Below are 72,089 nucleotides of genomic sequence, written 5' to 3'. Positions count from 1 at the left end.
CGTACAACAAATAACCTCATCACAGAAAATGACAAGGGGCAAATCGGAGGTTTAGGCAAGTGGGAAAGTATTTGTTTTGATACTTGGGGAGGTGTGGGAGGAAGCTTGGGACGGGGGATACTGGTGCTAAAATACTACTAAAATGACTATCAGTAATAAAGTTAATAGTGTTGATATTTAAATTGTCATCCTTAGGTTTCAGTTCAAAGCCCCGGGAAAAGACTGGGATACTATGTGCCTCAGAGGTACTGTTTCAGGCTGTCAGCAGACTCAGGAAAGCAATACTGCATTGGTTTACACTGATCACATTTTCAAGATTTTCTACACAACTATTAGAGCTAGAAACATATATTTTCTTTTAAAAATGAAAGTTTAGGTTCGGAGCATGATTCTGCAAGCGATGAGCTGACTCCATAGATGTGGAGTTGCAGACTACAGGGATTCCTATATATAGCTTGCTTCTAGATGGCACCAGAAGCCTATGTTTTAAGTTTCCATACATACTAAGGATATACATTATGTTTTTGTCCATTTCTGTTAATTTTTTGTCATGCACAATATACTACCAAAATGCTATACAAATGCCTCTTTTGCAGACTGTACTGTAAAAACCACATATATTGAAACAACTGCAAAAATGTTATGATGAATGCAATCTGATATTCTAAATTGATGGATTTGGATATGAAAAGCCAAGATTTCTGGAATTTTTCCAAAACAACACATACTGTCACCAATATATTGTACATAAATGTTATCATGGCCAATGAAACCACAAACTTAAGGTAAAAATCAAATATTTTGGCACAGAGAAAACTACCTGAAGGAATTTTGCAGCATGCTCTGCTCCATCATCAGTTAATACATTATATCTAAGGTCCAGCCCTGAAAGGCAAAGAATACAGAAATAAATAAGACTAACAACACTTATTAATAACTAATTGATCTCCACATGAAAGGTAAGAAGAAAGAACCAATACTCAAAAATGTTTCTTGTTTCCAATTTATAAAGAGATATGAAGTAATGAGACAACTTACCTGTAACAAATGTGTTATTGCTTAAGATGCAGGCAAGCATTCGAAAATCCTCATCTGTAACCTTCTGTACTGGCAGCAAGCGGTTATTTCCAGCTATTTTTAATGTGATCCCTTTTGTCAATCTGTTGTAATGTAGGAATACTTTGAAACATAAGGATGGCAGGAGAAAGAAACACTATACAAAAGTATTAGTTCTATATGTATCACGGGACTGAGATGCAATGGTGCTTTCCCTCCACTAGTATATTTATCAGGATTGTGAAATCTGGATCAAAAAAATCCATGGAGCACTATGCTATACTAGCTGTAATTCATAATTGTTCATTTTGGCGGCTTGATACACTGTACTGCCACAAGATCCCACTTAGAATTTTAGCAGCAAAATGATTCAGGAGCTTATTCTGAAAGGTTCATTCTCACCTTTTTCCTTATCCCCTTTCCTTTGTTTTATTCCACTCCACTCTCAATAATTGAGCACAGAAGAAAGCAATTCTTCTTTCCATTTTCTCTACATCATCTTTCCTCAGACCTCCCCAAACACGGAAGAAATCTGTTATCTATAGCCAGGCACTCAGATGACACAGAATATGCTCCAAGTAGAAAGTCCTGGATACACACCTTAGCACACTTAAAACTGCCTTCACCAAACAAGGGACACTCCACCAAAGTAGATCACGTCATGGAACGGACCACCCAAATACCCCAAGAGAACCTGCTTCAATGCGGAAATAAAACCCTGTCTGACAACACACCCCTACTTGACCTCCTGCACCCACACTGGAACCCATACACAGTGCCATCAAACAACCACAACCCAGACTCAATTGGGACCCCCGCATCCTGAAAGAAATCTTTCCTGAACTTCCACTTCTGGCCTTCAAACTACCCCCCAACCACAGGAGCCAACTTTTGTTGGCACCGGTGGGGGCTCGCGCACCCCCCCCCCGCCACCCCGACTCCACCCTCTCCCTGCCCTATTGGACCGCTCCCCAAATCCGTGCGCTGGCCCTGCCTCTTCCCCCAAGCGAGTGCACCGCGTTCCTCCTCCTCCCCCCTCCTTCCCAGTGCTTGCCGCACGAAACAGCTGTTTCACGGCGCAAGCGCTGGGAGGGAGGGGGAAGAAGCAGGATGCGGTGGCGCGCTCAGGGGAGGAGGCAGGGCGGAGGTGAGCTGGGGCGGGGAGCTGCCGGTGGGTGCAGAGCACCCAACAATTTTTCCCCATGGGTGCTCCAGCTCCAGAGCACCCACGGAGTCGGCGCCTATGCCCCCAACCTCTCCAAGCTCATCATCAGATGCAAACTCTCCACAGACCAGGATACACCAACTCAAAGCAGTACCAGATCCTGCCAGAACAACAGATGCAAAACCTGCAGAGATATTTCCACTGCCACAATAATCAACACACCTTTCAAGATCCATGGGTCCTATACATGCCCATCACATCATCCAGTGCACTAAATGCTCAAATAACAATTACATGTGTGAAACCAGACAATCACTATGCTCTCGAATGAACTCACACAGAGAAATGATAAAGGACAAAAACACCCTATCACCTGTGGGTGAACACTTTTCACAAAGCAGTCACGCTATATCTGACATATCAGTCCTCATCCTCAAAGAAAACCTGCTTTCAAAAGATGAGCCTTGGAGCTTAAATTCATTACTCTGTTAGATATCAAAAATCAGAGACAGTGGATTTATGGCTTATTACAACAATCTGTTACCCACTAACCCTTTCTTTTTATCCGATGACTGCAGAGGTGTTAACGAGCGACTCCACCTTGAATGATCGCTTAGAACATGTGCTGAGTACTTATGTTAAACAGTCGGTTCCATCTTGCATTTAGCTGTGTTACTTGAAATACCTTTCCCACCAGAACCTGAAGAGCTCTGCGTGACTTGAAATCTTGTCTCTCTCACCAAAAGAAGTTGGTCCAATAAAATATATTACCTCACCCACTTTGTCTCTCTAATATCCTGGGACCAACATGGCTACAACTACACTGCATACTTCTCTGCCTAAAGGGTAGTTATCTCCTGCCCCAGTGGTGTTCCTAGGAGGAAGCTCTATCAAGTCAGACAATGGGCTAGAATTTAGTGTTTAATTCCCAGAAAGGAATGGCTCAGCGAACCAACTGTAGCTAATCAGGTGCAGTTGAACCTATTAAGGCTATATCTACACTATGGACCCGCGTAGCCACTCTGTGCCAGCGGAAGAGACCTCTCCTGCCAACATAATTAAACCACCCCAACAAGTGGCAGTAGCTTTTGTCGGTGAAAATTTTGTCGGTCAGGGTGTGTTTTTTTCACACCCCTGACCGCCAAAAGTCCTAGTGGAGACATAGCCTTAGGCTCAACAAAGAAGGGCATAAACTGTATGGAGAGAGGGATAAGAAGGGGTATTTCTTAATCAGAAGCCAGGAGAGACTGCTCCAGGAAAAACAGAGGTGTTACCCTAAATCAATGGTTTTCAAACTTTTTAGGCTGCATACCCTTTCCAAATAATGTAGTCCACCATGTCCCCCCTTCTGGGATCAGAGGTGATGCATGGCGGAAGGGGCACATGGGGTCACGTGTCCCTCCAGATTTCTGCTTTCCATTTAGCAACAGCTTCTAAAGGTTTTCAAACCGTGGGGGGCGGAGAACGTTCAGAGGGGTGAGCGGCAACGCCAGGCCTGTCTGGGTTGGGGAGCACATCCAAAAATTGTAACTCAAAGGGGAGGCTCAGCTCAAATTTGGGTGGCTTGCTGAGGTTAATCAGGGTGGAGGTGGCGCTCCCCCCACCCACCAAGCGCCGCTGCCTGGGGCTGGCCCCCGGTGAGTCAGGCAGTGGAGGTGGGAGTCCCTCCCTGAGCCCCACCACTTCGGGCCGGCCCAAGCCACCTGGCGTCGCTGCTCGCACTCCCCCACCCTGAACATTCCTCCAGGGCATGCTCCAGTTTGAGAACCTCTGTACTAAATAAAATGCGTTGTCCGCCATTACAGGATTTTTCTCAGGTACCTGTTGATGAGAGCTTCCGTAGTTTGGAAACCACTGCCCTAAATGTTTTGTACATTTTAAGTTTTCTGCCTGGAAGGAATATGCAGCTACAGACTTTTGCCAAGCTGTTGTCAACTTGAATTAAACCAGAACTCCTGCAATAAAACCTAAACCCAAAAAGGGTGATTTGTATTTAAACCTGAGACTCCAGAGAACTGTCCTTTTTCATCATTCCACTCCTGGTCCTGTTACACTGTCCAAAGCTTTCAGAAGTATTTAAAAAATGCTATTTATTATTTCCTTACGTTATATCTGCTTTCTCAGCTTCTTCAAGCATGTGTGCAATGAAAGGGTTTTCTGGTTGGCTCGACTCTTGGCAGGCTTGCAAATACTGTTTATGGAGACTTAGATGAGTTGACATGACAGCTTGAAAATAAAAGCAATTTAGTAGACAGTTTTATGCATTTCTAATGTGCCCATCATATAGAATCTGGGGCCTCTACAAAATTGAGAGACAGCAGTAAGTCAAAGCACGCTACAGACTTTTAGTGTGCTGCAGGAGTTTCCATATGGCCAGTTAGTACATGGCAGGCTAGAGCACTGTAGATTTACACTATTTCCCGCGCACTAACTCTCCATACAGACAAGCCCAGAGTGATCTTTAGCGTTAACAGCAGGTAAGAGTGTGTGTTGCAATAATGCAGTCTGGAGGATTCACATGCATGAATCTCTGTGATAAGGCCACAACACAGGGGAATAGTTCAATCACTTAGCCATTTCTGGATGGAAAAATGCATTTCAGGCTACTCCTTTTTGAGCATCGAGGTCAAGTATTACGATCTGGGACTATGAGCCATCTTGACTTTTCGGCCGTGTCTACACTACAAACTTTGGTCAACGCAAGCATAAAGCTGCCACAGTTATTATGTTGGCTCCTTGCATCAGTGCTCTGCATATTCACCAGGAGTGCTTGTGCTGATGCACAGCAGTGCACCGTGCATAGTTATTCCAGTGTGCAACTCACCATCATCCAGCACACTGTCTTTTGGGAAATTCTAGCAGTGCCTGGTGGGGCAGAAATAAGTTGTGCAGGGATGACTGGGAGCAAAGGGTCAAGTTCTCATCATGCAACTTTCTCTATCCCATAATGCCATCCATATCCCATCATTTTGGTGCCTTTTAAAAAAATCCTACAAAACTGCACAGTATTTCTCACTGTCTGCCATCGCTGAAGCATGGAGCCCACAAAGCTCTACACTCTTGTCACAAGCATTGCAAATGCAAGGATGTATGATCCTCTGATATTTGCAGAGCTTCAAGAAGAACTACAGTAGCAGAGGATATAAACATTTATTGGAGGACAGATTATTGTGGAACATAGCAAGAACCAATTCAGTGTTGTTGGTGGAGTTCACGGAGCAGCTGCAGATGGTGGAATGCTGCTTCTGAGCCCGAGAAACAAACACTGACTGGGGGATTATATCTTAATGCAGATTTGGGAAGACAAGGCTTGGCTGCAGAATTTTCTGATGTGAAAGGCCACATTTCTGGATCTGTATGCTGAATCCCCAGCCCTCCAGCACAGGGACAGCAGAATTAGAGCTGCATGGACAGTTGAGAAGTGATCGCACTGTGGAAACTTGCAACACTAGATTGCTACCAGTCAGTGGGAAATTATTTTGGAGTTGGAAAATCCACAGTGCGGGCAGCTGTCATGCAAGTGTGCAGGGCCATTAATCGTCTCCTGCTACACAGGACTGGACTCTTAGTAATGTGCATGACGTAATGGATGGATTTGCATCAGTGCAGTTCCCAAACTGTTGTGGGGTGACAGATGGCATGTATATCCCTATTTTGGCAACAGACCATCTTGCCAAAGACTACATCAACAGAAAGGCTTTTCTATGGTAATACAAGCATTGGGGGCTCACCCGAGACACTTCCCCACTATCAGTATTGGCTGGTCAGCGATGATGCACAACGCTTACATCTTTAAGAACAGAGGACCGTTCAAGAAAGTTGCACCCAAGGACATTCTTTCCTGACCAGCAGATTACCATTGGCGATGCTGAAATGCCAGTAGTGATCCCGGGGGACCCAGCCTACCCCTTGCTTATGAAGCCAGCCATCTCAACAGCACCAAGGAAAGCAGGTGCAGAATGACAGCTGAATGTGCTTATGATAGATTGGGGGGAATCTGGCCATGTTTATTATCATGATTGGATCTCAGTAAGAGAAACATCCCAACTGGTTGTAGCTGCCAGTCATATCTTGCATAATATCTGTGAGGCAAAGGGAGAAACGTTGCCACCAGGGTGGAGGTGGAGTGGCTGTCTGCTGAATTTGAATGAATGCCAGACACAAGAGCTATTAGAATGAATGCTGAATGCCAGACACAAGAGCTATCAGAAGAGCTCAACATGGAGCTATGCAGCTGAAGGAGGCCTTGAAAGAGCCCTTTAACAGTTAACCACAGTACTGTAATGTGGTGTCATGGATTGTGCTCTCTACCTGGTCCTGAAGTTTTGGGGGCTGCGGGGTCCTGTGTGGTGGTTGATGTACATTTATGAATGTAACACTCTCTGTTAATGCACCTATTAATATGCAGTGCTAGCTGTAACTTTATAATTATTACACTATGTTTGTCACTGATCCTATGAGTTCTGTTGTCCTGTATAATAAGAAGTTGTGGGTGCTTTCAGTAGTTCCAGACATTCTGCAGCATATGTTGTGAAGTAATAAAGATGCCAAAAAATAGAATTTTATTGCGTCCCAAAACTAGTGCAAAAAACCTATGTGCAATTAAAAAACAAATACAGTAAAAAATTCCTAAATAAATTAACAGAACTTACAAGGGGAAAGAATGTTTATGTCCATTTCAGTCCATTTTGCCCACACAAACAGCAACTGGGGCGCTCTCAGGTCAGTTTATGTTAAGCTGTTCTTACTGTCCTCCAGCATGGAGTGGGAGGCATAGAGTCACAGCCCCTGATGCCACATGGAAAGTTGGGGGCCTAGGAAGGTGCTAACATGGAGTTCTCCATTGACTGCAAAGGGAGGTGAGCCCATGCTTGTTGAACCTGTAGATCAAGAGGCTGCAGCATCTGTGTTTGCTGCTGGAGAAGCCCCATTATGCCCTAGTGCAGCTCCCTCCCTCTCCTTTTACTGCTGGGACTCCTGGGCCTTTCTCCATGCTGCCAGATATATTCACCCACCAGCCCCTCTGCTCACAGTCCGAAACGGCACTGTCTTGCAGGATCTCAGAGAACATATCCTTCTGAGTCATCTTCTTTTTCCTCTTTATCCAGGTCAGGCTTTCAACAAGTGTGGAGGGGGACCCCTCCAGGCCACAACCGCAGCAGACACAGAAAAAATACCCAGCGGTATCGTATTTATAAAGTGAAAGTTAAGTTTCAGAACTCCCTTCCGTTGCTCTCCTTAAGTTTTAAACAAGACATGCTTATTGACACTTCAGCTCCAGAGTGCCTGTGCCCAGCACTGCTCTCCAGCTCCAGCCATGGTGAGCATGGCCCAGCAGGGCCATGGGGGAAATGGGGAGGGAATTGTTCTGTAGGATGAAACAATAACATTTTGGCCCCCATGGGTATGAATGCAGGGCAGTGGTGCTGAGTACTGGCACTATTGTCCACAGGCAGTGGTGATTTTAGCTGGTCTCTTGCTTCTGAGGTTCACCAAGGCACAGAGAGCACAGCTGCTGCTGGCATCCCAAAGCCACTTGGGCCCATATGCTGCTAGCCTATTTACCGCCATGGTGCCTGCTGAAGTCACTGCAGACTGGCGTGGGAAAGTGTCCTACTGCAGAGGAAGAAATGAGACTGCCATCCCCAGAAAGCTTTGGGAGAGGATTGCGGAGTATGAAAGTTTCATCGAGATCTCTCAGGAGGATTTAAGGGACATCCCTGTGTACATAAACAAACTGCTCTGCATGGCCTCCCTTGCCTGACTCTACAAGGAAATGAAAACTAGATAACTCTACCTCTGGTTTGATGTTCCACTACCTCTTCTAGGAGGAGTAAATTAATGAAAAGTCAATACCTGCTTCCTGCTGCACTGGGTCAGGCACCATCTGTACATTTAGTCACTGTCATGGGAACTGCATTCACACATTTACCCAAGGCTCCTTTCCCCACTCGCCCGAGCTCTGCTGCTGCCACTGACTAGACGGCGGTGGAGCCTCCAATGGGTCCTGGCTCGCAGCATAGTTGGACACCCCTGACCGCATGTCCCCCATCCTCCTCCTCACTGTTCACAGCGGGGGTCTGTCTCTCAGGCTCCTCGGCAAGTATGGCATGCAGCTCATTGTAACAGCAGCAGGTCTGTAGCTCAGCACTAGATCAACTGTTGGGTCCCCATGCCTTCTGGTATGCCTCCTGCAGTTCCTTAGCTTTCACATGTCATCGCTGCTGATTCCTGTCATACCCCTTCACCTGCATCCCCCATGTAATCTGTCACATTTTTGTGGCTGTTCCAAGCCTCAACAGCCTCTTTTCCCCACAGGCCAAGGAGATCTGATGCCTCTTGTCTATTCCAGGCAGGAATGCATCTGGAGCATGTAGCCAGCATGGTCGGTTTGGCAGTTGCACACAACAATGTGCATGGTGTGTTCACAAGCTGGGCAATCAGGAAAAGGCATTTCAAAAACATGTGAGGTTTTTAGGGAGGGTGGGTGGGTAGCTTCGGATCTCTGTAACCCCTGGGCAGCAGAGTTCACACTTCTGACCAAAGCAGTGAGTTTCAAGCATTGTGGGACAGCTGCTGGAGGACTGTTAGGGTCAATGTATCTACACTGTATTCGATCAACCACAGTACGTCCACCATGGCTTGATGCCATTTGATGCTTGATGCATGCAGGTGGAGTTACTGCGTTGCTGTAACAGGGTGTTTACATAGGCAGGAGACAAATTTGTATCTCATGCAAAACTAGGTTGATGCAAGGCAACTTACATCAACCTAACTTTGTAGTATAGACCAGTCCTGAGAGGCAGATACTCAGAGAGTGAAATCAAAGTTCCTCAAAATGATGTAGTGAGCTTGAGATGTGAACGTTGCAGACACACTCAAACTTTTAAAATAAGTCAATTAAAAATAACTGCAACTCTGCTGACAAATAAACAGAGCAATTTTCCCCTTTTGGGCTGAGGTTCAACAGTCAGCAGTTCTGATAGCAAGATTGATCCCATCTCCAAACTTGGGGGTGGGGGGGACAAAAAAATACCACCTTGGTAGAAAGACTCTAGACTTGGCACTTTTAATCAATATTCAGCATCAGGCAAATGACAGCGTAATACAGATGAAAGGCAAAACAACCACTTAAGCATCCTTCGTCCAGTTTAGAGTTATATTTTGTCCTTGCATATGTACATGTTTATTCATACATTCCTGAGCACTCAAGGCAGGCCCTTGTCTTCACTAGGGGAAAAAATGGCATGTTCCTACCTCGAAGTAAAACTCTAGTGAAGACAAGGCAGTTTGGAGTTTTTACATAAATTAACACATTGGCCTGTTAAAGGCTATGGGTCAGACCTTGAAGACAAGGCCCTAACTCACACAGGGGCTGATGCAGACAAGCCCACAGAATCAGGAACCACTCCTCTGCTCTACTGCACTGAACAAATCTTGGATGCTTGAGAGAATCTTCCCACAATGTTTACTATAGGATTGTACATATAGGGTATTTCTACACTGCAGCTGGGAGCTACCCTCCCAGGGCAGGTAGACAGACTCATGCTAGTTAAGCTTGAACTAGCATGTATAAATAGCAGCATGGTTGGCCCTGGTGGAGAGGCAGGCTAGCCACCCTAGCTAAGATCCAGGGGGGTGGGAGTGCCTGAGAGCCCAAGCCACAAAATCCACACTGATATTTTTTGTGCAATAGCTCAAGCCTGACTAGCACAAGTCTGTCTGCCTGTGAGCAGCTGCAGTGTAGACTACCCAGACATTCTTTCCTCCATGGCAAAATAACAAGCCCAAGGGTGTGAGTACTGAATTTTTTACTAAGCAAAACCAAGAGAGAGATTTCACTGTTCCGACATACTTGATCATCTTTAATCTACTTTTAAATTAGACTATACTCTTAAAGGCCTGTATCTTATATTGATATTTCCTTAAATAATAAATAATGTGTGTCAATATGCAGCAGTGGAGAATTTCAACACAAATTACATATTAACTTACGGCATAACTTTTCTAGCAATAAAGTTACCTTCAGAGGAGTGAGCTGTCATTTCACAAAAATCACACTGCTCTCTAGGTGCTCTCACTGACAACTCTGATGTCACACTACGGGGGGGGGGAATAGCCTAATATTAAAAAATAAATCAATTCCCCTTCTACAAACAGCCAAACACACACACCCATCTCTTCTAAAGGCTTTCCCCTTATTTCTGCTGGGCTAGTAAGAGTTGCTTGTTTGCCCATTACAAGTGGATGCTTCAAACATTAACGATACGCCTCACAGGTTTTACTTTCAAAGAAGTTTTTTTAAAAAAAAAAACCAGGCGCAGCAAAGCACAGCTCACCGGGTAGGGGCCCGATCCAGCCGAGCGTGCATCGCCTTCACGGCGGATGGAGGCAGCCCCATTGTGCCCACGAGGAAGCGCTGCTGGGCCGGCAGAATGGGGCCCTGGGCTACGTGCCTGTGGGTCCTTTCCAGCCGTGCCCCACCTGGCCGGTCTCTCCCCCTGCACGCAAGGGGGGCGGCAGATCCGATCACGCCCAGAGACGCCGTGGAGAATATCCTCCCCCACCCGCTCCCGCCTTTGCTTCTGCACCCTACACGCCGGGGTCTCCCACGAAACGCGGCGGCGTGAGCCCCCCACCGCTGCGGCGCACCGGGCCTCCTGCCCCCGTGACTCCAGGCTGGGGTCTCCCCGGCCGGCAGCCCCTGCGCCCTGAATGCCTGGGGCTCCCCGGGGCTGGGGGGTCAGAGTCCGGGGGCCCCGGCGGCACGCGGCAGCCCACCCCCCCCCCCCCGCCCGTGGCTACCTGCGGCCGCTGCCATGGGGGTTCCCGAGCGCTGCCCCCGCCGCGAGCTCAGGTCCCCGGCCGCGGTTGCCATGGGGACAGCGACCGCACGCGCTTCTCGTGCGGCCGGAGGGTTCTCCAGTGCGCCTGCGTCCCCTCGTCCCACTCAGGTAAGGAACGACCCCCGCGGGCACTGCTAGGGAAGGCGCTGAGCGAGCCTGCCCCGGTCGAGGGTCACCCTCGCACGCCCCCACGCAGGGCGGGCTGATTCCGAGACCCAGCGGTTGCTGGCGCGGAGGCTTCCCTGTGCCAGCAAAGCCCCTCGCTTGCGAGACATGCCATGTATTAGCTTGGGGTATCCCCGGAGCGCCATGAAACTGGGGACCCCTCCCAGGAGCGCTCTGCAACGGGGTGAAACTGGCCCTGTGAATGCACTGAACTGGGGTGCTCTGCAATGCCGTGAGCCTGGGGATCCCTCCCCATGAAGAACATATGGGAGCAGAGTCCCCCTACACAGCCATGAAAATACCTCTCCATACAGAGGAGTTCATTCTGAAAAGCCACAAACTTGGGGTTCCCTCCACAGGAGGATGTTTGATTGGGGTCCTCCCTGCAAAGCCACAAACTGCCTACCTCCCTCTCCCCCTCACACAAGCCTTGGAATTGGTTGAGTCTCATCCTGTGATGGCATCAATTTCTCAGAACCATGAAATTGGAGGGTTGATAGGGGTGCCCCAACAGGCTTCACTGGAAATATTCCTTTTTCTGGTGCTCTGACCTGCTTTGTGTGTCCTTTTAATGGATGCCTTACAGGTTGCTTAATGGAGGAATTGTTAGGAGGCAGTCCCAACCCCCTACCCCTTGGATGAAATAGCACCCCTACATAATTGCACGTTATTACTGGGCAATCTCTCTTGATGTGCCCAGGTTTGCTGGATCAGTAACCTACCCCCAGGACTTCTCCCCCCTCAAGGGAAATTCTCCAACACTGTGGAGCTGAACCATTCTGAAACCCTACATCTAGGGCTAGGCAGGAGTCTGACCCCTTGAGAGCTTCCCCCAACCTCCCATTCTTGCTCTCCCCCCGGGACACTCCCGCTCTGTTCAGGTCTCTCCCCGGATGATGGCCAAAACCGCCTGACCCAACTTTGGGCTCCCATAGGCAGGATCTACAAGAATTGGTCCAGAACCACCAGTCAATAATTGTCTTCACACAACTAGCAGGTAGCAAGGTCCTGTAACCACTGGACCATCTTCTTCACCAACCTGTGTTCTCCACCACATGTATGCTACTGGTCTGTCTCCCCCACCTAGGAAGGACTAATGACCACCACACCCAACACTCTGCAGGCCTCCAGCTGAGCTTTATAAGGAGCTCCTGCCCCTTCTGCACTGTGTCTGATGATTGACCAGGGCAGGTTGGTCCCAGGCCTCCTGACATCCTTAAAGGGGCAGACCAGCCTGTTCACACAGGTGTCTGTATCGGTCCCTCTCATTTAATACATTTTTCTGCTGTCTATCACTGTCTTAATATTACCCTTGTATACAGGACATGTGCTGCTGCCTCTCACAGGGCAGAAGTAGGGTGTATGACAGTGCACGAACTTTGGTTCTACATCAAAAATAGAAAACTATTCCAACCTGCATGTTTGGAACTATTCCAACTTATCCCAAACTGCATGGTTATGATGGCTACTGCTTTGTCTCCAAATCTGAGCTTCTTTCCCTCTCTCCCCATCTCTTTTTCCATTCATAGGAACACAAGAATCACCATACTGGATCAGATATGTGGTCCATCCAGTCCAATATCCTGCTGAGGGAGTGGCCAGCACTGGATTCTTCAGAAGAACATGCAAGAAATGCTGCAGTAGGCAGATGAGGGATAATTTGCTCCCTAAAAATTCTCCTCTTAGCCCCTAATAGTCAGAGATTGGTTTAAATCCCAAGTCATGAGATTTTATATGCCTTCCAAAACTTTTTTTTTTTTTTTTTTAGCATTTACTATTATAATTCTGGATATTCTTGTTATAAGTGTCCAATCTCTTTTTGAATCTTGCTAATTTCTTGGCTTCAAGGGCATCCTGTGACAATGAGTTCTGCAGTCTAATTTACGGCTTGTGTGAAAAAGTATTTCATTTTATCAGCTTTGAATTTGCTGCCTTTCAATTTCATTGATTGTTCCCTTGTTCTTGTTTTATGAGATGGGGCAACAGACATTCTGAATCCAATTTCTCTATACCACTTGTTATTTTGTATATTTTTCATTCCTCTCTCTCTTTCTGCTGATGCTTGCAAACAGCTCATCTTTGGGATTATGACATCCTTTCAAGTGAGATTATGATGTAGAGGTAAATGAGTCAGCCACCAGCCTCTTGGTTTTTCCTCCCATTGCTTTCTCTGCTGCTGCTGCTACTCTTTGAACATTGACTTGTGGGATCATGACGTCCACCCCAGTAGGTTTAAGACATCAGATGCAAGTGAGCTAATCCCCTCCTCTTCCTATTATTCCCTATTTTCCTTTATTCAGTAACATTCTGCAATCCTAGGATTTTAAATGCGTATATACATATGATTCAAATGACACGTACCTTGTCCATATTGGTCAGAAACTATAGAAGTAATAAATGTCATGTAAAATGGTGATATCATTTGTAAAACTCTGCTATTATTGAATTATTATTTAATATAGTAGTGGTCAGAGACCTGAGCTGAGATCTGGAGGCCATTATGCTAGGGGCAGTATAATCATAAAACTATATCCAACATGGTGCCTGTTGCACAAAACCCATAGGACAACTCTCTGGTCCTGATTCAGCAAAGCATTTAAACACATCCTTAGCCTGAATGTGGATAATCCTGTTCCTATTCAGCAAAGCACATAGGCACATGCTTTAAATTAAGTGTTTTGCTGCCTTTGAGCCTATAAAGGCGTGATGCTTCTTAGCTTCATCAACTCCCACTGAAATCAAGATCATGCCCCAGTTGAGCAAAAATTCCAAAGCAATACTAGAATATGAAAATCGGGACACTTTAATGATAGAAAAGATCTAATTTCCAGGAGGTATCACTGTTTGGTGCTCCAGTAAACTGGAAACTTTGAAAAAAACACTGAATTTTGGGAGGAGAAATCCAAATTGATCTGTACTGAAAACATTTTAAGAATATGAGCACATTTCCTCTGCTGGTATAAACTTTTATAGCTCAATGGAGCTATGCTGATTTACACCAAATGAGGATCTGCCACATAAAACTTACTTCAAAAAAGGTGTTGAATTTATTTCAGAACACACTGAATGCATCCGATGAAGTGAGCTGTAGCTCACGAAAGCTTATGCTCTAATAAATTGGTTAGTCTCTAAGGTGCCACAAGTACTCCTTTTCTTTTTGCGAATACAGACTAACACGGCTGCTACTCTGAAACCTATGTAAGAACTGTTTATTCAATTTAAAATCACTTGACAATATAGGGCCAAATTCTGCTCTTGGTTACACTGGTATAAATTGCAGTAACTGCTTTAGCTTCAATGACATTACTCCAAATTTACACTGGTGTAGCTGAGAACAAAATTTGGTCCAAATAATTTTATACCTAGGACTTTCTGGCGCATTGGGCTAAATTCAGTCATGGTGTAAGCAGATGCATCTCTGTTGACTTCAGTAGCATTTCATCCACTGAATTTGGCCCTTTGTGCCTTTACCAATACACTAAGGGCCAAAAAATGCCTTTATTTTCATTCTTTCAAGCTTTGGATGTCAGTGAGTAACATCAGCTTCAGTGGTATGGGTGCATCTGAAGTCAGAATCTGCCCCTAAATATTGAACTATTTCATCCTTTGATTGTTATTTATTTAAGTGGGTTAAAGTTGGAGTATTACTGATTCCTTATTGTTTTCTCTTTAGAGTTAAAAATAAGTAGCACAGATGGTTGAGATTCAGCAGAGCCCTGATGCCATCACAGTGAATGTTCATTTCTCAAGAGCAGATACCACAATTCTTGAGAATGACAGTTTGCAGATTTCACAGGAAACACAAGAGACTAAAGAACTAGAGGAGGATGCTCTACCTGTACACGTCACAGATCGGATATTTTTTATTGATTTAGCCAATAAGCAACAGACAACTATCCCTTTACAAATCTTTGAACTGGAAGATCTGGAAGAATTGCACTTGGAAAAAAACTTAATTGAAAACATCCCAGGTGATATCCATCGTCTTAAGAAGGTGAAAGTTCTCTATCTGAATAAGAACTACATACACAACGTATGTGAAGAACTTGGGGAGCTGAAATATCTTCAGAGCTTAGATTTAAGTAGCAATCCACTCTCTTACAGTTCGCTGCATATAATCAGCAAACTGCAGGCTCTCCGTCAGCTCAGGCTCTATGATGTAAACTTGGATGAGTTCCCAGTGGAGATCTGTAAATGCCTCCATCATGTTGAGCTGCTTGGACTCTCTGGCAATAATCTAAGGTATCTGCCTAAAGAAGTAGTGAATCTGAGACAACTTAAAGAGATCTACCTGCAAAAAAACAGATTTGAAAGCTTTCCCCTGGAGCTTTGTCACCTTCTTAACCTGGAAATACTAGATCTGGAACAAAATCGAGTGAGTTTTGTCCCGGAAGAGATTGTATCTTTAACAAACTTAGTGAAACTATTTTTAGCTTTCAATAACCTGTTATCAGTCCCTGATACATTGCATCACTGCCGGAGACTGACTGTGCTTGATTTGTCTAATAACCTCCTGCGTAGGCTCCCTCCTAGCTTCAAGCAGCTCACAGAAATGAACGAGCTTGGTCTGTCTGGTAACAACTTGGAAAAGTTTCCACGTCAGATTTGCCACTGGATGTCCCTTTGCCTCATTTATTTGAAAAACACTGGCTTGCAAATGCTACCATCTTCCTTTACCAGATTAACCTGTATCAAGATATTAGATCTCAGTGAAAATTTCTTTGATGAATTCCCTAAAGAGATTTGTGCTATGGAAAATCTGGAAATATTGTCACTGGATGACAATCAAATACGTGAGGTATTGATTTATTTATTTTTGGCGTGGGATTCTAGATACACTTCAAATTCACTCGGCTAATATGCATCTCAAATGTAATAGTATGAGCCACTTAACTCTACAACATAGGGAGATAATCATATGTACGGTCTTTTGGGGCAGGATCCATCTTTTTGTTCTGTGTTTGTACAGCACAATGGGGTCTTGGCCCATCACTGGTGTTCCTAGATGCTAAAATAATAAATAGTAATAATAATAATACAAGCCTGACTTCAAGGACGTGAGACTCAAGAATATGTAAGCCTCTAAGGTATGCAAACCCCAGCAATCCTTATGCCAAGCAGCACAGCCACATAGAGATGCCACTAATTGGGGAAGCAGAAAACAAAAGATTCTGTTCCTGGCTCTGCCATTGTCCAGCTGTGTGATCCTGGGCAGGTCACTTCACCTCTTTGCCTCAGTCTCTCAATCTCTAAAACAGAGCTGGTAATACTTACTTTCCTTTGCAAAGGGCTCTGAGATCTTTGGCTGGAAAGCACCTCTATAACTGTTGAATATTATTTTACAGGGAAGAGGTCTACCCAATGCAGAAGCCAAAATGTTTCCAACTTCCCATACAGTGAGACTTCCTACTGTAATTTCTCTTCTCTCTTCCCAATTTAGGGACATGCCTTTTGCTGGAGTGGTCTCATCCACGTTAGTCACTGAATGAGGGCAGCTGTAGAAGCAATATAATTTACCTTCCCTTTCTCATTTCTCCTCCATTGCAATTCAGAGCCGGTTTATCATGATTCAGTCTACCCTCCACCACGCAGTGGAGTTAGGTATCAGTAACCTGGCAGTTCTCACTGTCACTGCTAGCCACATTCAATGAGTGTCAATACCAAAGCTGGCCTGCAACTTAATTTTTAATCTATTCAGATAGCTACAGCTCGCTCTTCTTTAACACATGTGTACAGGATGGCATTGAGCTATCTAAGGTATTCTAATTATTCATTGTTTTCCTTTAACATTAACGGGAGTCTTGAAACTATATCCCAAGGCATCAAGAATTCTTTCACCTCTAAGTACTTGATGGCCCCAGTCCTGTAATAAGGTCCTTGCAGGTACTGGGGTGCAAAACATGAGCTTCATAAAGGATGGGAGCCTAGATTGCCCAAGAATGATATGATATGGAAGAATTGTACTTCGGTGCTTTACTTGAAGGATATTTTCTTTGATGCTTGTGCAGTGTTCATTATAAGGCGGGGTGGCCAAATTTACTGACCCTGGGAGCTGCAGATGATAATCTTCAGAAGTTTGAGAACCTAACAGGCCTGCCAGGAGTTGGGGCTTCTGCCCTGCAGCGGGGCGGTGGAGGTCTCGAGGCTTCTGCCCTGCAGGAGGTGCCTGCCAAGACTTGGGGCTTCTGCCTGGAGAGGCGTCTGCCGAGGCTTGGGGCTTCTGCCCTGCTCCTGTTGAAGCTCCTGCAGGTGCTTCCTGTGGGGCTGATGCCCCAAGACCCCGCTTCCCGCTGGGTAGACGCTCCTAACCTGACCACTGCACTGTGGGGCTGAAACCCTGAGCTCCCCACACCCAGTGGAAAATGTGAGGGATGACATGGTGGGTTCCACAAGCTGCACTTTAACTATAAAAGAACTACGTGCAGCTCGCAAGAGGTGGTTTGGCCACCCCTGTTATAAGGCATTATGTACAAGCTGTTTGTGATATGAGACACTGCTATACGCTACCCAAAGGCAGCAAGGTGCTAGAATAACCCATTCTTAAAGCCATTGGAGCGGATGAGTGACGGTAGCTTAATTAAAATTGCAGTTAATAAAACTACTGATAGTTATTATGTTCAGAACATTTCTTTCCTAATGCTGATGTGCATGACAGCCTCACTACCCCCTGTAACCAACTGCCACTGACAAGCAGATATTCAGCCAGGAAAAAAGGAACCAAAACCAAACCACTAAAAAGTGACATGGTAACCTGCTTTGAATAGCAGAGATTAGATGCTAAAAGGGCCTGGTTCCATTTATTCCTCTCTTTTTCTGAAGTAACGGTCTGATAATTGCACTTGCCTAGTATCAATAAATGTGACATACTATTTGAAACAGAGCAGGAGGCAAGTTTACAATGGATGTACAAATTGTTAATGCTTTTAGATCCATTATCTTACTCTAGCCTAGGGGACAATTATACAGCTGAAATCTGTCAATACATGAACAACAATAATGGGTGTCTTGCTCTTAGGGCATCAAACACATTTCCCTTTTGTGATATAATGCAATCCTCCCTATCTTCTGCCAGGAGATCATGATTTGTGTTATTTTTTTTTCCCTTGAAGGCTAAATTTGTGGAAGTGGTAATATATGCAAATGATCCAATTTAACATTTTAATTTACGTAAATTATCTTATAATACACAGATACTGTCAGAAGAATTGGGAAGCACAGGAACTGTTCTTACATTTCATTCTCCAGGTTGCCTCTTCTGGAAGGAACATATATGCTAAGAAATAGCCTAATTCAGATAAAGTTTACATGGAGACACCTTTCAGTCACGGAATATGTCAGGGAAATGTTGCAAAAATTTCAGCCATAATATGGCAATGCAATAGAATGTGGCCAGCATGATATTCTTCATTGACCTGTAGTAATGTGACAGAGTATTTCCCAGAACTGCAAACAACAAATAACAAAACATAGCTATTTAACGGAAATAAATGTATTTTTTTAAAATGTATGTTTTGGAACATGCCTAGATACCTCCAGAGGTGACGGGACTCTCTAACTTAAAATGCCTTGGTCTGACTGGAAACAGATTCAGTGTCTTTCCAGAGGAAGTTTCTCTCCTTCAGTCATTAGAGAAATTATATCTGGGACAAGATAAAGGGATCAAATTCATGACTCTTCCAAGCGACATCAGCAAACTGCAGGTAAGAAAAAGAGGAGGGAGAGGAGCTCAATAATAACTCTGCCTGGTACCACAAAGAAGCACAGAAGAAGTAAGCTGTTTGAAGAGAATGAATCCCAATCCCACAGGCCTTCCACAAGTGCACCTTCCATGGACTTCAGTGGGATTTGGTGTACAGGGCCTGGAAACAGCAGGTGCTGAGCACACTGAAGTCCCATTTAATTCAATGGGACACAGCACCTTGCAGAACTGGGTCCATTGAGGTCTGGTAGGATTGGGTAAAACATTTGTAACAAACAGGTCTTGTTAAAGTTGATGGACCCAAGACTTAGGTATCTCTATCTATCTATATTATATATAACCTATTTCACATAGATTCTCTATTATTTCCTTCTCCTTATGTGGAATAGGTTATGTATGTTTATCTTTCTGATCCCATAAAATGTGTTGGGCCTCTACACCAGGGCTGTGGCATTGTTAAACCCGTGTTTTACTGGGTGCTCAATCACCCCCAAGGCCTAGGCAATAAGCCACTTTCCAATTGTTGATGGAATTCATGTTTTCCCTTCTCTTTGCCTGCCTACAGAGCAGTCGCTATACCTTTCAAGAGGTTGCTAGCATGCAGGAGTGACAGGACCACATAGTGCATGTACATGACTATGAACCAAGGCAAAGGAAGAAAATTCTCAAGCCTTGATAGGTCATGCGGCACTTTAAAGGGATGCTCAAACTCAGAGAACACTGCTGGGTACATTTATCCAGTTATATCACACTCATTACCATAGTATCTGAGCACCTAACAATGCTATCTCCCCAGTCGTATGTTTTGCTTTTGCCGATGTTCAGTTGTGCATTGTTCAATGATCTCCCTAAGGAAACAAATCCTTTTTTAAATAGAAAATCATGCACATTTTTTTCCAGAATCTGAAAGAGCTGTACCTAGAGAACAATTGTCTGGAGTACCTGCCACCTTCCATCGGCTTGCTGAGCAACCTAGAAATAGTTGACTGTCACAACAACCTCCTTAAAGAACTCCCAGACTCCATATGTCAAGTACAAGGTGAAAAAACATCATATGCATTTGTGTCTGTAAGGGCACAAGTTTAAGCAGAGATTTCAGAGTTCAAAAGTCTTCCTCTTCTCACCCAGACACCTTTCCTGGTCCAAATGAGAGACTAGGTAGAGTAATCTGTATTATTAAAAATTCTTATTGTCTGATGATCTGTTGAAGACTTTCCCCTATTTAATAGATTTAGATGCAATATACACCATGGGAAAGTTAATGATCTGCAGATATAAGTGGCATTGTTTTTTCAAATTGGTCGATAACAAAGTAGAACAATTAACAATTCTTGCAGCTTTCTTACCAAGAAAGCATTTTGCTGCCTCACAAAACTCCCCTGAGTATGAAGCACAGATGCAGTGTGTAGGTGGTGTTTATGTAACGCACACCCACGCAGTGTGGCCTTCTCTCCTCCCCTAATGATGGTTGGGCCACAAATAGAGGTCAATAAGCCTGATTTCAGCCTTGGCTAACAGACAGGTGTCTTTTAAGCTTAGAGGATCATACTTTAAGATCCCCAGCTCCCAAGTCTAGTTCTCATTGCCAGTGACCCACCTCAGGGTGTGGCATATCATTTAGAAAATGAAGCTTTCTGTTGAGTGCTTCACTCTAGTTCTTATTTTGGGGGAAAAACAATTTTGTATTCTTGCAATTACCTTGAGCCTAAGCCTAAAAACTCATAACTCAGGGCTGTGGAAGTAGAAAGGCACAACAGCAGTAACACCCTTCTTGTTGATATTTTTGTAGAAAAAAAAAATTGATCACAGCATTAGAACAAACATATTGGTGTTATTGAAGTCCTGTGAAAAATCTCTCCATGTTTGGGAACTAGGCCCTTTGTACTATAGAATGAAATAATATATTGATGTACTGGGAAATATTTATATACACACAGTAAATATTTCACACCCCAGCAATACATTGTTTTATTGTAAACACACCCAGGGAAACACTCCAGATTATTATTAGTCTGTGCATTGCAGTTTTGTGATTTTATTTGTTTAGGTTTGCAAAGGTTGCTTGTTCAGAACAATCAGTTGTTCCAACTCCCAGAAAACTTGGACAATCTTCAGAAGTTGCAGCTTGTCTTGCTGGATGGGAACCCTATGACAGACCCCCCAGTTGAGGTGTGCAGCCAGGGGAACTTGGCTATCTGGGAGTATTTACGGGAAAAGAGGCATCAAAAGGCCAAGGCTACAAAGGTACAAGGCATAAGAGATCTACTACACTGCACAAACTGCATTATTAATAATCCAGTGTTTGACACAACATTCTACACGGCATGCTATGCAAGGCCCTGAAGTATCTTAAAAATTCTGTGTCAGCTATGGTGGGGCAGTAAAGCAGCAGACACTCCATTGCACACAATGAGGTATCTATCTCATTGCCAAATGGGGAACGTGGGCTTGGCAGGGGGATGGCCACTGGGTCCATGCACAATGCAGATCCATTAAGCCAAATCCCCGCTTGGGAAAGAAGCTGTAAGCTGCAGCCTCTAGTCCCAAGACTGTAGAGCCTGGGGGCACAGAGATTCAGCCTGGAACAGCCCTAGATCAGTGATACTCAGACTGAGGCTCAGGAGCTGCAAGTGGCTCTTTAGTATGTCTCCTGCAGCTCTTTGTAGCACATATTAAAACAATGATAATTAACAACCAATCAGGATGCTTTTACTATGTTATTAGCCAATTGTAGAATACTTGGTCAGTCATTTTGTTGTGAGATTCTAATTATATAATATAAATGAGAGAGAGAAAAAGAAACAATAAATTACTGTGGCTCTTTTGGGTAATGGTGATTGCTAATTTGGCTCCTGAACCACTGTGGTTTGAGTATCACTGTCCTAGATGGTTATTAGAAGCTCAGTCTACAGTACCAGTGGGCAGTAAAGTCGTTCTGCTCAAAAGATGGGGATGAGGAACAAAGGGCAGGTCCTCCCTTCCCTGATTTTCCTGTACTTCAAATTCTTCCCTTCCCACAGTTATTGTCTCTTATTTCTAACACATTGCTACCCAACATCCGAAAGGAAACAACTTCCCTTTTATGGGGCCCAATGTAGGACAATTAGCTAGGTCCAAATTGGCTGTGGGTACATGGGCTAACGTAACAGCCAAATAGGGACATCTGAAGTTGGGAAGATGACTTCTCTTCACTTGAAGTCCTTGCCTGGACCAAAGAGTTGAGAGAACAACGAGAGTGTTCCCTCCCTTAGAGAAATTTTAGTTTAATTTTAAAATAGCACATGGAAATAACCTGAAAAATATAATTTAGTTGGTTGGCAGGTCCTCTTAATTTAAATTAATTTAGTCTAATCAGGAATTTAACCCCAGTTTACTCCAGCAGACCCCAATGCATTCAGCTTTTTGCATCAATACTAGCCGACATAGTGCTCAATTCAATTGTTTGAAGTCACCCTCTTCTCCTCAAGGTAACAATATTGTTCCATCCTCTCTTTCAGATCCAGGCTTGGTGGCGTGGGCAGATGGTGCAGAAGGGGCTTGGAATTTTTGCTGAGCTTCAAAAACTGTTAAAGAAAGGAAAGAAAGATAAGAAAGGAAAAGAAAAGGGGAAAGAAAAGCCTGGCAAAGGTGCAAAGGGCAAAAAGTAGTAATTCCATATGATTTTTACATCAAACTGTTTATAGCTCTTGCACATTGGGAGGGCAGATATAGGGAGAGGCAAGAAAGTAAGGGATAGTCAATACTAAAATGTCCAGAATACTGAACATTAGAATTAAAAAAATAACATAGGTGCTTTATGGCCAGTTTTGTGCATGTGTCAAAATGACTCCAGTTAAATGAGGTTAGATGGTAAAATAATGTATATGATTGCAAAGCACAAGGGTAATTGATTAACTGGAAGTGAATTGTATCTGTGGAGCTCTGTGCTGACTAAAATCTTTAAAATTCATGTCTTCTGTAATGAGAACGGTCTTACAGTGGTTTTGTGTTTTCATAACATCCCTACTGGGTCAGGCCAAGGTCCATCTAGGCCTGTATCCTGTCTTCTGACAGTGACCAGTGCCAGGTTCTTCCGAGGTAATGAACAGAACAGGCAATCACAATCTATTCCCAGCTTCTGGCAAACAGAGGCTAGGGACACCCAGGGCATGTGGACACCCTACCCATGCTGGCTAATAGCTATTGATGGACCTATCCTCCAGGAACTTATCTAGTTGGTTGGGTTTTTTTAAACCCTATTATAGTTTTGGCCTTCACAGCATCCCCTGGCAAAGAGTTCCACAGGTTGACTATGTGTTGTGTGAAGTAGGACTTCCTTTTGTTTTAAACCTGCTATTAATTTTATTGGGTGACCCCTGGGGCAGCTGCACTACTATAGAGTTTTAAAAGTACATATGCCATTAGACAGCACTTTGCCTACCACTGAGGTGCAGCCACCTCTGGGGAAAAACACAGCAACTGTAGCACTGAACAGAGCAATACTACACAAGAGTTCATGAGAAGTGATGACTGCCTCGCTTGACAATACAAGAGGAATGGTAGGTGAAATATAATTATTCCTACCAGGACATCTTAATTATAATCCTATTCTTATAAAAAAGTCCAAAATTTCTAGATTTTTGCAAAAATGTCCCTTTTTAATTAAAAATTTTGAGTAGGTCTAGTCACAGCATTTAATAACTGCAAATTGTCAGGTCCTCAGATTTATGTCTAGTCCCAAAAACAATACACGCAGTTGCAAATTGTCTTCATATAAAAGGCTTATTTGCAGCACATAGTGAATTTGAAAACTACAAAATGGTCCTGTGATTTCTGGATTTCACATATTAATGTGCCCCTGCTCATATAGAGCAATTTCTAGTGTGCTAGTATAACCCATTTACACATTACTACACATTTACACAACCGCAGTCCACAAGCAGAGGGCCATACTCTGAATCACTGCCTAGTTTTGATTTAGTACTGCTCAGGCAAGGCTTCTTTCCCTTGACTTCACTGAGAGATTTACCTGGGTAAGGCCTGAATCGAAACTGAGAGCCAGGCTGTGACTAGCCCACATGCTGCTTCACAGAGCTTGAATGGGTGGAAGCACTTGGGTGGTCTGTGTAAGGCGAAAATTGAAGTCCTGCTCCCTCCCAGCATGTACTAGAGGTGGGAAGAAGATAGGGCACTGGCCCTTCCCCATTGGCTCACACAAAGGAGGGGTATGGTAGGGTCACCATATTTCAGGTTCCCAGAAAGAGAACACTGCTGTGGGGGAGCTAAAGGGGGTACCTGAGGCCTCACTCCCTGTCACAGTGGCAGGGCAGCTGGCACAGGCCCAGGAGGCAGTACCTCCCCGTGGGCCTCTCCCCTGCACCAGAGCTGGGAGCCAGGGCCTGGATAGGTAGGATACAGCAGCTGTAGCTATAGGGAAGGGACCAATTGGGGCACAGAGACAGTGCTTTCTGAGCTGTGCCACAAAAATCCCAGACATTGCTTCTTATTTGAAAAATCTGCCCAGGCTGAGAATTAAAAAAAAGAGTCCTATCTGGGAAAACCCAGAGGTATGGTAACCCTAGATATGCAGTACTCCCTGAAGGGATGTAAGAAGCATGGGCAATCAGATAGAATGTTTCTAGGGCTGGGCCTACATTCCACAACTAAGGATTTGGTCAATAGATTGTTGACCTTCAAAACTCCCTGCAAAAGTCATCTATTTAATAGGTCTTCTGATGAAAGCAGGGGCCAGGGCACTTTGGGTGGAGTGGGATGGAGTTTTGCTGCTCTTTGAGTTGGCATGCAAATACTTCCATTGTATTGGGTTACTAGATGATATTTTAATAGATTGGGAACATAATTGCTGTTAAGGCCCCTAGAGCTCATACAAAGGGGTTTTTTGGTAAGATTTTTTTTAAAAAACCAGACGAACAAATAAGTAAGTCATGTTTTTGACCCTTAAAAACCTTGCAGACTAAATAAAATGAGACATGACACAAAACAATAATTCAAGTTAGGGACGATACAGGACTGATTGAAGAGGGTGTTGCTGGAAGAGAGGGGGAATTTGAAGGAGAGCTAGGACTTTTGGCAGATGTGAATTGCTGTAGGAGGTTACTGTAATCAAGGGAAGAGACAACCTGCAGATGGACAAGGGTTTCCACATTGAGGACAATCATGAGAAGCTGGGGGTTTGGAGATATCAGAAAAATACTCGTCAGGTCTTGGATACTTGCTATGAGGTGTAGCAAAGGAGAGAGGTGTTTCAGTAGATCATTGTAATGTTATCTCAATGCCACATAAAGTGTGTTAAAACTCATGTTGGAATGTTTTCAGTGCCTCCATATTAGAAGATTCTCCTGGCATATTTATTGCTAGAAATGGACACACTGACAGCATAGGCTTCAAGTAGTAAGTGTTAATCCTGAGTGGAACATAAACTGATGCTCTTTGCTTCTTTTTAATGTTTGCATTATCAGTGTTCCATGCTCACCTTTACAGAATATCTCTTCTGAAAACAATTGATTACAAACTAACTTTTTATGCCATGTCTGACCAAACGTACAATTTGATCTCAGTTTTGCCTCCTGAGGGATAGTAAAGTACATTTTTACAATCAAGCTGTGACAAGAACAAGGAAGTTCAGAGATGCCCCAATGAAATCAGAGTAAACAGTGTAGTAATTCAGTATGGGAAGAGTAAACAAAGCAGCAGCATATTCAGCTGTTACTCATATTGACTAGCCAGAAGAGGATTTTCCTCTACAGAAATTAATCCCCCCAGTATAGCAGTGCTCAATGCTGCCAAAGAATCTTCAACATACTAAACTCCTGAACAGAAGTGGTTTCCGGCAGGGGCTCCTTCCTGAGGTAAGTGACTTAGGCTGAGAATGATCCTAGTGTGTCTTTGCCACTGGGAAAAGGTTTCTGCATGGAGTTCTCAGGGCTAATTGAGCAGTACTTTTTATTACTCTGTTTGTCCCATGATTTCAATAGGACTCCTCACTTAGGGGGCAGCTTCTGATACTACCACTTAGTAAATGTACCTTACTTTACAAATAATTCCCTTAAAGTCATTGGGGCATCTTGTGGACTAAGGTGCTACTCAACATAAGTACATGTTGCAAAATCTGGCCCTTTTTAAGGCAGCAATTAACATGAGCGAGGGTAGGTGAGTCTGGCCCTAGCAAACAAAACAGAAGGGTTACTTTACACTAGTCAGCTCCTTGGTTTAATGGGTCAGATGGGCTGAGTTTAAGACTGGGCACCAGGAAATAATAAACTCTGTTCCTGATTATTCTGCCCTGTTTTGCTGTATGGCCTAGAGTAAAGCACTCAACTTCCTTGTGTTGATTTTCTTCATCTGTAAAGCAGAAAGATGAATCTTAATAGTACCTACTTCACAGGGACATTGTGAGAATGTGATGGGAGGCTTGTGCTGCATATCAAAACATGTAATACATGCGCTATGGGCCTGAGCCAGGACCCAGAGGCAGGAGCAGAAGCTCCCTAAAGTGGGGGGCCACTGGCATCCTTCCCCCCAAGCACCCCACCACCACCCTTCCCCAGAAGCCCCACCTCTCTCCACCCATCACTCACCCTCCAGCTAGTAAAAAACTGATGGGGGCCATAACCCCCATCCCTGCACCCCTGCTCAGAGGAGTCATTAGGAGGACTCTGACAGGGGGTGTTCTACTCACCACTGGATAGCACCTCCTGCTGGCAATTAGCTCCAGCTGGTTCAGCAACTCTTTTCTTCTCTTCCCACATGCCACTCTCCTTCCACTCCACAAACTTGCAACACAGCTGCTTTGTGATTCAGCCCTCCAGCCAGATCACACTGTGATTTCCTCTTCTAGGGGAGTCTCTTAAGGTCTCGGTTTTACCAGCAGCATCAGGCAGGCCTCACACCTGCTTTCTTGACTAGCTTACTCCCACAATAACTCAGGCAGTCTTCCCATTCAGAGCTCCTAGCAGTACCACTCTGCAGTGGATGGTAGGGGAACCTAGGCCCACCCTCTACTCTAGGTTCCACTTCAGGGTACTGTACCAAGCCATTAAGGTCTGTGTTTACACCCACCTTATTGCTCTCATCCCTGGACCCCTTCCTACCATACATCTTCTCCCGTATCCTGGGGAGAAGATCTGCAAACTCATCTCTGTTGCTAGCTTCCTGGCTTTATAGAAGCCCTGCCTCTTCCCTCACAATTGAGCTTCTTCCTAATTAGTGTCCTCCAAGCAATGACAGGTTTCAGAGTAACAGCCGTGTTAGTCTGTATTCGCAAAAAGAAAAAGGAGTACTCGTGGCACCTTAGAGACTAACCAATTTATTTGAGCATAAGCTTTCGTGAGCTACATCGGATGCATCCGATGAAATGAGACTAAATTGGTTAGTCTCTAAGGTGTCAAAAGTACTCCTTTTCTTTTTTCTCCAAGCAATGTAAACCTCCCCTATTTGGAGCTTAACTGATAGATTGGCCTCACCTGTCCTAATTCAACTCTCTCAGGGCTGGTGTGAGGAGGACAGTGCATCACAGACTCCCATTGCTTTCAGTGAGCAGTGGATCAGACCCCTTAATGGTAATGGCTAGACTCCATGGCTGTACCTACTGAGATAGGCAACACAGAGTAGTCTAGCTAGAGGGAAATAAAGGCTGTGGCAGGGGCTTAATCAGACCCTCACATAAGCAGGAAGAGCCCCAAGGGATCCTGTAATTTGTTACAGTCATACCCAGAATGCCTATGACTTGCTCTGCAGTCCAGCATCACTGCAGCATGGAGAGTTATAAGCATACTACTGCCCTGCCCACACCGATCCCCAGCATGCCCCCTATGCTGTGGTCCTTTTATGGCCCCCATATGTCATTGGCATACCATACAAGGGCCAGAATTGTGTGCAGTCCTGAATTATGAATAAGTGTTCCAAGGTGCTCCAACCTTTCTATCAGCAGATATGTCTAAGGGTGTCAAGATTCCTTTCCCCACTCTGAACTCTAGGGTACAGATATGGGGACCTGCATGAAAAACCCCCTAAGCTTATTTTTACCAGCCTAGGTTAAAACTTCCCCAAGGTACAAGCTATTTTACCTTTTGTCCCTGGACTTTATTGCTGCCACCACCAAGCGTCTAACAAATATAACAGGGAAAGAGCCCACTTGGAAACGTCTTTCCCCCCATATTCCCCCCCAAGCCCTACACCCCCTTTCCTGGGGAATGCTTGATAAAAATCCTCAATTTGCACAGGTGAACACAGACCCAAACCCTTGGATCTTAAGAACAATGAAAAAGCAATCAGGTTCTTAAAAGAAGAATTTTAATTAAAGAAAAGGTAAGGGAATCACCTCTGTAAAATCAGGATGGGAAAATACCTTACAGGGTAATCAGATTCAAAACAGAGAATCCCTCTTGGCAAAACCTTAAGTTATAAAAAAGACAAAAACAGGAATACACATTCCATTCAGCACAACTTATTTTATCAGCCATTTAAACAAAACAGAATCTAATGCATATCTAACTAGATTGCTTATTAGCCCTTTACAGGAGTTCTGACCTGCATTCCTGCTCTGGTCCTGGCAAAAACAACTCTCAGACTGAGAGAACCCTTTGTCCCCCCCGAGCTTTGAAAGTATCTTGTGTCCTCATTGGTCATTTTGGTCAGGTGCCAGCGAGGTTATCTTAGCTTCTTAACCCTTTACAGGTGAAAGGGTTTTTCCTCTGACCAGGAGGGATTTAAAGGTGTTTACCCTTCCCTTTATATTTATGACAAAAGGGCATTACCACAAATGAGGCAGAAGAGGCTCACATTTTAAATGTAGCTTATTAAAAACGGTTAGATATGTGTATAAGACAGACCTTCCTTACATACCCAGACATTTAGAGTTTATCTGTGTATTTCACAGGTGAAATAACGGTGTAGTTCGCAACTATTTCAAGAGACACAATGAAAACAGATTTCTAGTAAAAAAAAAAAAAAGGCTATTTTCTGAGTCAGAATCCCAGAATACAGAATGCATGTGCTACTTGGAAAGGCCTTTTCAGAAACCCAGGCCCTGCATCAATAGTCAAAGTGAACATTCCTTTTAGTGTCCTGATTAAAGCTTTCCATTTGCCTCTGCTGTGATTCCGGAAGGGCCCACCTTTGCATCCCTATCTCTGTGAATGCAGGCAGCTTTGACAAATCTGTTAGCAACTTGCTGAACCACATTCCACAGTCAGGACAAGATGATGGCCAAAGACTGACATCCAATTCTGAAAGTTTTTTGAGTGCAGTTAAGCCTTGAAAGAAAGTGGCCCATCCTTCATCAGAAACAGTGTCATTATAAATCAGATCTAGCTTCTGTAATTTGGCTAGATGCCCACCTTGGACCTCTAATGCTGAAAGAAATAGATATTGGAATACACATTGAATATATACTTACAAATATTGTTTAAAAAAATTGTATGACTAAGAATAGTGCTCTTTTACTACCATGTTATTTATGGTCCTTTAGCAATAAACCATGGCAATGGTTACTCACTCAGAGATACGAAACATGTTGCTCAAACAAAATCAGAGATACTTGCTATTGGTCTCACAAAGCCTATTTTATCGCAAAAGGTGGTGTGTAGTTTACAACATGCAATTCAAAGGGAACTAAAGGAATTACAAAGGTGTTCGGTTAAAACTGTGTGGCAACCTCATGATGGATCAGTCAGAGGGAGTTTAGCATCAAGCATAGGACAAAACCAGCAGGAAGATTTTACAGTGAGATCTGGCGAGAGAAATGTTGAAAGAGCCATGCCTAATTCTGAAAAGCTAATGGGAGTTAAGTCTTGTCTTCCTTAAGAAAATTAGGACTTGTAATTTACCAGTGGTGCCATTTGGTCAGTGGTAGTAATAGTGAAGGCTATAGGGTCAATAGGGCTCAAGCATTTTTTTACCGTTGTGTGGTCTACAGCGACCCAAAATGTTTTAAAGCAGCTATTACTGTACTGCCAACTCCAAGCATTCAAAAGTCATGTGTCAGGCCCCCAAAAATCAAGAGACTGACTTAAAAATCAGGAGGTTTTTAAAAAAATTATGAGAAATTTTAATTTGATTTCTGGTGTTTGAGACTTCAGGATTCGCATTTTCCAGCATTTCTCAGCAACTAAGAGGGCTAAAAGTTTACTTTTTAAACAAGCTGATATTCTCCTCTAACAACATGGACTCCAGGAGTTGGGGCTTTTCACAAAAACACCTAACATCCAGAGATTTGGCACCACTACAGTTACACGTAATGCTGTTAAAAATATAATTTAGCTGGAGTTACTGAGCCCGGAAATACTGGTTGTGCAACATAAAACTTCTCAGAAGTGGCTTTAAATCTAGTATCAGAGGGGTAGCTGTGTTTGCTGCTTTTACAGATCCACCTTATAGTGCCACAGGACTGTTTGCCACTTTTAAATCTAGTGTTTATATTGTACATTTTATTTTTCTAAGTGTTGCATTTGTGAAGTAATACAAATAGCTCAGCTAAAATGGATCCCTGCATATTTTTCCAGTATTGTCTACACTCTTCAGTTTTTGCCCTGCCACTGTGTAAAGTACTGAGTAAATATCCCTCATCAGCAGGATGAAAATTCCCTGGTGGAAAGATACTGCCGCATTCTGCCTCCTGTCATCTGATTAATGCATAAATCTGCTCTACCCAAGGAACAAGTCTCTGAATTGTGGTATAAATGCAGCAGCTGCTTGCCTGCTAGTAAACATCACATTATACATACCTAAGAGTCAGATCCTCAGCCACCAAGTTACAGCTGCTCAGTCTCAACGTTCGAATCTCCTCCGTTGCAAGCTTTAGTGCTTCCAAAAGCAGCTTTAGGTTCCCACCAACGCATTTATTCCAAGAAAGGTCTAATATCTCCAGTTCAGGGAGGTGAAGGGCAGTCTCAGCTGAAAAGATTAACACCAGGAACTTCTGCTTACTAACAGAAATCGTGGCCTTAGTAGACATTTCACCATGTATTCACCTGAAAATAGGTTTTTAAGTATGTTGCCTACTTACTTGTGCTTAGAACGTAGGCTTATTGGATCTCAGTAAAAGTTAGACAAAATAAAATCTCACATATTCCCTAAAGAGTTCAACATTTGATTTTTCACATATAGAATGGGTATTTAACAGACAAGTCCTTGAGCCGTCTTCATTAAAAGGGGTTGGGAACGTGTGACCCTATGGGCATCCCAGTGTCAGATGTCCTGGAGCTCCCCGATACGCAGCAGTGATGAGTGTCAGCTGGCCTGACCAGTTCAGTGCATCCAGCTGTGCTAGAAATAGGTCACTAAAATGTATTTAAATCAAGCATGTCAGGGTAGTTGATAAACAGGTTTTTCCTGACAAAGAAAAGGGGCCGACCCCTCAAGCCGACCCACCCAAGGACAGAGGCCTATTCATTTGTATCAGAGGTTGCAGGAAGATCATTTGCATTGTAAAAAAAAAAAAAAAAAATCACAAGTGGGAGAGAAGCCAGCACTGCATTTACACTAAACATTGTGTCTACAGCCCCAGAGGAAAGGAACTTGATCTGGGGATACACTTCAGAAGTATACATTTCAGATTTTTACTGGACTATAAAGAGTGAGAGAACCCCTAAGTTATCCTTTATCTGAGCAGACAAAGAAACCAAGTGCTGTGAACTTTATATTTGGATTCTGACTAAGGACTAGCCAGCCATACTGGAAGAATGACTACGGTAAGAAAACTATGAACAAAAGACTAGTTTGTTAAGTTGTGTTTCAGTCTAAGTAGAGTATTTTAACTTTTGTTTGTAACCATTTCTATCCTTATTCCTTCTATACTTAAACCTATGTCCTTTTGCTAATAAATTTGTTTTGGTTTTACTATAAACCAGCTTGCACTGTGATTGAAGGGAAGGATATGTTAACCCCAGTTAAACTAACAGGCTGCTGTGTATTGTCTCGATAGGAGCAGCAAACCTGAAAAGGTTTTGTGAGTACTATGTGTGTGAAGCTGTGCACTGCAGAATAGGGTTGCCAATTTTGGTTGTACATATTCCTGGGAGGTCTCATCACATCACATAATCCTCAATGAAAGATTAATCTTTCATTCCTGGAGACTCCAGGCCAATCCTGGAGGAATGGCAACCCTACAGCAGAGACATTTTTGCAGGAGAACTTGGGGCTGGAAGGGTTGTTGAGACCCCCTGTCAGAGTAACAGGGAAGTGAAAGCCAAGATGTGATCAGCAAGCTTGAATGTGGACTGTTGATGTCAAGTCTGTGGGCATACAGGGTCATGTGTCCCCTCACAGATTTGCTGCTTGGCTTGTATTGAGCATGTTCACATGGACTGAGCATGTTCAGGAACATTGCTGAAGCCAGCTGCCCTCACTCTGCCCCTCCCTGCCCTCACCATCGGCAGGCACAGGTCATTTCTGTCTGTGGGCCACACAGCAACATAGCATTTAAGCACCCAGAGCAGCAAGGCAGGTGTTAACTGAACCCCTTACTAGCCTGGGTGAAACCCAACCCATCACAGATGGATTGTTTTGTTTTACATTAGCAATATTGGCCTGATCCTGCCCCACTGAAGTAAATTTAATGTAAAAAGAGCACTTTTGACTATTTTATGACAATTTAAAGGGAGCAGTTCTTGCTGCAAACCCATTTATCCAAGGTGAGATTCGTTACATTTTCTGACAATGCTGACTTGAAGATATTAAGAAATCACCATTCAATAACATTTTATGCTTCTTTAGCACATTGCCTGCAAAGACCTCAAGCCAGTGCTAGCCTGATTCTGATTCCTCTGAAGTCAGTGGAAATTTTGCTGTTGACTTCAGTAGTGCAAGCAGTAACAGGTTCTCTTTTCTGTATGCAACATTTACTATAATCCCTTTTATAGGCTCTTGATTTGCACACATGCTGCTTACTTGGAGGCCAGAAAGTTTCTGTTGGTACCTAGAGATGGAAAAAAAAAAAGAAAAGGAGTACTTGTGGCACCTTAGAGACTAACCAATTTATTTGAGCATAAGCTTTCGTGAGCTACAGCTCACTTCATCGGATGCAAAAAAACTTTACTCAAACATAAAGGTATATGCTCACGACTATGGGTCTCTTATTGGCATGTGTCAAGATCCCTTTGCACTTAGGAGTGGTAAATATTAAGACATCAGTATTAAATGGATAATTACTACAAGGTCTGCCCACTAATGATTAAAATTCTAGCACAGTATGAGATCATACACTTTAGCATTCTTTTCTAAAATTAATACATTTTAATGTAGTCCTATTAATCCTTCAGGCATGTGATCAGAAGCTGTTACAATGCACTTAAGTCCTGACCTATAGTACTGCTGGTATTCCACTTTCAGACTTCCCTTTGCAGACAGGTCAAATTCTGTGATGGTTTTGTGACATGGGCAGACAGAGCCAAGGGTGAGACCAAAAGATACATTTTTACTCATGACCAAAGCCACAATTCAACCACAGATCTGCTGAATCCCATCAAAGGACAATGCAAAACCACTGCATTATCACATCTTGCTGCATACAGAGAATATATAATAGTTTAAAAAACATTCCTACCTAGTGACGCAAAAGAATCTTCCCCTAAAGAGCAACTGCTGACGACCACAGATTTCAACTTTGGTAAAAATGTGAGCCTGCTAAAAAGGTAGTTGGAAGACACTCCAATGTTTTTATTGGATGATAAATTCAGCTCCTGAAGACTCGAGAGTAAAGGTATCACCTGTGCTTTAAAAATACACAATATTTATTAGTCGTGATCCTAAATGACTATATAGCTGTAGTTTTATTTGCTACAATTTTATTTATCACTCAACCCAAAACATACTGCCAGACTCTGACACCCTTACACATGCTGAGTAATACTTTACCCCATAAATAGTCCCATTGTTTTCAATAGGGCTACTCAAGGAGTAGGTACTACTTAGCATTGAGTAAGGGTGTCAGAGTCTGGCCTCCAACAGATAGAGTGGCTAAGATTTTCAAAGCCAACTAGGGGGTTTAAACATACAACTCCTATTAAAATTAATGGGGGAATCTATATCCAAATCTCACTGCCTTTGCTAACCTCAAGTAGTATATGTTCATATAATATATACCAGTAGATCGTTATCAAAGTCCTATTACCTGTGCATCAAATGAAAAAAGTCAGCAGGACTGAAAATTATTACTAAAATGATTAACTTAAACTCCCCTCCTTACTAGTATTACTTCATCTGTAGCTTTTCACAGTATCTTCCTCATAGGAAGACCAAGCTTGTATGCTTCAAGTCATGGGATTTTTTTTTTTATTTTATTATTTTTTTACTCTAAAGGGTAAAATCCATGTCAAAATACAATGGTAACAGAAAACAAAGAAACTAAACCATCTCCTTGGTGGGAGGTGAACTGTGTATTTCCTGTAATAGGAAGTGAAATTAGTGCTCTAGAATAGGGTTTGAACAAGCCCTGGAGAATAAAATCAGTTTCTTCGAAGAACAGCAGTGCAAGCTTTCCCCACACCACCCTGCCACTGTACTTTTTTCTGCCTTGATATGGAGTTACCACTATGGGCCACAGGAGAGTTCAATTTTCATGTGCATTTATCCCTGGGAGTCATGCCAACTACACCTTCTGAGGATCTGGCCCTTGGTTTCTCCAGGGTGATCAACTAACAAAAAAACAAGATTGCCTAGTTGGTGCTAGTGTCTATGATGTGGACATCTGTCCAAATGGGCTTATGGTCACTTGCATTGAGAAATGCCCCTTTAGTGTTGTGGCCTATCAAAAATAATATTCTAACAGTATTTTCTCTCCATTCAAGCATCTCAAAGTACTTTATGAGCATTAATGAATTAAGCCTCTCAAAATCTGAGAGGCAAGTAACTGTTACTAGCTCTGTTTTACACATGAGGCTATCTAAGGCCTGGTCTACACCAGAAAATTAAATCTGTTTAACTGTGGGGAAAAATCCATGCCCTGAGAGGTGTAGTGAAGCCGACTTAAGTCCCTGTGTAGACAGCACTAGGTCAACAGAAGAATTCTTCCAACCACCTCTTGTGGGGGGTGGATTACCTGTGCCAATGGGAGAATCCCTCCTGTCAGCATAGGTAGTGTCTGAAGTGCTACGATGGGTCAGCTGCAGGGGTACTGCTGTAGCATTTAAGTTTAGGCAAGTCCTAAGGTGCTGAATGAGGGAAATTGTAGGTTCTTAGCACCTCTCAAGATCAGCCCTCATGTGACTAGCCCAAGATAATCAGTCCTGTACCTTAACCAAAAGGCTAGCTGTTCACCACAATCACTGCAATACCAAATCTGTGTGGATAAACTAGTCCTGACTATTAAAATGTGATGGAGGTGGAGTCCATTTTCTGCCTATGAGAAATTTTCAAAGTTAAAAACATTTATATTCTTAATGAATTTTCTAACAATGTTCTTACTGAGAACCACCATGTCCTCTTCTGTTACACAGCACCGGTGGAGATCCAGGACTTCTAGGTCTTTAAAACTGGCCAAATGAGTTGCTGAATCCTTAAACCCTCCACCAATCTCTTTATTGCACGATAGGTCTAATTTGTTTAGCTCTGGTAAGTACTGGAAAGCCCTGTCTAAAACGAAAAAGGCAGAATTCATGGTCACTGAATATTCTAACACACAAGGCAGACTGGACTTAATGTTTGTTTACTCTAGTATTTATATTTGCGAAAGGTGTCAGAATGACAGCTCTGGAGAATGAGGTTTTCTGTGTAGTTACATCAGAAGTCAGTCGACATTACAAAGCTCTTCCCACCAATGTCACTCAACCTTACTCTAAAAGAACCACCCAAAAGTGAGAGAGCAGCTCCCCCTTCATACCCATTAATGTTACAGTCTATTTACTGAGAAAACCATCAAGGGTGCCAAATAGCACCACTTGTGATACGGAGTTGTGTGGTGAATAATTAGTCTGCTAGGAACTAGACAAAGATAATTTGGACAGACTTCAGCTGATGACTTTTAGGGTATGTCGATACTGTAATGTAAGCTCATGCTTGAGCCTGGGCATCTGGGTTAGTATAATGTAGGATTCGGACCCAGGGACCCAGAACCCTGCAGGGCTGGAGGGTCCAAGCTCAAGTCAAGCTGGGGCCCAGGATCCAAGCCCTATTGCTTTACAGTGTAGTCACAGCCCTGCTTGACTCATTTTCCAGGAGTCATCCAGAAGTATCCCACAATTCCATGGGACAACTAACTTAGTCCTCTCTAACTCAACAATTGGCAAACCACTATTGAAAATGGAAGCCCCTCAAACCTGCCCTCCCTGGCAAATGGCAGCAGCTCAGGTCAGCATTAACCCATTCTGTTCTGATCACCAATCTGCAAGCATACTATCAGAGAACCTCCTTCGTTTGCAAAGGAAAAGGGAACCGGTCAAGCTTTTTGCAAAGCAAGCTGGTTCCTGGTAATGTGCAGGCCAGGTAGTAAAGTTTCCCCACAGTGCACCACATTCCTAGGGCCAGAGCAGCCACATTTCAGGAGGTGGGGAGGGCGAAGCACTAGCGACTCTGGGATATGATTTTTTTGGCTTGGGTCTGGCATCCACACTGCAGCGTGCAGAGCCCTAAGTTTGAGCATGGGTCACAAAAGTCTTAACCCAGGGTTAAAATACAGTATAGATGCTTAAGGCCAGGGTTCCCTAACATGGGTCAGCTGACTCAAGTCCCACTAACCCCGGGCTCACATTGCAATGTAGACATATCTTGTGTTACTAGCCCCTTAAGATGACTTTGAACCAAGAAATTGGTGCTGAAAGTTGTTTATTAAAGGAAACAGACTGTCCCCAAACAGAAGAGAATAATTATCTATCAATATTTGATATTCTTATGATTTCTATCACACAAAATACCTATTTCATTGCCTTTAGCCTAGACATTTTCTTAGATGGGTTTTAGATTTGGTATTCCAAATCTAAAGCACTCTAAATCTAGACTAGCCTAAATGCTGGAAGCCATCTTGCTTTAATCCACACATGTGCAAATTTAATTCTTTCAAAACTGGCACATTTTTCAATTCCTGAGCAATACTCTTCAGACTGCAGCCAATGTTTCTGTTAAAAGAAATATCTAATACTTCAAGGTCATGGAGGACATTTAGAACCTCCGCTGGAAAAAAAAAAGGAAAACAGAATTGGTTAGTTACCAGATTTACTGGAAGGATATTGCAGAAAACCCCACTATAAAGCAGGATTGAGCCAACTTGTTTTGTCTGCATTCAGACACACTAACATGGGTTCAAATGTTTGATTTAGATTCATTGGGTTCATGTTCTGCTTAAGAAACAGTGAAAAAAGGAGTAAGGCGGGACTAGAGAAATAAAAATCAGTGAAACAGTAGGGTGAGAAAGTGGAAAAAAATACAAAGAACTATATAAGGAACAGTGAAGGGAAGAGAACATTCTAATGCAAAAGGATAAACTATATATATTGAATACAGACCACCCACTGGAGCTATTCTAGCTTTGGGGAGTGGGAAGAAGGTTTAATCCTTTATCTTTAGCTCATAGCACAAAAGTTTCCCTTTAGACAGAAAAAGGTTTTCAAAATACAGAATCACTTCAAAAGAACACAGTATTCAGTTATGGGGTGGGTGTAGAGGGAAAAGAGAAGTATCATAACTCAGCTAGTTTTGCAAACTAGTTTATTAACATAGCTGAAGTTGCATAACTTAGATCAGTCCCACCCCAGTGTAGACCAGGCCTTAGTCTCTGTTTGAAGAGTCTCCAGATCTCTGAAAATCAGGCCATTTTTATGCACGTGCTTAAATACACATTTAATTGTCTAACTTTAGAGTCTCAGCTTTGAAAATTTTGGCCTAAGTGACTTGCCCAAGGTCAGACAGGAAATCACAGGCAGTCCTGAGATTCAAACCCAGAAATCCTTCCTCCCAACCCCATGCTATAACCACAAAATCATCTGACCTCATACGGTTAACAAAAAGGGCTTCTTTGGAAACCAATACAGATACTGTTATAGTGGACAGCCAGAAATTTAATAACTTTCAATCAATACTAAGCTTAATATTGATTCTTGTAAAATGCCAAAACTGAAACCAAAATAGTTGCAGGTCTGAGGAGCCAGTATTTCAACATAGGTATGTGAAATACACTTACCTAGAGATTCTCCATCTTTTGTTGTTAGACTGCAATCTGTAAATTTTAGGATTTTGATCTTGCAGCCTGTCTGGAATCTTTTGGTCAAGAGGGATAGTTTTCCACCTATGTTATTATTCCAGGATAAATCCAGTTCTTCAAGATGAGGAATGGTTTCAAGTGCCTCTCCTGTTACAAAGAGCCCAGAAGTCTAAGATGAACCATTCTAGATACTATTTTGAGTACAAGATAAAAATACAGTTTGACACAATATGAAAGGATGTCATTTAATTCTCATTTTAATTATGCAGTTGTGTTTTCGTCTTTGAAAAAGAAAGTGCAAGTCAGGAGGTGATTTGCTGTTGCATAAATACACATCTTGTAACACACACCCACCTCCTACTCTCCACCCCTGACACTTAGGCCTTGTTTACACTGCCACTTTACAGCGCTGAAACTTTCTCGCTCGGGGGTGTGAAAAAACATCCCCCTGAGCGATGCAAGTTTCAGCGCTGTAAAGTGGTGGTGTAGACAGTGCACCAGCACTGGGAGCCGTGCTCCCAGTGCTGGTATCTACTCCCTTCGTGGGGGTGGGTTTTTTTACAGCACTGGGAGAGCTCTCTTCCAGCGCTGGTGCCACGGCTTCACAGCCATTTTAAAGTGCTGTTGCAGTAGGGCTTTAACATTGGTAGTGAAGACATACCCTTAGCCTGGCCTCAGAAAAAATACCACATTGCTTGAGTTTCCCTGTAGACCTGTGTCAATGACCCAGATTCTGTAATCTACAGGGAAACCAGTGTAAATGGGAGATCTGTATGGCTTATCCTTTACAGCTCTGCTTTTGTAGACATCTGGGAAAATTTCCAACTCCCTCTGAACTGCATCTGGGGACCACAATATTGCCAACCCCAAATGTTAAAAAAAAAAATCACACGTCCAGCTCACCAAAAATCACGAGATAGGCTTTACAATCGTGAGATTATGTAAAAATAGATTTGGTGTTTATTTGCCTTCTGCTTGAGCCTTTAGAGTGCTCTGGAGTCACATTTTGAAGCTTTCTCCACAGCCACAAGGGCTAGAAACTTATTTTTTCCTTTAAGAATGAAGGCTGAAATCATTACATATCCCCTTGACTCCAGGAGCTGGAGCTTTAAGAAAAATAATCATGAGACATGACAAAATCATGAGATTTGGCAACACTGAGGCCATCTTGGATAAGTGCAGAGCTAAGAAGAAAGAAGTCCTCGTATAGCTGTTTTTGAACCTTTAAAAGCATCATTTCTGGCAAAAAGATGCCACTTAAACATTGTTTAGGCCAGGTCTACACTGTGGGAGGGAGGGGACAGGGGAACCTAAGTTACGCAACTTCAGCTATGTGAATAATGTAGCTGAAGTCGACATACTTAGATCTACTCACCATGATGTCTTCATTGCGGTGAGTTGACAGCTGACGCTCTCCCGTCGACTCCGCCTGTGCCTCTCGCTCCGGAGGAGTACCGGAGTTGACAGGAGAGCGCTCAGCGGTTGATTTATCGCGTCTAGACTAGATGCGATAAATCAACCCCCGCTGGATCAATCGCTGCTTGCTGATCCGGCAGATAGTATAGACAAGCCCTTAGATTCAAACTGGCTGTCTCCAGTTAAACCTGGATTTGAATCAAAGTATGCAGGCACCAGCCATCTTGCGTGCACTCAGAGGTAGCGCGTCATCTCATCTCTTTACTGCCATTGGCATGGCAATGAAAAGTGTTAGCATTTCAAAGAAATGCTAATATTTAATTGCAAATCTCATGCTTCAAAAGGGACACCTAGTGTGCATTCTGACTGAAGTAATAGTTATGAACCATAGTACACAATGGTTAAAAGGCTAGCTCCTTTTTGGGGAAAAAACAAAAAATGTTGTTAGTTTAAACTAGTTCCCAACTGAAATCAGTTGGTCAGCCTACATGTAAATGCAATTTTGGGATGTTAAAAACAAAGGAAGATTTGTTTTTTTTAATTACCAACATGATAATTTACAGTTATAGTTTAATGGGGAAATCCTCATATGACTGTTTTAATAATAAATTATAACTATATGGTTTACTTGTGGCACCTTAAAGACTAACCAATTTATTTGAGCAGAAGCTTTCGTGAGCTACAACTCACTTCATCGGATGCATACTGTGGAAACTGCAGAAGACATTATATACACAGAGACCATGAAACAATACCTCCTCCCTAAGGAGAGTGATCACTTTAGATAAGCTATTACCAGAAGGAGAGTGGGGTGGGAGGAGGTATTGTTTCATGGTCTCTGTGTATATAATGTCTTCTGCAGTTTCCACAGTATGCATCCGATGAAGTGAGCTGTAGCTCACGAAATCTTCTGCTCAAATAAATTGGTTAGTTTCTAAGGTGCCACAAGTTCGCCTTTTCTTTTTGCGAATACAGACTAACACGGCTGTTACTCTGAAAACTATATGGTTTGTAATACAAAAATAACCATGCCTGTTGTTCTGTACTAAATGAGTATAGAAGTCAGAGAGAGAGAGACCCCTTAAAATGCCTCCTAATTTTTGAGGCACACAAGATGGTGAGATATCTTATTGGACCAACTTCTGTCAGAGAGAGAGAGACAAGCTTTTGAGCTTACACAGAGCTTTTCAGGCCTAATTTTTTTTTTTTTATCTACTTAGAATAATTTCCCAGATCTTGAAAATGGACCAGAGTTTTTGCATTGAGAAGCTGTTTTTCCTAAGCAGTGCAACGTGTTAATGTTTGGTGGAGCAATTTACATTCCAGACACCTTTTCCACCCTAAAGATAAATAAAGGACAATGACTATGAATAACAGTTTTCTTCCACTTCTCACACAAGTTAGTCAGAGCTTCTACAAGAAACAGAGTATGGTTCAATAATTGTGTTTTCAGGCCTATGTTTTCTTACTGTGAACACATCCAATGCAACCCCCTGCTTTTTCAAAAGCAGACATATATTCAAACAGGCACCTGTTTAGTTTAACCATTTTATCACCAAATGTGCATACTGTTCTCAAAATGCATCATGGACGGATAAATAAAGAAGCTCTAAAGTACATGCCAAAGGCCTACGGTTTGATTCTTAAACCTTTTTTACATCAGGGTAACTCCACTGGCTTCAAGGAAAGTATACCTAATTTACATTGGTGTAAGCAAGATGAAAATCAGGCCTCCAGACTTCAACTTTGGTATTCCATAGCCCTAAAAATAAAACTGAAGTCCTGATCTGGACTAAAGTCTTGAAACAGCAATTACCGTTATAGTTGCATTTACAGCTATAAAAATTAATGCTGGACACGTTCATTTTGCTTAATTTCAAATCCAGCCGTGATTTGAAAGTTCAACTCAGCTATCATCAGGTTTGCATCCCCTTAAGCAAAGGCTGCGGTGGAAAAAGGGGCAGAGACAGGATAGAGGGGGGAAAATATCCACTGGCAGATAAAATATAAAACACAAGAAAAAAAAGTATAAAAAAGGAGTGAAAAAAATAATAAATTAAAAGCAGACTCTAGCTCATGACAGTTTGTGAACTTCAAAATAATCCATAAACTTTGCAGAGCCTCAAACGCCACTGGGTTTGCCCTTCCTTTGTATGTACACAACAAACTCACAGTAGTAAATTCTACGTTCAGTTGTAAGTGTTTGCAAGATCAGGGCTTCTTATACAAATACCATCTCTAAAATGGAACTTCACCCTTTGTTGGGTGGCCGGTTGCAGCCAATTACAGCAAAACAGTGAGAGGAAGGCAAATTTTAGCCAAATTTCTTACAAAAGATGCCATCTGTTTTTAAGGTCTCTTCCAAAAGATCTCAGTACACTATCATCTGCACAGAACTCTCTGTATCTGTTGCTGAAGGAAAAAGGCCTAAACTGATCATGCTGTGATTTGATCTTCCAATTCTGATCAGTCTACTAGTAGGCATTTCAAGCCTGTTGCTTAAAATGTTAAACCACTTTGGGTAATTTTGTTGCTCTTGCACAAATAAGAGCTGATTCTTCAGCCATTCTGCATGTGAGAGACTTTTTGCCCATGAATAGTCCCTTTGAACTCAATAGGACTAATTTTATGTATAAAGTTACTCACGAGTATAAGTGAGTTACACTTCTTTATAGCCGAGAGTTTACATTGTCAGTGTGGAGACACGGATTGAGATTTTGGCTCTTGTGGTGTGATAGAAGTATAGATTTAATAGGTCACAATAGACCCTTGGTAACAAGCTGTTTGGAGAGTAAATGTAACTGCCATACTGTACCTAATGAAGTAACATCCTCAGCTGTCAACCTGCAGTTGTTTAGTTGGAGGATTTTTAACTTGCTCATATGATGGAGCCGAAGAGCAACGGGTTTCAGAGCCCCTCCTACAAAATCATTCCAGGAAAGATTGAGATCCTCCAGCTCTGGTAGAAAAGGTAACATAGGAACTAGAGGTAAAAACAAAACAGCAGCAAAAATAACCCACTTAATTTGTGAATGTTATGTGTCAATATGCCTTAATATAGAGGTGCTTTTCTAAACTAATATGGTAACAGGATAGAGTGATTTGTCTTCAGAAGGGAAACTGAGGCACAATTTCCCTATCTGTAGAATGGGTATAAGGCTATCTACCTGATTCACAGCATTGCTGCATGACTTAAAGTGTTATTTAATGTTTGCAAAATGCTTTGGGATCACCAGATGAAAATACTGAATAAGTATCATTATCAGAGAGAGAGGAGAAAGGAGGGGGTTGGACTATTTCATTGGCAAATGAGAATAGAAAACTCTGTCCCAGAAGCTTTCAGTAGGTAGGAAAACTTGCTTACCCAGCTTCATTAAATCTGTTGCATCTAATGCACAATTATTTAGGTCCATATTCTTGCTGTTGGGCTTCTTACCCAGTTTTTGCATGAACTGCTTAATGCACCACATACCAGATGTTGTGTTTGTTTTGGAAATGAGATATGGCGGTTCATCTGCATAGCCAAAAACCAGGATTGTTGTTACCCCTAACAGTAATCTTATTGATGAGTGTCACAGGGCAAGACTCACCCCCGTGAGACACCAGCAGGAGGTGCCACAGAATTAGCACTTCTAGCCTCCAGAGCACCCTCTGCAAGCCAGTGTCCCACTTGCCGCTGGCCCCCGTGTCCCTCCTGGACCCCAGTGCCCCTTTCCCTAGGGTGCTGCCCCCTGGCAGTAACCCCACAGTCTCTGAGTCTCCCCTCCCCAGGGAATGCCCACCCACTATCCCCACCTCACCTCAGTCTTTGTCTACTGCTAGTCACTGTTGAGCCCCCGCACAATGGGGCAGACTGCAGTACAAAAGCCAATCATCACAGGCAAGGGGGTTTGGACCTGCTGCATCTGCCTACCCGTGGGCTGCTCCCTGCAACTCCAGTACCCTTTTTTAGACCATCTTCAAGGCCTGCAGCCTGAGGCTTTTCCCATCTCAAGCCTCCCAGCTCCTCTGGCCTTCCCCAGCCCTGCTTCACCTCAGGTACCTGAGGTGGGCTCCCTAACAGCCAGGCCCATCTCTCTCTGCAGCTAGAGGATACTTTGTGTGCTCCTGGCCCACTGCCCTCTTATAAGGGCCAGCTGAGCCCTGATTGGGGTGTGGCCATAGCTGAGCCTGCTTCCCCAATCAGCCTGGGAACTGCTTGCTCCCAGCCACAGCCCTCTCCTAGGCTGTTTTAAGCCCTTTAAGACCGGAGTGGGTGACCATCCCACTACAGTGAGATTTTGTCTTGTGTAACTACAACTGTCCGCTTAAGACATAATGAAACATACTGACCCTGGCAGAATTTGTGGAATGGCTGCATTCCCATTTTAGAGATTACTGGTGGAACCTCTGGACCATGTCAATTGTCCATAGTTACCTTAAGTAATGGGAACAGGTGCGCCATGCTCTGGTTGATGGTACCTGATGCTGAATGAGAGAAGAATCTGCCATTGGAAGTCTTTGGGCTGGTCTACACTAGAGACTTTTGACATTAACAGCACCAGTTCAAGCACACAAAATGCTTGTAAATCACTAAGCGGATGTATTCTGTGTATCATTATCCCTGCACTCGTCCTGCACAAGTATTCTATCCACCTCGGTTCAACCTGTTATAGTGCTGGTACAGACTGGAAGCACAGGCAACAGAGCATCACCAGTTCAATTAGTCCTTGCAGTGCAATCCCACAAGGCTTCTGCCCCGTCCTTCAGTGACAGCTCTGACCACGGTCTCTACCATCTGTTAACCTCGTTTTATGGATGCCCAATAGGTACTGAGGTGGCTCTTGGCGGGTCTTGGGTCTGCTCAGCAACCCCTCTTTCATCTTATTTATTCATTTCAATTCATACATAAAGTAACAGTGCACCTATCCTGGCCTTCAGGAATGCTTAGCAAATATGTAAAAATACTCCTCCAGCAAATATCCTTGGCCAAAAATGAGCAGCCAAAAGCTGCACAAAAAACAGTAACCCCCTCTTTCTACATTTTGCCTCTCCACCCCATCTCCACCCCTTTTGCAAACCTCACCTTCCACCAGCCTTTCAATGATAGCTTTATTTCTTCCATGGTGTAGAGGTTAATAGCAACCTTGTATACACACAAAAATTAGAAGATTGATTTCCAGCCTCACGATATCAAGTGTTGAGAAATATCCTGCTTTGAGCAGGGGGTTGGACTAGATGACCTCCTGAGGTCCCTTCCAACCCTGATATTCTGTGATTCTGTGATCTGCTTTTGTTGTTGTCTTAAAATTTCTAGCAGCAGGGTGTGCAGAAGCTGACCTTTAACGCAAGCAAACCAAGCTACCACTTGAGGTGCTGATGTCCCACAGAAACTCTGCAACCGATGAGCTGATTCTGATATTGACTTCTGGCACTAGGAATCAAGAGGGAGGTAACTCAAAAGCTTTATCCCTCCAGCCTCAGCAACATGGGTCCCAGTCGTTGCATTGTGTCTCTCAAACTGTAAGGCACAGCATGATAGTGGCTTAATCAGGAGAAAACAACACATACAAAATAAGCTATCAACAACAAATAAGAGGATTCTGGCTAGCAGTAAAACCAAGCACTCATTCTTTAATACTATTTCTAATGCACCCATCACTGTGGTATCAGCATTACCTGCTACACAGGGAGCTTGCTTCTCATTCTGATTATCTGGTCTAGAGTTATCAATTTCTGCTCTTTCACTTTCTCCTTTGCTTTCACCATCAGATTTCCCAGTGTGTAAGCCCCTGAAGAATCTAGTGCCTGATGAGCACTGATGTTTTCCCTTTTCCACAGAGGATTTCTTCCTTTTGATCTGGTTCATAATCAACTGAAATGGGGATCACTTCAAGATGCTCTCTTCACATCTATCCTGGGAACTCCAGTTTGCTCCTTTCAGAAGACTGGCAAACATAGTTAGAACTGTTTTTAGCAACATTTATTAATTGGTTATCCACCCACCCCCTATAGTGGATATTATCAGGAATTCCTTAGCTACTTTCCCATCATTCTCTCCATGTCAGTATCAATGGTATACAATTCCATGGACCAGATTCTGAACTCATTGCAATTTCTGTTGCCTACAAAGGGAGCTGATGGTGTTGAGCACCACAGTGGAGGTGCTCAGTATTTTGCACAGGTGGACCTAATAGTCCTAAGTCTCTGCTATACTGGTGTCATTTTATGTTGGTTCATTGGGCATAGTAGTCCTAAAAGCCAGCTTATCTCGTCAACGGACGGGGATACCTAGGTGGGTGGCTCCTTTGTCACCTCCTTCCTAACATTCCACATGAAAATTATTTACAGACATCTCAGTTTCAAGTGTTGGGGATGACATTCTGGAAAGGTTCCCACTGGCTTCCGTGGAATTAGGATTCTTTCCTCTGTATTTACACCAGCCAGAAAAGCCTTGTCATTTTCTTTTACCAACTAATTTCGGGTACAGTACAAGCATTACTTCTCTCAAAAGAAAAACAAAATTGAAAAGTAACACAAGGAACACGGGGTCCTTCATATATAGTTCTTATGCTATTTTACCAGCAATTAGGCTGAAGGAAAAAAATGGTAAAACAAAGTCTGTTGGCAAACATTCCTTTTATATACAGCTAATTTTTATGCCACTTTGTTTTTAAATGTTTTATTTGGTTTTCATGATGTTTTGTTGGAAAGTCTGTGAAGTGACAGGTGCTTAAGAGGCGGGAAAGGAGAACTTTTAAATACAATTATGTATTAGATGATTAGTCACAACTATGTTTCTCATAACCAATGTACAAACCAAATGATATAATATAAAGCAGAATTATATATACATGATGTAAAGCAATTTTGTTTACATTTGTAACTTTTCATGTACTGGCACTGCAATATTTGTAATAGACAAAGTTACGTATCTGTCTTTTCCATTTCTGAAATAAAGGATCAGTTGCACCTTTTAAAGCATTTTCATGGCTTGGAAAATGAATGTACCATGCTCTAGAAGTGAAGTTCTCTCTTCCTTAAAAGCCAGATTTGTCTGGCTGTTTTCATTTGTGGTTGTTGCTGTCTGGCAGAGAGTTTCTGTCTTCACAAATTTGAAATCAGCTGTTCAGTGCAAACCAGTTGATCAACTGCAATTTGTTGGGCTGTTTGTTCTGCTGATTTTGAGCTGTCAGGTCTCGCAAAATATGTAGCAAACACTCTTTTTATAACCAGGTCCAGGAATAATTCATTTCACTAGTCTTGTCAGTTTTCTTTTTAGAATAAATTAATAGTAAAAAAATGAGGAAGTCATTGCATGTACTTCGGTACTGAGCTTACTATCTCTCACAGGTTGTTGGAAGCATCTGATTTTAGAAGGGCTGAATCAGTTTATAGATCAAATTACATGACTGTCTGAAGAAAAAGCTCTTTGTTTCCTTCACCTCTTCACTCACCCTCAGTACACTCCAAAAGAACTGCAAGAGTGTAAGCAAAGCAGAGCATTTAAATAGTTTGCATACTTTGGTTGGAAATGTTTTCGTAAGAGGGATAATAGAGGCGAGCTCATTTTCATTCACCTTAGGTACTCGATTGTCTGGATTGTAAACTGATGCAATTCTATGGGCCAAACTTGAAATCCTTGCTAAGTCATAGCTTCAATTGAAGTCAGTTTTGACTGAGTAAAGTTTGCAGGAGCTGTCCCTGTGTGTTTAACTGTACAGCAATATCAGTTCAGTTCCTAGTTGACAAGAGTCCACCAACCAAGACATACTACCATGACTACTACTAGCAGGGCCAGCCCTAGATCAAATAGTGCTCCAGCCGAGGAGTGTCTTTGGAACCCCCTCCCCTCCATTTGTTAAACTTTTGAATACCTTACAGCACCCCTAGCCAGGCACCTCAGGCGGTCACCTGGCTTGCTTGCCCCTAAATCCAGCCCTGACTACTGGTAAGCAATTGTGTCTACAGTCACAGAAGAAAGGCTAAGAACTGTACGGCTCACGGAAACTGAACAACCCGCATCTGCAGAGGCAATTCTTCCGGGTCAAGGAGGAGGCATATGGATAGGGCTATATATGGAAACTTGCTCTGCCATTTCCTGTGTTGTATCTGTTTTGTGGGTAAACAGAGTACCTTCATCTCCAGGACTCTGAGAATGGCCTGAGTGAGCATTAAATCCATTCAAATAATACATTAATAAAAATTAAGGAATATGAGTTACTAAATCCATCCTCAGAGGAATCTATGTTCCCAACACACAGAAAGCTACTGTGATCACAAACAGAGGCCCACTGATAATAAATCATGAACCCAGCAAAACCTACCCAATCCACCAAAGGTACTAGCAAACCAGAGGGCATTTGGCAAAGAACAACAAAATTGATCAGCGGGGCTGGAGGGACTGATTTAAAAGCAGTTACATAGTTTGGCTAAAAGACAGGTGGTGTGGGTAAACATGATGCCAGTCTGTAAATAGCTGCATGGTTTAAACACCAAGGAGAGGGAGGAATTATCTAGGGCGATGCACAGGGGTATAGCTAGGAGTAAACAGGATGAGATTAAGACAGGAAAAACCTGGAGTGAGTATCAGGAAAATCTTCTTGACAGTATTAGGCTGTGAAAGAGTCTCCCAGTTGTACTTGGGGTGGGGTGTTTACACTAGACTGGAAAAAACAATAGAAAATATACTGCAGTGAACTCACTACACTTCTCTGGCAGGGGGTTGGAGGAGTTGGCCTAATAGGTCTTTTTCATTTCCAGCTAGTATAATTCTCCAAGTATGTCTCTACTGGCCTTTACCATTCTTTAGTATTATCTTACACCAGGAATGATAATGCTATCATGACTCTCGATGCTAGTTTCTTTGCATGGGAGATGCTCATTCCGTCTGGTCCCTTCCTGTGAGCTATGCTTTTATCATCTCACTATGTTACATCTCATGTCACAAAAAGAAAAGGAGTACTTGTGGCACCTTAGAGACTAACCAATTTGTTTGAGCATGAGCTTTCGTGAGCTACAGATTTTCTTTTTGTGAATACAGACTAACACGGCTGTTACTCTGAAACATCTCATGTCACGTCTCTGATCACCTTATCTCACATTTGCTGCCACTGTCAGACCATCTCCAGTCTATCTGACCCACTGCCATGCCTTGCTCTTTTCCTTCCTGCTTGAGAATTGAGTGGTGGGGGTTGAAATGTGGAAAAGCTGTTCCCTTCTTTCCTGCAATAATGGCTCAGGTGCTGATGGAACAGAACGCTGCACTCTCACTGCAACGCCACAGAGCCTGTTAAATTGCAGTTTGTGACAATCTGTACTCATGGTGCTTGGGGATTTCTTAAAGACTCATTCAAGTTTTTTAGTTTAAAGCTAACATTAATGCTTTGACACTAACACTTTATGGGTTGTACTGTCCATTCAAAAATGCCGTCACTGCTACAGGTTTTTAAAGGATTGTGCAGGAAATCTAGCGCCACAGCAACAGCACCTAGAAATGCAGTTTGTCAGTGACCTAATTTCCTCCTCCCTTAGGGTATATCTGTGGCCTTACTTGCAGGAGCTATGAAGGGAAAGGGGGAAGCAGAGTGATTCCAGTGCAGAGCAGGATGATTCTGGTCAGACAGCTGCAGGGTGGTGGAGTAAACACTGATATTGCTTTGGAATGGCACAGTTTGTGCCCTGGATTAGCATGTGCGGCAGATTGCAGTGTATGGGCCTGGTCATGTCCTCCTTACCCAGCAGTGCAATGGTCGACTTTCCCTCCAGTGTGCACTCTTGGGTACTTGCTCTACTGCTGCATGATGAACAGACTCTGTGTCTTCTTCCTGCACTAGGGCACCCCCACTGGACAGGGCAGGATTGACTAATGAAAGATCAGCTGTATCTCCCAGTTGATATGCAGGGAGGTGGTTTGTGAGCGCACCACTGTTTGAGTGCCCCACGTAAATACGCTTACGTGTTCTTTCCACTGTGTAATAATTGGGGTGAGGTTAGGAACAGAACCTGCTCTAGAACAAACTAGTTAAAAATGCGTCCTGTTGAGCATCCACTATAGAGAGATTAATTTGAATTTTTGTACTTTGCCACATCATGACTCCTTAATCCAGCATATATTCCAAGGGAATAATGCCATTAGAAGATTAGTGCCTCAAATTGATTTGGAAAAAGGATTTGCAAACATTGAAATCCTATATTCCATGTACTTAATCACTATCATTTTGGGGATTTTCTCTTCAGTTTAGTAGTGCCTCTTCTAACATAAATCTACCCTCCCAATTATTTATTTCATGCACCTATTTAAAAAAAACACATCTAGTTAAAATACCACAGAACATAAGTATAGTGGGCCAAAGTCACCCCTACTCTTATTCCAGTCCCTTCAATGGAGTTCCATAGAAATGAATTTGGCCCAAAGTCTTTACAAAATTTAAGGGACTTATATATTTAATAACCAAGAATTTAAAATAAAGTTATTTTGAATTCAGACTATAGCATTTAATGGCCATGCGGTCCTTGCTTTTTTTCTAATGTAGGCAACTTCTTAAGACAGAGATCCTGTCTTGTGGCTTACTCCTATGTCCATTGAAGTCAATATAGCAAAGCTCCCATTAACTTCAGTGGTGCCGGATCAGAAATCATCACCTTGTTTTACCAAACAACATCCCAAAACTGGTCCCACACCTTATTTACAGAAATTTCAGGTCCTGGTTATATAAAAATGTTATGCTACAACACTGTTAAGGAGACTGGATGAAAATAAACTTGTTTTAATGTGATTATTACGGCTGCCCATTCTTCTCTCCCCTTAATTTGTATATCTGCTATTTTATTTCCTTTTCCTGGAACAATCTTATTGTCTGCAGCCTTCACTCCTATAACCTCTTCATGCCTCTTCCCAGTTTGTTTCAAATTTGTGTGCTGGTGTCATCCACTAATCTGTTGCTGGCTACATTTAAACTAAGGGAACTCCTGCCAAAGACAGATGTGCATCAACCGTGCAAAGTCAGCAAAAAAGTCTTTGGAAACCCTGAAAAGTACCCTGGCTAGGCTACAGTTAGCAGGAAATGTCATTACTTGAAGATGGGTGCAGAGGAAGCAGCTCCATTGACCCTCACTGGTGTAGCTACATTGATTTCAGTGTGCATACATGAGGACTGAATTCAGCTGAAAGTTTTTGGAGTTTGGCCTTTAGCTGATTCTGCTAGACAATCTGTTTTCACTGGTTTCTTGAGTGGCTGTTTAAATCAGGTTTCACTGTGTTATGAAAACTTAAACCAACGCCTTATTCTAATATTTATCTAATGTCTTTAAGAATGACCAGAAACAAAGTCTTTGAAGTTACAATGATTGTATTACAGAGAACATACCAAACACTCCCACGAACATGTATGTATATGAGTAATTTTGCACAAGTAATCCCACTGAACTCAATGAGACTACTCATGCATTCAGGGGTTGCAGGAATAGGGCTTCAGATTTTAACTTTTCACAATGTTTTTTACATTTCAAAAATACCATTCAAAATGTTCTTTGCTAGAGGTTTTGTAGTGTTGAAATTATGGTGTGGGTATCCTCAATATTTTTCTCCCATAGAAGGTGATTGAGATGTTAATACTTACAAACTGAACTTTTTCTTCAGCCCTGCCTGTGACCTTCCAACTGTCTCAGTTAGGACACTGTAGTGGTCTCCTGAAGGAAGAGTATGAACTCGTTAGAGTGCTTATCTGGTCCTCCCAAAAGTTCACTGTAGCAATAAAGGTGCCAGGCATGCATTCTCATATACATGGCACAGGGGTCCACCCAAAAGTATGCATTTTTAAGATTGGGACTAAAGTTCATTCAATTTAAGTATTTTAAAAAATGAATTGACCTTTTTGCTAATTTCCATTCCTAAGAATCCCATTGAGAATGTGCTTTGATTTCATAAAAGAAAAAAAGTGTGATTGATAATATGAAATGTATCTTTATATTATCATGTTTGTGTTCTTTGTGCTTTGATATTAGACTATTTTGAAAAATTGCATGGCTAGAAAAATACATTTACAATTTTTTTATACTGTATTACCATTTTCCAGTTTGTCAGAGCAGCTTTTCAGTGCTGGAAAATTATTTTTGGTTGAACTTATGCCAGGAGTAATCCCCTTTCAGTTAATCATTTACATGAATGGGTAATTGGCTGAGTTCATGCAAGGCCTGCAAACTATATTAATTACTAGAAACCTAATTAGAAATCAAGAGAGTCAAAGGATCAGTGTTTCTTCCATAGGGTACCATCTGGTATAACGGATCTGATCCTACAGGCCTCACTTCAGGAAAACTCTCCATTAAATTCTATAGAATTTTAGCCAGAATAAGTATTACTGGACTGAGCATGTTTGTATTTGGTGATCAGCAGTTCATACTAAAGTACTTTTGAAAGTCATCCTAAATAATGATGTCAGGCTGTGTATTTCACTGACTAGATGGGGAGGAGGGCACGTCTTCTAAAAACTGACAAGTCTGAATTCATGGATACTCCATAATTTTAAACCCATAATTTTCTACCATTTTGATTTAATGAGCTGTGACACAATCTCCTTTAAAAATATAGGTTTGGGATAGAAATCTGGAGCCCCTGTTTTAAATTGTAATACAGGTCAGACTAGATGATCTAATGGTTCCTCATGGCCTTAAAATCTGTGACTCTATGAACTGTTAAAAGAAAGGAAAGGAACTCAAGGTCACTGCTCTGTGCTCAGCCTCTGATCTTTGTATTTGGGAGCGGTCATGGATAGGTTCACTGGCTTCTAGGTATGGTTTTCCAGTTTTGTCTTTGGGTTGTTCCCATTCTTGTTGCTAAATAGATCAAGTCAGATTTCCATTGAGACTGAGGCAATTGTGTCATCAGACTATAATCGGCCACTTCGCTCCAAAACCTCCTTCAGGTGCTTTTGTAAACTTAGTAGAACTGCTTCCAGTATAACATGCATGCTGTGTTTCAGTGAAAGTCCAGTATATGTTCGCTGCAAATTTCAACATACATACAAATGCAGAGACACAGTCTTCCAAAGAGCCCCACTGAGATCATTGGGAGACTAGGGCATCTGTCCTCCTTTCATAGTTAACCAACCATGAGTCTGATGGTGACTCTGGAAGAATTTTTGAACCTCCACCACGTGCTCTAGGTCTCCGATAGGTGTTACTACTTTCTCATTAAGGTTTGTGTTGAACATTGATGCGTCAGATGCTTAGGATGACTTAGGATGCTTAGGCTGACTGTGTCACAACCTGGCCCAGGCCAACTAGGGACAGTTACCAGTCTGTTGCAAGTGGACCCAATTGCAGGGTCCCAAATGCTTCTAAGGCAACTGGGTCTGAGACTGGGTAGAGTCTAGTCACTGTTCCTAACTCAGGGATTCTAGGGAACACTTCCCTGGCTCAAACCTTCCTTGAGACATGAGATTCCATAGTCCAGTTATCCTTGCTCCCCAAAACAGGGCCTGAGACCTCTCAAGCCATTTAGGGTATGGCTACACTGCAATTAAAAACCTGTGGCTGGCCTGTACCCACTGACTTGGGCTTGTGGGGCTCAGGCTAAGGGGCTGTTTAATTGCAGTGTAGATGTTTGGGCTTCGGCTGGAGCCCGGGTTCTAGGACCCTGTTAGGGAGGAAGTATGAGGGAGGAGGGTTTTTGGTATGCCCAAACTGAGAAGCTGCAAAACCTGCAGCTATGCAGGCACCCCTGTTAGAAAATCCATTGTTCCATGGGATTGGGCTAGTAATTGAGAGACAATCAAAATTAATGTCTCTAGATTGCTCAATGATGGCTTCTCAGTGGTAGATCTTCAGTGAGGTGCCAGGCACCTTTCTTGGGCAGGGTAAGTGTCTGGAACACATCATAATAGACTTGCCTTGGGGAAGGTTAGACACATGCTCTGCATATAGCTCAAAAATGGGAGGTTACAATACAAAGTGGAATTCACAACTCGACATATTTCAGTCTGTTGCAGATTGCACCCAAGAAGTTCATTCTTCTTTTTCATTTTATTTTTGTCTTGAACAAATGGCAAAAAGCTCATTGTCACTTTCTTCTCTGCATTTTTGGATAGCACCTTCAGCAACTCAGACACAAAGTTCTCTTCTCAGAAGCAGTATTAATGATATTAAGTAGGAATGTTTGCCCCCTGGTAGGGATGCTTGCAGACTTGATCAGGCCATCTCTCATGTTTCATCAACCATCTTGCATTAATGTCAATGACAATTCTTTTAGTCCTCTATTTAATTTTTTCAGTTCCTTCACTTTCAGCCTCATACTTGCACATTTAAATCTGTCTTGAGGAGTCAGACATGATTCCTTAAAACAAATAACTGGACTGTACCATGGCATGTTCCCCTCCTGCCTTTTCGCACCATAGGAACTATCTTGGACTCTATTGGTTGTGTATCCACCGTGCCATTTATTTGAGTTCCCTCCACCATACAGTCCCGTGCAATAATACTATTGTATTTACAATGTCCCCTGTGCTTTAGGCCCTTCCCTCAGGAACTGAGAGGAGCAGAGGTCTCCCTTCCCTGAGGCCTCTGTGAGACTGGGTTCAGCTAGCACTAGTGTTAGCTTCACCTATCCACCAGCTGCACTTCCTACCTGTGTCTTTTTATCAATCTTGAGCTGATGGACTAATTAGCTCACACAGCCTACTAGCCTGATTAGCTAATTATCTTTAATTACCTCAATCACCTTTCTTGGAGAGGGAAGAGGGAGGGAAATACTAATTGGTGTCAGAGTGATCAGAGTGCAGGCTAATCTGTTAACTCCCTGCACTCTTTCACAAGGATTCTTAGCTCCATTTGGCCTCTTTTACCAAAAGAAGTGGGATTAAGGAAACAGACTTCTTTACACAAATTCTAATTATTGAAATTTGATCAGCTTTTCCATACTATCTTATGATTTATGAAGAGTCCTAACTGATCTTTAACTTTAAACTCTCTTTTCTGTGGTTGATTAGGATAAAAACTTGGAGTCTGTTCTCGAACTAGATAATTAGACATATTCCACTTGGTATTTATGCTTGAGAATTTAAACTGCAGTTTTTGTACCTTTCCTTGTCATATCTTCATGGCTCTCTCTTATCTTTATGATGGGGCCAAACTTGAGCATAACATCAGAACAGCCCTGAACTGTGGGAAAATCTGTACTCCAATACAAGTCTCATTCTGAACTTAAAGGATAAGGCCCATTTCTAAATATGTATTTTAAATTTGCCTCTACCCTGTTTCGTTCTTTCTTTTTCTAGCAGTGGTTATCCTGGAAGGACGGCAGCACCAAAAAAAAAAAAAAAAAAAAAAAACCCAACAGGACACACTACACTCACCTAACTGACACAAAGCACAAAAATTGCATTGACTTCTATATGCAATATAAAAACAGTATCCTTAATAAGGCATGATCTTTGCATGTTTCCTGTATAGCCAGAAACACTCGTAGTACACGTAGTTCATGTCTGCACTACAATGGCATAATGGAGACATACCCCTAGCTATGTTAATTTTTAGTCTCTTCTACAAACTTCTCCAACGTAGGTTTTCATGGCTGGGAAGCGCTGTATTGCTTTTTTATCTGAGCTATCCACAGATCCAATTTCACACTGAATGAATTAAATGTGTAACATAATTTTTTTTGTCCTGAAGCTCTTAATTGACTAACGTCAGCTTTTTAACAATGTCAATCAGAAATGCAAAGTCCAGCTACTCATCCTGTGATGCACCCCAGAAGTACCCAGGGTTGCGAGTCACCTCAACACCACCTGCCCCTAGCCTAAGGAAATCTTGTCTGTGCCTCCTGTGGATCAGCTCCCTGAAACCACCAGCCTCTGGCAGCACAAGCACTGCCTTCCAGGTCTTTGCAACGAGCCTCATTTCTCTGTACAGGTTAGCAAGAAACATATACCAATCTCTGAATCCTCAGAACCTAAGTTCCCGCTAAGCTGCATGCCTGCACTTCAGTGCAGGAGGCCACCAAGGGCTGTGCACTGAGGCTCCTCCAGCCCTGGGGCTGCGGCACGGGGAGGAGACACATCTCTCCCCACAGCTCCAGGGAGAGATGCCTCTTCCGCAGCCCTAGCCCTAGCCCTAGCCCCAGAGCTGCTGTGGCGGGGAGAAACACCTCTTTTTTTTCATCTTTCCTGGTACCCAGTCCCTCAACACACACCTTTAAGAACATCATTTTCAGTGTATATGAATGACTTCTTACACAACATCCATGTATGCATTTCACAATGATACTGATGACCAGTGTGACACCATCTTTTATTTGAGACCTCACATGACACTCTTTGATGAACTAAAATGTTACATACCAGACCCAGGTGATGCCTATGCACCACTTCACCAGTTAGCATCAAGAGGTTCTCAGGCCACAACTCCTTGCTGGCAAGATCATGTTTCTCCATTTCTTGATTCTGTGATCTCAGGTAAAAGACTGAAAAACCTCTGCTAAACTCTACCTTGGCCCAACAATCTCATCTCATTTTGCATAGGGGAAGACCTGACTTAAATGGACTTGATGAAACATATTAGTCATCATAATATGCTGGCTGACAATTAAGACGGTGACCATTCAGAAAATCAGTGTCTGGACTGAAGAGTGTGATAAAGCCTGTTTGGATCCAGTTATAGCTGATGCTGCATCTGCTTACACAAGCCAGGTCCATTGTTACTTTGTTGTAAATAATGTACTTCTTGAACTTGTAATAACATTCCCTCTTGTTTACTTCTTCACAGGTGGCTTTGTCCAATATCTTCCTTTACACTGCCATTTTCAAACACAAATGTCACCAGCTGAGTCATGTCAATCATATCCCGTGTTTCTGTCAAATTGGAGAGAAGACTTCTCTGCCTCAAATTATTTTCCTACTGTTGACAAGCCTCTTGTGACAACAATTTGATTTGTCTCACCTTGTCTCTGTATTTGCAGCCGGTTGCACACCGCAAGCTGAATTAATAATTCTTTGCCTATTTCTAAATTCTTTGAATGGAAGCTGATCTGCTTCATCCGTTGTTTCTTTCACCACTGCACCACCACTGACAACCTGTTATGTTTTGCAGGTACATGAGCATGTCTGAAACTTAAGACATACCAGGGGCAGCCTTCTCTTTTGTAATGACTTCAGAAAGACACTCTCTTGGGTTCTCAAGGCATCTTAAAGATAACTTACTTACACTTTTGATGTTATTTTTTTTGGATAGTCCTCTTCAAATTTCTTACGATACATGATAAAGTGACCCTCCAAATCATCCTCTTAGATAATGGTGACACTGACGAATGTGGCAGCTTGCATGGAACAGTACGGCTTATTCCATGATCTCTGTATCAATCTTTAAATAGTGAAACAACAAACAAATGAGAATTTGGCTGTTTGTGCAATTAAACGAGCAAAGGAACATAAAAGTTAATTGCCGCATTTTAAGCAAAGGCCTTAGCCTGCCCTTGGAGTTCTGGGTTAGTATTCAGGCACTCAGTTCCTACACCCACCTCACCCAGCATTCCCCTAAGCAGGTGCAAGAAAGCCTTCTTAGCTGGTCTACTGGCCCCTAGTTGGTCAGTGTCTCCTTCTGGCCCTTCTAGTCCCCTGGAAGACTAAGTCTTGGTAGTGGCCTGGCCTGAGAGGGTTTTCCTTAAGCAGGGAGGTGTCAGGGCACTGACGCCTCCAACAGGTGGCAAAAAGGAACCGATAGGTTCAGTCACAATGTGACATAAGAGAAGATTTCTTTCCCCCCACTCCCCATGGCCAGTTCATGATTTACATTTGGTTCTGTTAACCATAAATTCCCCTCCATTTCTTCGCTCCCTTCCACATTTCATCCCTTGGGTCTCTCTCTGCTCTCCTTGCTGCTCTCCCCACTTTCCCTCCAATGAAGATGTACAATGGGGTAGTACTAGAATCATAAAGAGATGTGCAGACCACTGCATGATTCAGAACCTGTGCTTTAGGGCTGGTAAAATCCAGCCAAGACCAGCTAGACCCACTACTGACAGATGTGCTTAGTGACTCCTTCAGAAAATGATGTCATCCCCCTTCCCTAAAGCATGCAATAATCCTGCTTCTTCTCAAGAAACCACCTCTGGATGCCACCAATCTTGCAAAGTTACTTCCCTGTCTCCAGCCTTCTGTTGCTAGATAAAATCAAAGAAAAAAGTCATAATTATGTTGCTGATTTTGTTTCAGCCTGAGAGGGCCTTTTTGCCTGTCTGTATTAAACCCACTTTTTGAAACCTGATTCATGTTTCCTAGCAAACTTTGTGAGAGACTCTTGATGCAAGACCCTGCTCTTGGTCTACTGGGGAAACTGGCCAATTTACCCAATGTTTCCTAGTTTTAGGCTGCGGCCATGCTACTTAAAAATCACCTGATTAGAAAACATGTTTGCAGATTAGATCTACTAATTACATTTCAGATGCTAAGGTTTTCCATGTTAGGTGCCTGGCTGGGTGGATGGAAAAACCCAGGTGGGAAAAATTATTCTTGAGCATAGGATGCTTCCTAGCACTACCTAGGCGTGCATGGGTTGAACAACTGTATTAAAAAAAGTTTCTCCGTCTATGCCAGCTGGTGCCTGCTGGCAAACTTATGTTCGTGAAATGAGTTTCAAGATCTGATACTGGAAACTGTCTGAAGATTGTGGCCCTGGCCTTCATGTTCTCACTCATGGTGAAATTACATGAAGCCATCCAGTAACCATGACAATATCCACAACAAGGAAAATTTACGCTATTCCAATCCCTAAAAAGGCTTCAAAACTAATGTCATAATACTCTTTAGGAAAAGGCACCATTAAAGGTAAATAAACTCTCTTTGTTGGTGAGAACTTCTTTCCAGGAGCAATGATTAGTGGGAGTGGCTCAATGTTTTTCCAGGTTTAGCCATTAAGTTAGCTGTTTTTTTGGACCATTTTACTGTTGCTTCATTTAGGTTCTCTCCCTTCCCTGAACATTAATACAAGTGCACAGGTGATTAACAGTTACAACAACATTAGCAAGTTTCCTGATGGCAGAGACTGACATTAGAAGAAATAAGTAGATGTCTGACATTTTAAAGTCCGCCCTTTACCATGCATTCACTCTGAGAGGTGTTAACTCACTGACTGTGAGAATTAAAGAGTAAACTGTCAGCTTGAGCAGTATAACCATCTGATCCCTGTGTTAGCCTCACAATATGCTTAACAGGATTGTCATCCTCTAGTTCCCCCCAATCCAATAGGATACATAATTCTGAGCTATGTGCTGGCCAAATGGCAGAAGTATGTAGCTTCTAAAAATCAATAGGAAACAAAGTATTATAGAAAAGAGCTGAGGCAATTCTGAACCTTCTCTTGCATTTCTTTTGGGAACAGTAAGATTTTAAGTGAATGCACCAAGCATCTTAAAGGCTAACAACAGATTAGCAGGTTAACTGTTGAAATAGGTTTATCAGATCAGCACGGTGCTCTTCTTGTAATTATGTTTTTACAGGCTCTTTAAGAGATGGTATAGGAGAAGGGCTTGTGATGTCAGAGTGGCTAGGGCTTAAAAAGAGGGATGAGAGCTAATCAAGATAAGTTGAATTTGTATTTAAAGCAAAGTCAGCGTTAGTTAAGACAGTTTTTTGACATGTTAATCTTCATGTGTTTTAAAAGCTGCCAATCATATGACTAAGGCAGCTTGAAATGAAGACTGATGGTGAACATACAAACTCTTGGATGTTCATGGTTTTCTCCTTTATCTTGAAACTAAGGTCTTCATAATAGGTGTAAGTATACATGTTAATGGAATTTAAAAATGCTAGTTGTTTTAGTGTAATGTGGTAGTATAGTCATGGTTATACAATATCAGGAATTGTATGATTTTTCAGATTGTGGTATTAAATATCCTCACATCACAACAGAAAAATCATACATCTACTTTTAGTCTCCTTTATGGCATTTTTAAACCATGGTACTTAACTCTAGATACTGTAACTTTAGGAAGAGATAGGCATGGTATATGACAGGTAATACAGATGATAAATTATGTGTGTTGGAGCATTAGCTATCTGTTAGAAATATTCTCATGAGTGAATAATCCTTGAACATGTGGCTGGAAGCTTAAAATTTTTTACAAAATCAAATGGATCAGTTTGAAGATTTTTTCAAAATCTTTTTCAGAAATAGAACATGTCCTGTTTTTCCAGATGGTTCATGGTTCCATATACATTTACTCTTCTAAAAAAATGCTACCATACTTAGCAGAAAATCTCAAATAGATACAATAGAAAACTGAATGCCAGTTATCTTAACCCAGAGGAACTAAAAATATTTAATGATGAAATATTTCTTAAAATTAACTAGCTGTTAAGCAGCTACAACTTAGTCTTCATGTTAATTTCTCTTATTTGAAGTACAGTAGAAAACCTCAATTATTTGCACTAATGACTGGGAGACACTTTATGGACTATTCAGGCTACTGAACCATAACATGTACTTCATTGTTTTATTTTTACAAACGTAGTTTAGGTCGATCTATCTAAGATGTCTCTAGCATGTGTGGCCTCTTGATATCTAATGGGTCCTAATGATACTGTTCTGCAGAATAAAAGTATTTTGTACATCTTTATACATTGTATTATATTTTGTAAAAATATTGAAGTCTTAGTAAGATGAAACTTCCTCACACACAGCTATTAAAGGGAGTGTGACCAATGGAGGAGAGTAAATGGGTTTGTAGACTGAGAAAGATTGAGGCTCTACTTTATTGCATTGTAGACTTAATATTTCAAGATCTCTGTAATTTCCTTACAATTTAGTGAACATGAACTACATGTCTGTTTTCATAGTGAATAATTTCTCTCAAGATCATGGAAAATTAAGATAGTCTCTTCTCTCCATACTCTGTACAACATGCTCGTATCTTCTAGTCATCATCTTATGGAGAGAGCACTGTCCCTACTAAAGACAGTGTTGACCCAAGTTACCATGTATGGATCTGATCCTGCACAATGCTAAGCTGAAAGCCCTCAGCTTCTGCTGAAGCTCCTGAATGTTGGGCTGCTCAGTATCTCTCTGGATCAGGCCTGAAGTCTGAGATTTTATGTAGTAATTTTACTGCATAAAATGTAGTTTGGTTTAAGTCTTATGGCTATGCATATTAACTCAGAAAATAACACTAGTCATTGTCGTGGGCTTGGTATTTGATAACAGCAGCTTATATCTAATCTAAGGTGACCTCCAAAGAATTTTCTTAAAATTTGGGTTTGTGCCCTTTTTTGCTTCACGATACAAAAAGAATGCCTGAAAAGTTTTTTTTTTTTTTAAATCAGCTTGTTTTGTCTTAGACATACAAGAAATGTCAAGTGCAGTTTTATCTGATTTTGCTGGAAAACTTCTGGGAAGTTTCAGGGATGTTTACTGTGATCTCTAATACCTTAACTGAAGAGGGAAAGCATTGAATATTTACCCAAGGCTTTATTTAGTCACACTGTTAGTTCATCACTGAAGTTGAATAGGTGTGTAAAAAAAACCAAACCCCAAAGAGTTTTAATCAGTCTGAATAAAAGTCCCTTCCTCTTTCAGCAGCTCAGTTTTCATTCTCTTGGCTCTGGTGATGACGTTATCTGCACTCGGATACGATTTTCAAAGGAATTTAAATCAGATGCCCAAATCCCAGTGAAATTCAATGGGATTTGGAAGCCTAACTCCCTTAGGTTCCAGTCTAGTTCTCCAGTTGTCAAAGAGTTTTCCAGCTTATCCAGAACCTACATTTCCAATGTTACAAAACAGACAATATAAAAAACCCAACCATTTCATGCCAGCTTTATAAGTCAAAAAGGTTAAAAGGGCACTAGCTTCATTTTTTTTCTCTTTGCGGGTCCCCATTAATACAGTAGATTATCTACTGCAAGGTCGTAGGTCTGAGGTTTTTAGTGTGATGTATGAAGCCTGGTAATTATTATTACTTTGTTTTCACTGTACCACATCTTTATGTTTCTAAATAGTTTGTGTTCAGGAGCAGCTCCTCTACTGGGAGTCCTGGTGGATGCAGAATGCTAGAGAGGGTGTACACACGGAGACACAAACATACTGTGCTCTTATTTAAACTTAACTTCCACTAGAGGTCTGCTTGAGCCTAATTTTAAAGCCCAACCTGGATCTGATCTGGATCCAAGCCCATCTGATTGTACCCGAGTCCAAGAAGGTCATTTTTCGCCCCAACTGCTGCCCACCAAATCTGAGTCAGCACTGTCACTACCTCTGCCCGTGGGGTTGGCACATGGCTGTGTGCCCCACTCCTGCCAGCCGTTGCTCTCTGATGTGCTGTGTGTGCTAAAACGTGTCAGCACACTCACTCCACAACACACACTCTGCACAGAGAGGCAGAGGCCAGCAGGAGTGGGGCATGCAGTTGCCACCATGCCGACCCCACAGACAAGAGAAGGCCATCAGAGCTGACCAGATCCAAGCCCGAGAGGGTCCAGTGGAGTTCTGTCCTGACCCAAACCCGAAATTTGTAGTAGGCTCCCTCTGGGTTTGGGTTGGGTTGCAGAGCTCTTATCTTGTTTTGTTATTTCCCTTAATCTAAAAATATAATTCAGACTGATACTAGATTATAAACTTTTAGGAGCAGGGCTTCTTATATGTTTGTAAAGCCTAGCACAATGGGGCCTCAACTGAAGCCTTTATTTGCTACCACAAATAAAAATAAATATTAATAGAGCTAAGGTTGTGAGAAAGATGGTCCTGTGGTTAAAGCACTACATTGAGACTCAAAAGATCTGGGTTGAATTCCCAGTTCTGCCATGACCTCCTGTGTGACCTTGGCCAAGTCGCTTAATTTCTCTGTGCCTCATTTCCCCATGTGAAAAACAGGAATAATAACTCTTCCTTTCTCCCACCTTTTGTCTGTTTTATCTATTATATTAAAATATCTTCACGGCAGGAACGGTCTCTTACTAAGTTTTTGGACAGTGTGTAGCACACAGAGGTCAGGGACTGATCTTGGTCATGGCTTTTAGATGCTAGTGTAATACATGTAGCTAAAGGTTGCCTTAGAAATGTGCAGAATAATTAGCCTGCTCCTACCCCCATTAACTTCAATGGGAACAAGATCAGTCCTAATAATAACTATTAAAATCAGCTCTAGCATGTGGAAATTAAACTCCATTTACTTCAGCAGAGGCTGCACCCACTAACACCAGGGTTGAATTTGTCCCTAGAACTATTGACGAATGAACTACAGCTTCCAATTTTGGTATTCAGATGGGTCAATAATGGTGATATTTTCTACAGTTACACAGATTGTAAAAGTATGCAAACTCCATTGGCAACATACACAGAGTAAATATAGTTATTTTTCCTCCTTGAGGAAGAAAAATTGTTCTCAATCCAGTTTTAGGACTAGACTCTAATCTCAGTCTCAGAGCAGTTTGCGCCCACGTATCTGGGATTAGAATTTAGCCCTCTAAATCTAGTCTGTTGTCTGATAACGTTCGCATACTTTTTCTTTATTTGTTAGAACTGCCATATATTTTGCTAGCTGTGGACTTATGAATCCAGCACAATTTCGAACTTTGGTAGTTTTAAGGCAAAAACAAAAAAGATTTCAGGTTTTACTATTGGGACTAAATTTGTTTCCTTTTAAACAGAATCTAAACTTGTTATAATTGAGGCAACCAAGAAAGCTTTTCTAAAAGAAGACGCAAAAAATGTCAGGAGAGAAATATACAGTATTTACATCAATATTATGTTGAATACTATTCAAGAAAAAGATGTATTTTTAAAAAAATTGTTTCCTTTCTCTTTAACTTACTTGAGGATTTTAGAAGTACACTTCCTTCCTTCCAAAAGAGTAGAGCAGAGCCATTGCAATGATATATTGCAAATTACTTTTTAAATGGTAATTCTATATGCACATGAAGTATGTCAAAGCAGTCTTTAAATTAATGAAATCTTAATTATATAACTATAAAGAATGACACTCTTCCAACGAGTCCATATTATACATGATATATTGTGATTGTTAGGGTAGGTTTTGCCAAAAGCAGTAGATTGCTTTGAATAAATTGTCTAGATACATATGACTGCTATACACATTTTGACACTGCACATAACATGATTAGATTTGTGAGTGTTTTTAGTTCATGAAGTTTGTGTCTTGCCACCTCTTGCCTAATAATTTGAGACAGAATTAGCACTGGGTGAGTGGTTCTGCCTGCTGCCAAGAAGGGTTTGTTGAGGGTAAGAATCCAAAGCTAGAGATTAACTTGTCTTCATCCTTGTAATGTGCTGTACAGCCAGGATTTGTGCAATAGGATCAGAGAAGAGTCATACATGAATGTAGCACTGAACAGCTGGTGTGTATGCATTTTTTTATATGAACCCAGCTTCAAAATTTTGAGCAGTCTTTCAGTTCTCACCAATGTCCTAGCTAATATAGGAATCAGAAGTATGCTTTCTCTGTTTTCAAAGTGTTTTTGTTTTATATGGCAGTTTGTAGTATGATAGCTGTTAGGAGGAAGAGTGAGCCTTTTAAAAGAATCATGAATTCGACCCATGATTTAGGGCACATGCTAATTGCTGTTTGGTCTGGGTAGGAATTTTCCCAAAGGAAATAGCATTACTGAGCTTGCCACGTACATTATGCGTGTTTTTACTTCCCTCTGAGGCTAGGTCACTTCTAGTCTTGAGGCAGGCTGAACCTAGACAAACTACTGTTCTCTTCCAGTAAGGCAGTTTCTGTGTTTTCAAGTCAACTGAAACTAAACATTTAAGTTCTAATCTTCCTGCAGAGAGAAACCATATGCAAGATTGTGTCCTCTATGCAAAATGAACATAGTCCAAATTCACACTAATGATATTCTGAAGTCCAGTATAAAGAATTAGATTTGGAATTTCAGAGACAAGAGCATTTGGGAAATTTTCCTAGTATAATCAAAAGAAAACCTAACGTAAATTACATGGGATATACTAAAACAATAAGGAGTACGGTGGCACCTTAAAGACTAACAGATTTATTTGAGCATAAGCTTTCTTGGGTAAAAACCCCACTTCTTCAGATGGGATATACTGAGGCACCAGTAAAAAAACAATGCCTTCACAGAACCTCTAACATGAAAAACTCACATATGAGTGGAATCTTCTCTCTGGCTTGTAAATTTTCAAAGCCTGGTGTTTCAGTAAAAGCATCGGGCTACACAGCCTTTGTGGAGGAAGCCATAGATTTATGTTGCTCAATTACATTAGTTAAGACCATAGTGGCTTGAGATGGACAAGACCTAAGACTCCTAAATTGGGTGTATCAACTGATACTAGTTTGGGTCTTGGTATTTGCTTATCTTTATTCAAACCACATATCTGCAAATATTTCTCATGCTTCATCAAATTAATGGAAGCTGAATTATTTGCTGCCATATTTCCACAGGACATTTAAAGTGGAAACATCACCAAAACCAAAATACAACCTTCACCCCGCCCTCCCAAAAAAACGGCAAAACGAAACCCATCCAACTTTCCCTAACAGATGCTTCAAGGCAGTATCTGAAATAGCCCTGGCACTAGCTCGCAGAACAATCGTGCTATTTAGCAAGAGCATGTTTGTCAGCAGATTGTAACTTTCTATACAATCCATGACTGTAGTTAACTTGTCAAAATCCAAATACATTTTGTGAATGACATGGAAACCAGTGCAAATGGTCACCTGCTAACTACAGTCACCTTTACCTGGTCTAAACTGAAAAGTTTTAGTGGGCTAGCTATTTTGGTTAGGGGTGTGATTTTTTTACTGAAATAGTTACACCAGTAAAAGTTCTAGTGTGGATGCAGCTTATAGTTGATGTGGATATGCCTTATAGTTATATCAATATAGCTTGGTCCTTTTCCCATACAGGAATAGCTATACCACAATAAATCACTTTTATACCAATATAAACATGCCCATGCTAGGGGGTTGTAATGCTTTATACTGGTATACGTAAATCAGTACAACTTTCCAGTATAGACAAGTGCCCTGGCAGCTGTTAATATCTTATTAATGTCAGGTTTTTGTATATAGTTTTTCTGGTTACTAAAGAGGAAAGCAAAAAGACACTTCCTGGTCTCCAAGCTCTGTCTTCACACCCAGCCCTTGCCACTTCACCTCCCACCTCCAAATACCCCACTCTCTCATGCTTCAGGACACAAGCCAAACCCTGAGGAGGTTACAATGAAGCTTCCCCTATAGGCAGGCTGTACGGTAATTGCAAAGGTTTAGTGCTTTCCTCTGAAGCATCCAATCTGGCCACTGTCAGATACAGGAAACAAATTAGGTAGACCACTGGTCCAATACAGTATGGCAATCCTACATTCTCTCCCACTAGTTACCTCCTATCCCCTGAGCCATTGTAAAAGTAGTTCAGTTCAGCGCTAAAGCGCTTTCGCGCTGAGGCACCTTTAAAAATACTTTAGCGGCTCAGAAGCACTTTGGCAGCTCAGATGTGCTTCAGCAAACATCCAGCATCCTAAACCACTTTAGACTCAAGTGCCCTAAAAAAAGTGAATGAAAACAAGTCTTAAGGTGCATGTTCAGATCCATAGCTTGAAAACTTGAAAGATACTAAGCTATATATCTTCAAATCTGTGTTGATTTTCCTCCTCCATGAGGACTAATGTGATGGTCAGTTTGGTATCTAGTGTTTCAGCCATTTGTGAGTTAGGAGACTTTTATTTAAAAGTGCGTCACATTTTTTCCTGGTGAGAGTAATTCCCTCACCCGCCACCATATAACTCAAATGGCTGAATTAATTTAATTCACATTCCTTCAGTAAAATTCACTTTGGGACTGAGACCAACTATGGGAATTTTCAGAAAATGGTACGGTTTTCTGAGAAATGGGGGCTGGAATGGAATCCCACACTCATTCTGTCTCACTGTAAAGTATTTGTGATTAAAGTATGACTCAACTATGCATATACAGTTTATTATAAAGGACATGGTTATTCCCTTGTTTTGGAATTGATTTGGAATCCACACAAATTCTAAGGATTGATTCCCTCAAAGAATATAGATATCTGATAATGAACTACCATTTTAAAAGTATGGTTTTCTGTGGAGGATCTGTACATTTTGGAAGTCCATGTTCATTGTCTCGCAAAAATTTCCATATAAAGTGTGCTCAGTTTAAATAAATTCTCAGTTTAGTTGAACTGCTTACAGATTGTTTTTTCCTGCTTTCATACCATCACCAGTGCTAAAGCTTCCTCCCTAGGCCAAATTCTTCCCTCAGTGACACCTTTGCAACCCCACTGTCTTCATGGACTTTGCACAGGTGTAACTGATTGGCCCAATAATTGGATTTTAGTGAACAATTCTGATGATGATGAATAGAATACAGCTCACTCAATTTATTGGCTCAGCAGGGATACCAGGGGAGGGAGGCTTTGTGTGGGCAGGGGAGGGGTAGCAGGAATGTTAACAATGAAGTCTGAATTTTAGTGGCATGTATTAATTCCATGTGCACCCAGAGCCATGGATAAGCAATGTCTTTTAAACATGAGAAAATTGAAATATGGCAAATATAATTTTAAAAATGATAGAAAATGGCAAGCAACCTGCCCTTCTTGGGGAGACATGGTAAATCTTCAGTGTCCTTGCTGTGTCTGAGTGGAAGAAACAGAAGTTTCTCCTCCCACCCCTATTCTGAATTCAGTCATTGTGGGGGCTGAGGGAGACATCTTATACAAGATGGTTGCCTGGAATCCCTTGTCTCCCCTCATCGTCTGCTCAGTATTTGCAATGGGATGGAGTGCATTAGAGAATGTGGGAGGTGGACACTCTTCCAGGATTTCTGCTCCCACCTCTTGAACCATTGCTTATTTACTGAGCTGGGGACTCTCACATCTCCTTCCATAAACTCTCAAAGGCTGCTTGGATTACTACAAATCTGTGGCACTGCTGAGACAAACTTTGCCTGCAGTTCCTCAGGCACTCTTTCTTCCAAGTCCTGGTATCTCTGGCTCTGTTAGGAATGAATCACCTGCTACTCCTCATTCACTTCCATGTCCCCTTTATTGTCTTTTCAGTGAGTGGGGTGGGACATAGGGATGAGGGGAGGGACCAGTGGCTAACTCTAAAATAGCAACAGTTCTACAGGGTTTGGGTCCAGAAATTCTGGCTGCAGCTCATTTCCTCTCTTTCTGCTTCTGGTCTCTCTCATCTTATCAGCAAATTCCTTTGCAGTCTGTTGGGTAATGTGGTAATTGGGGCAGGGGGAAAGAGAGAGGTGCAAATCCTAGATTATGAGAACTGTGTTCTGCACTGTGACAGTTTAGGTCCAGAAAATTTGGCTGAAGTGAGCTGTTGCTCATGAAAGCTTATGCTCAAATAAATTTGTTAGTCTCTAAGGTGCCACAAGTACTCCTTTTCTTTTAGCCTCTCAGGGGCTCTCTTTCTCTGCTTACAGTGATTCTGATCTGTTAGCGGAAAGCAGCCATTAGCACAGGGGTGGGCAAACTTTTTGGCCCGAGAGCCCGGTGCGAAACGGTATTGAGGGCCAGGTAGGGAAGGCTGTGACCCCCCAAACAGCTTGGCACTCGCCCTCTCCCCGCCCCCTGACTGCGCCCCTCAGAACATCCGACCCATGCAACCCCCCCTGCTCCTTGTGCCCTGACCGCCCCCTCCTGGGACCTCCCGCCCCAACCGCCCTCCCCGGGATCTTACCCCTTATCCAACACCCCCTGTTCCCTGTCCTTCGACTGCCCCCCACCCCCCGACAGGCCCCCTGGCACTCCCATGCCCTATCTAACCCCCGCGTCTCCCGACCCCTGACTGCCCCAGAACCTCCGCCCCATCCAACCGCTCCCTGTCCCCTGACTGCCCCCCGGGACTCCCTACTGCCGTGCCGCCACCGCCCACTTACCATGCCTCTCAGAGCGGCAGGAGCTCGCAGCCTCGCTGCCGGCGTGGCTGCGGGGAGGGGGGACAGCAGGGGAGGGGCTGGGGGCTAGCCTCCCCGGCCAGGAGCTCAAGGGCCGGGCCATATGTGGCCCGTGGGCCATAGTTTGCCCGCCTCTGCATTAGCAGCATTGTCAATAGGGCCCAATCCTAGTGTCATTGACTTTAGAGAAAGGAGCCCATAATGAGTAAGAGCCATCATCTCTTTTGTAAAGGGACTGCTCAGTGCAACAAAAGCAAGTCTACTCACAGGATTGCAGGGTGGGAACTTGCTGCTTTATTTAACTATATCAGAAGGGGGGGGGAAGGGCAGGGAATGAAGGGAGGAGTGAAGTATTGTTCCATCCCATAATTCTCTAGATAACCCAGTTAACCCTATCATGACCACTTTACTGCAGTCTCATACCTTAGATTTTTAATTTAAAAAGATGATGTTAAAATAAAAAAAAAATGGTACAGAGTTTAAGCATAGAAGTTTCTGGTTATCAGGAAATAAGGTACAGATTATCAAAGGGTGCAAAGTTTGGTTTAGTATTGGATGGCGTAAGGAATACATAATCTGCAATATCCCCGATTGGAGGTAAAAGGTTAATGGGTCAAAGTACAGACATTGAGGTATGGGGCTATTTTGTTCATATAATGGCTATGTTCAGGTGTGGAGTATAATGAGTGGAAACAATGATGAGGATGGATTTACCCTCATTTGGTGAGATTTAATGTTCAGGGAGTTTATGGTTCCAGTTCATATGGTCCAATGGAAAAAGTCTCTCGGTCCCTTTCTCGTAGTTGATGCATGATGTCGTTCCGGCTCACATTTCCTGGTACTGTCAGCAGACGGAAGGCGTGGGTGATCACCACGATGTCACACAGGTTCCCCATGCAGGGGATGTTGGCACCACCATGCCTGTGGGCGATGAAGACCAGCTCGTTGCTGGCTCTCTGGGGAAGGAACAGCCACTTCTTCACCAGCTGCCAGACGATCTTGTCTGCCTTGTTGAGGGGTACCTTCGCCACGGCGGATCCCCTTAGGACGAACGAGATGCGGGGGATCAGGAAGGTGTTCAGGGCATTTATCTACTGCCACAGTGCTAGCAGGGAGGCATCGATCTTGGCGGCATCCTGCAAGATCTCCTGGATGGTGTCCTCAGGTGTCTGCCGGACACGGAAACCCGTCAGCGTGCCAAGGTGTTGGTACACGTGCCCCTCTGCCAGGGGGATGACGGGCTCACCCTGGATCTGGAACCCCGTCGTCTGCACCGAGTCCCTTTTGCTGCCATCGATGTGGAGAGTTGCGCACTTCTTTGCATTGAAGCGGAACCCCGTCCGGTCAGCAGCTCGACTGGTGGCATCTAGCATACATTGGAGGTTCTCTGCGTCGTCCGTGGTCAGGACCAGGTCATCCGCATAAGCCAGGACACTCACCCTCTCACTGTGGAGGTTGAAGCCATCTGTGCCATTGGCGATCGCTCACAGCAACGGCTCCATGGCAAGGTTAAAGATGATGGGTCTGAGGGGACAGCCCTGCTTAACTCCACTCTGGATTGAGATGTCAGCGGTCTCCCCTTTGACCGAGCGAATGGTGATGCTGCATCCTTCGTACACCTCTCGGATCACACGAAGGAAGTTCTCTGGCATCCCAAACTCCTGGAGGGTGGCAAAGAGGTGGTGGTGAGGCATGGACCCAAAGGCGTTAGCCAGGTCAAGCCATGCTACTGTGCACTGCCTCCACGCCCTTCTGGCCGTTTTGATGGTGGTTTGGAGGACGAAGTTCTGTTCATAGCAGCCCTCACAGGACATGAAGCCTTTCTGGATGGAGCTGATGGCTCCCCCGCTCACCGACCACGCCGTGATCCTCGACACCAGGCAGCTGGCATAAAGCTTGTACATCGTGGAGCAGAGGGAGATGGGCCTCCAGTTACTGGGGTCATCCTGCTCGCCCTTCTTGTACACCAGTACAGTCAGAATTTAATTCTACAACCATTACTTACCCCACTGAAACTAATGGGAGTTTTGTCTGCATCAAAGCTGCAGGATTTGGTCCAGGGACACTTGTATTTACCTTGTTTCCTTCCGCATGATTTGTTCAGCAAAGCTTTTAAGTTAATTGTGTTTTTGAGCTCCTATCTATCGTCTAGTCTCTGTTCATTGCTGAAAGCAGGCTTTATGCTCCTTTAGAGGGAAAAAGTTAGCCTGAGCTATTGCTACTGACCATGAGACTGATGTCTCTGGATATCCAGACCTGTTATCTCTTGAGGAAAAAACAGCTAATATTTAGTATCTACCAATGTTTTGCTGATATTGCTTAGATGCAATCATCACATTCTTGAGTAACAGTTAAAATAGTTATTAAAATGGCTAAATAAATAGTAATAGTGGGTCCAAATCATAGGTATAGTTTGATTTCCATATTTGGAGGGCAGCTCCAGTGAGGCCAATGGGGCTGTGCATAGAGGCAAATTCCATGCCTGCCCGAGGCCTGCAGTTTGGGGAGGCAATATCCCGCCACATTCCCCCCCAAACTGTGCCCATGGGCCCAATCCTATTCCAGTAGTAGTTATAGCAAAACTCACAGTGAGTTCATATGGGAGCAGGATCATGCCTAATATGAATAGTACAGCATGGACTAAACTTGTCTAACTTTGGGCTCTATGAATATGAATAGTACAGCATGGACTAAACTTGTCTAACTTTGGGCTCTATTCCCCAAGGGACGGTTGTGAAGAGCTGAGAACTGCTGATTTAGAATGAAGTTAGTATAGTCTTGTGTTCAGAGATGAGAGCTCGGTCTGCCGAGTTTTGAGTCAGCAGTCGTACAAACATTTTCTGTCTTGTTTGTCTCCTAACAATAAAGCAGAAAACATCTGATAGTTCTGAAGACCCAGACAGTAAAAAAAAAGCTTGTGGCACCCCAGCAACAGGTAGGCACCTTAGAGTTATTTTTAAAGATAGCTTATTAAAAGTGTAGCCTAAATTTTAGTTGTTTTTGTTTTGTTTTTTTACAAAGAACAGCAACTGTTGTGCTACTAGAGGCTTAGACTCTGGGACAGATTCTGATCTAATTTACACTGGTATAATTCTGGGGCACCTTCCTTCACTGAACCTGATGGGATGGACTAGCTTTACCTCTGTCTCTGTGTGTGTTTCTTTGCTTTATTACCTATATAAATTTCATGGTATTTTGGTTCACTTAAAAAAAAATCAAGGGGCTTTTGGAACACACAGGAAAATTAGTGTTGGTTTAAGTTGAATTTTAACTTTGGAAGGAAATAGTAGCACTAGAATTCTGGCACCTTTGATATGGCTACTAGTTGTGAAAAGATTCAGAAAGGCAAAATCCCACTTCAGATCCCACTTCTGTCATATGCCCTGTGGTACCTACAAGCACTGCATGCCGGCCTTGCAGGTCTATCTGTTTACCAGAAAAACTATATGTGGGACCTGATCTCTTTTAAACTGTTGAATATTTTATTATCTTCTTGGGCTCTTCTGACTTCATTCTTTACATTGGAAAAGGGAGGTCTGCTGCATCACCTCATAACATGACTCCCCGAGATCACATGAGAAAGATGTCTATACTTGGGGAACAAGGGACGTTGGACGAAAAGCACTTATACCGATTAGCAAGTGGCATGGCAGCAGGAGGTAAGCTAGAACTAGAACTTTCCAAGACCGTGTTTATAGTATTCACAATATGTATACAATATGTGAGGAATAATGTCC

At 42.6% G+C, this 72,089-nt stretch overlaps 4 protein-coding genes across 4 annotated transcripts in view; 2 read left to right on the top strand and 2 right to left on the bottom strand.

The window, feature by feature from the left end:
- LRRC34 (leucine rich repeat containing 34) overlaps positions 1-10,266 on the bottom strand; it is a 22,771-nt gene extending 12,505 nt beyond the window's left edge. The window contains exons 1-4 of the mRNA XM_077826662.1: positions 10,245-10,266; positions 4,327-4,447; positions 1,039-1,160; positions 821-885 (exon numbers count right to left, since the gene is read on the bottom strand). Coding sequence (XP_077682788.1) covers positions 821-885; positions 1,039-1,160; positions 4,327-4,447; positions 10,245-10,266 — 330 coding nt within the window. The remainder of the gene's footprint in view (positions 1-820; positions 886-1,038; positions 1,161-4,326; positions 4,448-10,244) is intronic.
- Positions 10,267-14,926: 4,660 nt separating this feature from the next.
- LRRIQ4 (leucine rich repeats and IQ motif containing 4) lies at positions 14,927-22,578 on the top strand. The gene is made up of 5 exons (XM_077827320.1): positions 14,927-16,030; positions 18,759-18,932; positions 19,832-19,970; positions 20,979-21,175; positions 22,429-22,578. The coding sequence occupies exons 1-5, from the start codon at positions 14,927-14,929 to the stop codon at positions 22,576-22,578; spliced, it is 1,764 nt and encodes a 587-aa protein (XP_077683446.1).
- A 6,615-nt stretch (positions 22,579-29,193) lies between these two features.
- LRRC31 (leucine rich repeat containing 31) lies at positions 29,194-45,438 on the bottom strand. The gene is given in 9 exon segments (XM_077827085.1): positions 29,194-29,283; positions 30,655-30,823; positions 33,474-33,641; positions 35,333-35,496; positions 36,862-37,033; positions 38,040-38,207; positions 42,292-42,459; positions 42,841-42,990; positions 45,135-45,438. Coding segments are annotated over 9 exon segments (1,521 nt in total). The 3' UTR covers positions 29,194-29,225.
- Positions 45,439-71,908: 26,470 nt separating this feature from the next.
- The window catches only part of SAMD7 (sterile alpha motif domain containing 7), a 19,680-nt gene continuing 19,499 nt past the window's right edge, over positions 71,909-72,089 (top strand). The window contains exon 1 of the mRNA XM_077826867.1: positions 71,909-72,011. Within this exon, the coding sequence (XP_077682993.1) occupies positions 71,909-72,011 (103 nt within the window). The remainder of the gene's footprint in view (positions 72,012-72,089) is intronic.

This window comes from Eretmochelys imbricata, chromosome 9, assembly GCF_965152235.1.
Source record: "Eretmochelys imbricata isolate rEreImb1 chromosome 9, rEreImb1.hap1, whole genome shotgun sequence".
Lineage (NCBI taxonomy): Eukaryota > Metazoa > Chordata > Testudines > Cheloniidae > Eretmochelys > Eretmochelys imbricata.
The sequence above is the reverse complement of the archived record's forward strand: the minus strand, read 5'-3'. Positions and strand labels throughout refer to the sequence as shown.

Bases quoted from the DNA above. Each gene is read 5' to 3' on its own strand.
- LRRIQ4 (XM_077827320.1), top strand. From the start codon at position 14,927: ATGGTTGAGATTCAGCAGAGCCCTGATGCCATCACAGTGAATGTTCAT. The intron at 18,933-19,831 runs GTAAGAAAAAGA...ATTTTTTTCCAG, and splicing joins GCGACATCAGCAAACTGCAG to AATCTGAAAGAGCTGTACCT. The intron at 19,971-20,978 runs GTGAAAAAACAT...TTATTTGTTTAG, and splicing joins CTCCATATGTCAAGTACAAG to GTTTGCAAAGGTTGCTTGTT.